Source organism: Tursiops truncatus, chromosome 16 (assembly GCF_011762595.2).
Source record: "Tursiops truncatus isolate mTurTru1 chromosome 16, mTurTru1.mat.Y, whole genome shotgun sequence".
NCBI lineage: Eukaryota > Metazoa > Chordata > Mammalia > Artiodactyla > Delphinidae > Tursiops > Tursiops truncatus.
The window spans coordinates 66697559-66769647 of NC_047049.1; the positions used below are offsets into that span (position 1 = coordinate 66697559).

A 72089-nucleotide genomic window follows, 5' to 3' on the forward strand; every position below is an offset into this window, starting at 1 on the left:
AAACTATCTTTGGCTGCTGCAGGGGTTCCCTACAGACCAATTCAGCATCACTGTAGCATTAAATTCTTTATCTCTACATCATGGCAAAACTGTTAGAAGCACAAACACTCTATATCATGCAAAACTGTTAGAAGCACAAACACTAAAGCCAGACTGCCTGGGCTGAAATACCATTTCTGCCTTTAACTTTCTGTGCAAACTTGAGCAAGTTACTTGACCTCTCTGTGCTTCAATTTCTTCAGTTGTTATATGGGATGATAGTAACAGTGCCTACTTTGCAGCATTTTTTTGTGAGTCTAAAACAGGTTAATATATGTAAAGTACTTAGAATAGTATCTGGCACACAGTTAACATTTTATGGCTGAGAGTTCACTTTTACTAACTACTTATAAAGCAGGATGAAATTAATTAATTCTACAAACATTTGCTAATTGGTTATGTGCCAACACTATACTCAAAGCTAAAAGATGATTCAGGTCCTGATCACAAGGTGCTTGCAATAAAAAAGGATATTATATATACATATATGTATAACACATATGTATATACAACATATAATCTGGTATACATACATACACACATATCACATATTTTAGGCTATAACAATATCTGACATTTTATAATCTGAGATTACCAATCTGTTCCCTTTGGCTTCTACCTTTTTTTGCCCTTAATCAATGATAAATGTGGATTTATATCTGGACTAACCACTTCGACCAGCCTTCTATATGATGGATGCCAAAAAGCGTATTGACTATAAGCACCTCCAATTACTTGTTACCAAGGTCCCTGTATCAAATCACATTTTCACTAATCAAATCACTGTATGAAAGCCAATGGTTATGGAAGCTTAAAAACTTAAATCAATTCCTAAATCTGTAAATGAAGACATGGAGAAGTATCCTCCATTTGAGTAAACAAAGAACAAAACTATGGCTGATTGGACCTGAATTGTTCAAACTATTTCTAGTTTATAGAACACAATGGAAACAATATTTTAACTTGGATATACATCCTGAGAACTGGATAACAAGTTTATGGACAAAGTTGGTGTCCATTTGTCAGATGGGAGAAAATTCTCTTTACAAGGCACCTGCCTTCCCTCTTAGCAGGTGGCTAAATCCCCACTCCTCATAGGCAGCAGTGCCTTCCACTTTCTCTCCATAATAAATCCTGACCTCACGTAGTTGGCCTTGAGGTTTAAGTTGTTCTGCACTGCAAGGGTGAGGTCTTTTAAAGACCAAGAGCAACAGCTGCCTCATAAGGCATTGCCTATGAAGTAGCTGGTACCCACTGACAGTGGTTGGTCCCTGTTCCTTAGCGACAGCCCTGCTGCTTCCAGAATCAAAGGAAGCTTCTGTCGGTCCTTTAGCCTGTCTCTCTATCTTTCCCATGGTTTTCTATTCTTTCTTGTCAGCAAGTGTTATCACAGTGATTAAACACCGAATTCTCCCCGAAGGCACTAACTTCATCCTTGGATTCTCCTCTCTGCAGCTGAGTTGAAGGGATCACGTAAGTAAATGACACATAGAAGTAAATGACTGCTCAGACAGACTTAATGTGAAATACCTTCCAGAGGCATTTCAATCAGAGGTAGTCCTTTCAAGGACTGGCCATAGGTTAGTGAGATGATAATTATTTGGATATAATTATTAGTCTTTACTGAGCACCTACTATATGTCAAGCAGTTGTATTATTTATTATATTTTATCCATAAATAACCCTAAAATTAGGGATCTTCACCCCTATTTTAAAGGTGAGGAAACTGAGATTCAGAGACTCTTTTTAACTGCTATTTATCACACAAAAACTGTGTTCTTTCCTCCTCCCTGGATGATGGAGCTTTCTTTTTGCTCCTCAATCATACCAGTATCGGCAGCTTCCAACTTACCCATTAGCTAAGCCTGACCCCATAGTCAAGTATAATGAGCTAAGCAAAAATATTTTCACTCCTAAGTGGGAATTTCTGATCTCTAAAACCAGCATGCAAAGGAGTTAGCAGCCTGAGTCGTCCCAAATTTCATACCATTTATAAAGGGAAGGAAGAAAAGCCAATTACAGTGCTAAATATAAAATGACCCACGGAACTGCGCCATTGAAGTTGCTCTTGCTCTGCTCTCTATGGCGACCTTTAAATCGGCAAACAGGTCATTCCTTGACCATGGAATCTTTTCAAATTAATTGATTTGACAAAATAACAACAAATTAACCACTCAGTTCTGTTGCTTTTTTTAAAAAAATTCTGACAAATGACCAAAGATATGTGCTCTTTTGCCATCCTAGTTTAACTGATTAAGCAGACAGCAGGAATCCTAATCAGTTAAGACAATGCATATACAAGTGGCATCAAATTTACACAACTAATTTGAGTACTAATGGAGTCTGTTTTCCTTTACTTGCCTGCATTGTGTCATGATATATTCTCGCAAATAGTGTCTCTTTTTGTTTTGGAATCATTCATATAGAGTCCCCTGCTAAGAAAGGATTTTCCATTTTTGTGGACACATTCCAGGTAGCTTCTCTGAAAAAAGTCATTCCCAAATAACTGTTTAAGGTAAATACTGATAGTAAATTTCAACATGGTGTTAACTTCAACATAACAAGAGGTGGTTTCAGAAATACAATTGAAAAACCATTTAATTCTAGAAATGAGTTAATATTTTTAGTTTTCTCTCAGAACAGGTTTTAGTAACATGTGCTTTTTATGCATGATCAGAGGATAGTAAAAAACGTACATCTGTAAAATACTAATCCAGAAATTGTCCTTTAGTTTGGTACCAGTCCTATGCGGGTCCACATTTGAAAATTCAAGGAAGAGTAGAATTTCTGGACATTTGATTTCCATTTAGTCATTCAGCATGCAATATCACATTTTAAATATAATACTACATATATGGACTTACATTCTTCAGGATGCCGTCTCAGCTTAATTCTTTCCAGCTCTGATAACAGCAGGATTCATTTATTCTCAGATATTCTTTATCTTTTTATTAAATATATTGTCCCTCTTTTGTCTCACCTATGTTGATAGTACTTAGCAGTGGGCATCTCTGCTAGGAGTTACTGCTGGGTTCTGTGGGCTATATGGAGTTATATTTTTGACTGTTACAAGGTAGGGTGTTATGTTAGGGTTTTCCAGAGAACAGAACCAATAGGATTTATTTTACAAATGAATATACTTTTATATTTATATATTTATAGGTAAACATAAATGCGATTTGTTGTAAGGGATTGGCTTGTGTGAACATGGGGGCTGAGAGGTCCCACCATCTACTGTCTGAAAGCTGTAGACCCAGGAAAGCTGGTGGTGTAAATTCTAATCCAAATGTGAAGGTCTTAGAACCGGGAGCACTTATGGTATCTCAGTCCAAGAGAAGGAGAAGACCGATATCCCAGCTCAAACAGTCAGGTGGAGAGAGTGAATTCAACCTTCCTCTACTTTTTTGTCCTATTCAGGCCCTCAATGGATTGGATACTGCCCATCCACACTGGGGAGGGCAAGCTACTTTACTCAGTCCACCAATTCAAATGCTATTCCATTCTGGATGTCTTCCAGAAACATCCTCACAGACACTTCCAGAAATAATATTTAACCAGATATTTGGGCATCCCATGGCCCAGTCAAGTTGACACATGAAATTAACCATCAGAGATGTTAGTTATACATGCCATAAAATCTTTAGTAAAAAATACCAGTGGACATGTTCTATTCAGTAACATTTGAGGGTCTAGAGATCCATACGTCTGTGCTACAGAGTAAGTTCAGAGTGTCTGAAGAGAATATTGGTCATTCCTGAGACTGTCCTCTGGTTTCCTTGGTGCAGAGGTTGGGCATGACTGGGTCAGAGGCCTTCTTTTCACCTGTTCTGTCCCAAGCTCTGAAGTCTTTTAAGGAATATAGGTCTGATGACAGCTACCCCCCTGGTTCTTGGCAGGAAGTGTGATCTCAAGCCCATGACCAGTTAGTATTTGTTAAGACTTTATCAAGAGAAAAAACATTCAGCACAATTGCTTGGAGAACGAGTATTTTACGTTTCTCTAGATAGTCTAAAATATGCTCCTGAATCAGGGCCAGGTTAATACTTTAAAGACCATAAGAATTGAGAAGATTATGGTGCCTCCTCCTGCCATATGCAATTTGAAATATATCATTTTCAAAATTATATAAAACATGAATGAACACTAAAAATAACCTTTTTTCTTGATATTCTGATTAAATAAGTTCTCCAGAAATTGCCTTTTCTAATATACATACAATTTGTTGGTGCCTTAAACACTAGCTTAGTCTGCCCCATGGGATAACCTAGCACTCTTTAGGATTTAAGCCAAATTAGCAGAGGGAAAGGTACCTAGACTGAATTACATTGGCCTCCACCATCTACCACTACCAGTGGTAGAACTGATTCTCATGAATTAATTCTTGTTAAGAGAACACTGATGTCTATCAAGGATCATTTTAAAGAAAATCTTATCCTCACATATATCATAATAATGTCCAGAACACGTTCATGGAGGTTATATATACTTTATGTATTTTGTATATAATGGATTTTGTGAATCATGCAATCACCCAAGTTTCTCTTTTCAACTCACTGGCTAGAACTCTGATATCCAAATATGTGTTTATCCATGGTGAGCACAGAGGTCATGATGGCAAATGTCCTCTTCCTCCTCCACTTGATGATCCCACCCTTATTCTTCTATAACCACTCATTCCACTTGCTATCTTACCTTTTTATGTAATCTTCTAACATCCTAAATCCTCTATGAGACAATAGGACTTATATATAAATAGGTTTACTTCTAGTAGTTTCTTAACATAGTGTATTTGTAGTTCGTATACATGGTTTCCTCTCCTATACAACTATACAAGCAGGGATCTTATGATAGTAACTTAAGTAAAATGTGCTGAATTAATTTTTAACTATATTTTATAACTGATTTACTATAAGTGGTGATATTATGGGTCATTTTTTATTACTTCTTTATATGTTTCTGAATTTTCAAAATTTCTCTAGTATGTTTCAACTTTATAATTTAAAAAAAAATCAGAAAAATCATTCACAATAGGTCTATACCATATAATTATATAATAAAAACATAAAAATCCTCAATTCAGATTTGGGGAGATTAAAATAAATCAAGTGTCAATAAAATGGACAACCTGGAAGAAATGGACAAATTCTTAGAAATGCACAACCTGCCAAGACTGAATCAGGAAGAAATAGAAAATATGAACAGACCAATCACAAGCACTGAAATTGAAACTGTGATTAAAAATCTTCCAACAAACAAAAGCCCAGGACCAGATGGCTTCACAGGCGAATTATTTAGAGAAGAGCTAACACCTGTCGTTCTCAAACTCTTCCAAAATATAGCAGAGGGAGGAACACTCCCAAATTCATTCTACAAAGCCACCATCACCTTGATATCAAAACCAGACAAGGATGTCACAAAGAAAGAAAACTACAGGCCAATATCACTGATGAACATAGACGCAAAAATCCTCAACAAAATACTAGCAAACAGAATCCAACAGCACATTAAAAGGATCATACACAATGATCAAGTGGGGTTTATTCCAGGAATGCAAGGATTCTTCAATATACACAAATCAATCAATGAGATACACCATATTAACAAATTGAAGGAGAAAAACCATATGATCATCTCAATAGATGCAGAGAAAGCTTTTGACAAAATTCAACACCCATTTATGATAAAAAGCCTGCAGGAAGTAGGCATAGAGGGAACTTTCCTCAAAATAATAAAGGCCATATATGACAAACCCACAGCCAACATTATCCTCAATGATGAAAAACTGAAAGCATTTCCACTAAGATCAGGAACAAGACAAGGTTGCCCACTCTCACCACTCTTATTCAACATAGTTTTGGAAGTTTTAGCCACAGCAATCAGAGAAGAAAAGGAAATAAAAGGAATCCAAATCAGAAAAGAAGAAGTAAAGCTGTCACTGTTTGCAGATGACATGATAGAGAATCCTAAAGATGCTACCAGAAAACTACTAGAGCTAATCAATGCATTTGGTAAAGTGGCAGGATACAAAATTAATGCACAGAAATCTCTTGCATTCCTGTAAACTAATGATGAAAAATCTGAAAGTGAAATCAAGAAAACACTCCCATTTAACACTGCAACAAAAAGAATAAAATATCTAAGGATAAACCTACCTAAGGAGACAAAAGACCTGTATGCAGAAAATTATAAGACACTGATGAAAGAAATTAAAGATGATACAAATAGATGGAGAGGTATACCATGTTCTTGGATTGGAAGAATCAACATTGTGAAAATGACTCTACTACCCAAAGCAATCTACAGATTCAATGCAATCCCTATCACACTACCACTGGCATTTTTCAGAGAACTAGAACAAAAAATTTCAAAATTTGTATGGAAACACAAAAGACCCCCGAATAGCCAAAGCAATCTTGAGAACGAAAAACGGAGCTGGAGGAATCAGGCTCCCTGACTTCAGACTATACTACAAAGCTACAGTAATCAAGACAGTATGGTACTGGCACAAAAACAGAAAGATAGATCAATGAAACAGGATAGAAAGCCCAGAGATAAACCGACGCACATATGGTCACCTTATCTTTGATAAAGGAGGCAGGAATGGACAGTGGAGAAAGGACAGCCTCTTCAATAAGTGATGCTGGGAAAACTGGACAGGTACATGTAAAGTATGAGACTAGATCACTCCCTAACACCATACACAAAAATAAGCTCAAAATGGATTAAAGACCTAAATGTAAGGCCAGAAACTATCAAACTCTCAGAGGAAAACATAGGCAGAACATTCTATGACATAAATCACAGCAAGATCCTTTTTGACCCACCTCCTAGAGAAATGGAAATAAAAACAAAAAAAAGCAAATGGGACCTAATGAAACTTCAAAGCTTTTGCACAGCAAAGGAAACCATTAACAAGACCAAAAGACAACCCTCAGAATGGGAGAAAATATTTACAAATGAAGCAACTGACCAAGGATTACTTTCCAAAATTTACAAGCAGCACATGCAGCTCAATAACAAAAAAACAAAAAACCCAATCCAAAAATGGGCAGAAGACCTAAATAGACATTTCTCCAAAGAAGATATACAGACTGCAACAAACACATGAAAGAATGCTCAACATCATTAATCATTAGAGAAATGCAAATCAAAACTACAATGAGATATCATCTCACACTGGTCAGAATGGCCATCATCAAAATATCTAGAAACAATAAATGCTGGAGAGGGTGTGGAGAGAAGGGAACACTCCTGCACTGCTGGTGGGAATGTGAATTGGTACAGCCACTATGGAGAACGGTATGGAGGTTCCTTAAAAAACTACAAATAGAACTACCATATGACCCAGCAATCCCACTACTGGGCATATACCGTGAGAAAACTATAATTCAAAAAGTGTCATGTACCAAAATGTTCATTGCAGCTCTATTTACAATAGCCCGGAGATGGAAACAACCTAAGTGCCCATCATTGGACAAATGGATAAAGAAGATGTGGCACATTTATACAATGGAATATTACTCAGCTATAAAAAGAAACGAAATTGAGCTATTTGTAATGAGGTGGTTAGACCTAGAGTCTGTCATACAGAGTGAAGTAAGTCAGAAAGAGAAAGACAAATACCATATGCTTACACATATATATGGAATTTAAGAAAAAAAATGTCATGAAGAACCTAGGGGTAAGACGGGAATAAAGACACAGACCTACTGGAGAACGGACTTGAGGATATGGGGAGGGGGAAGGGTGAGCTGTGACAAAGCGAGAGAGAGGCATGAACATATATACACTACCAAACGTAAGGTAGATAGCTAGTGGGAAGCAGCCGCATAGCACAGGGATATCAGCTCGGTGCTTTGTGACCGCCTGGAGGGGTGGGATAGGGAGGGTGGGAGGGAGGGAGACGCAAGAGGGAAGAGATATGGGAACATAGGTATATGTATAACTGATTCACTTTGTTATAAAGCAGAAACTAACACACTAATTATAGAAACTAACTGAATCACTTTGTTATAAAGCAGAAATTAACACACCAAGTAAAGCAATTATACTCCAATAAAGATGTTAAAAAAATAAATAAAATAAAAAAATAAATCGTGTGACATTTAAATTTCAATATATATTTATCCAGTGTGTTAAACATATCATACTTTCCAGTGATTCAATATAAATAACCAAACAATCTAAAAATTTTTCCTGAGATTGTACGTTTTTGATTTTAATAGACTAAAATCAAAAATGTATCATTTTTGCAATCATTTTGTACAACCATTGTCTTGCAAACTTCCATTTATAAGCATGTTTTAAGTCCTAGATATTATTTTATGAATACTATTGATAAACTTTACTATGAAAAAAAAATCCAGTAGTCTAAGTGGGCTGTGATGCTTTGAGTACTAACCAGGGGAGCACCTTTGATTCTTAGAGATTAGATGGAAAAAGTAAATGTTATCAGCCCCTGCTGAATTCCATAATCAGTCTAGAAGATGTCAAGGCACTCAGTAAATACAAAAATGTAAAATAAATATCTTCAGAAGTTCCAAAGTCTATGATCTAAATGTTCTGAGACAGTAAAATCACACTTAAATAAACTTCAGGTTTCTGTCTGCTACAGTAAATTTTAAAATCCAGTCCACCCAATGAATGTGTCAGTTGTGGTGCAGCCACATGAATTAGCAGTCAGATAACTGACCTAGAAAGGATTCAGGCTGAATGTCAGTCTTAGCATTATGAATACCACATTAATGTCAGTAACCAATTAGGTTCTGAATTCCAACTGTGAATCTGTCCTAAGAGGCAACTGACCATCTTGAGAAGCAACCTGAAGAAGAAAGAACACTGGGAGAGATATGCTTTCTGCCTTGTCCAAGTGTTTTTACCACTAGGAGCCTTGGTTTCCTTTTCTATACGAAGAAGAGTTTGGATTATATGATCTCTAAGGATCCTTCCAAAGCTGCAGTTCAATGAATTTCTGAACTGCAGCAGTGTTCTCCCTCTCCCAGGCTTTATCCAGTAGCCATCAAACGGTCATTAACTCTGGTTACCAGTCATTGTGCTTGTACATGGAAAACTGACCTCATTGGTGTCCCCTTGGATTTAAAATTGCTGGTGATAAACTCTCCAGAAATAATTATTCCTGCTACCCTGGTGTGTAGTTCCAATTTATGGCAATTACGTACAATTAGTCATAGCTTCCTTATCCTTTTACTCTCTAGATCTTAGCATTCAGAAAGGGCAGTCGTTTCAGAAAGTCAGTGTGCATCAGAATAAATATATCTGGGCTTTCAATAGAAAATATCTCTCAGTTTTCCCTTATAATAGTGGAACAAGGATGGGCCCTTGTTTTCTACATCACTTATAAAATTGCCCACTGCGGGCTTCCCTAGTGGCGCAGTTGTTGAGAGTCCGCCTGCCGATGCAGGGGACACGGGGTCGTGCCCTGGTCCAGGAAGATCCCACATGCCACGGAGCAGCTGGGCCCGTGAGCCGTGGCCACTGAGCCTGCGCGTCCGGAGCCTCTGCTCCGCAACGGGAGAGGACACAATAGTGAGAGGCCCGTGTACTGCAAAAATAATAATTTAAAAAAAAATAAAAAAAAATAAAATTGCCCACTACTCAGGCTGGCAGAACTTTCGCGAAAAAGAGAAATAAATTGAAAGAAAATTCTAGGGGACCTTGAGATTAATTTTATGTATTTTATTTTAAAATTACCACTGATAAATAGTTCTGGGTTTTGTGGTTTCAGCTGTTATCCTAGGCGTGTCTTTCTGTTTTCATTTCAGTAGATAATTGCCTGCCTCAGGATATTGTTCTTTTTATAGAGAGAAATTTCTCGTATCCGATTTTAAGTGCTTTTTTTTTTTTTTTTTGGCGGTACGCGGGCCTCTCACTGTTGGCCTCTCCCGTTGCAGAGCCGGATGCGCAGGCTCAGCGGCCGTGGTTCACGAGCCCAGCCGCTCTGAGGCATGTGGGATCTTCCCGAACCGGGGCACGAACCTGTGTCCCCTGCGTCGGCAGGCGGACTCTCAACCACTGCGCCACCAGGGAAGCCCTTAAGTGCTTTCTTAAATTAACTCTTGGTTCCCACTTTGGCACAGACAGAAATCATTCTCTAGTGAAGGCCTGTGTGGGGAATGCTACAGATCCCTCCTCTTTTGCCCTTTCACCAAATATGAAGATTCATACTTGGTCCTTAATGATACTGCAGAGTTTACTAGAAAAATAAAACTGCATGCACAAAATTGAAACAAGCCATTTAGCTGTACATTCTGCTTATCTTTTTCCTTCCACGTGTACTACCAAGTCACACACAGTTAAAGTAGCAAAGAATGGGTGCTACATAAAAATCTATTGACGGGATAAATGAATGAATAAATACAGGAGAGTGTTTTCATTGACATATTTTAAGTGATGGTACAAAACACTCACCACACAGGGGGCTACAACAAGAGCTATTTGGTGGGTCAATAAAATTAACACGTTTAGCTTTAACTTTGAATATCCTTGCTTGGATTGTTAGAGTGTTGAATTATAAATAAATATGTAAGCTATCTGTACCTTTTCAGATTAGATATCTAAAACTAGAAGGTCTTGATAGGGGAAAGTACTGAAGACTATTTCAACTAGCAGAAATAAAAGGTGATTCTACACCTGAAAGAGACTGTAGAGATAATTTTAGTCCAGGAGTCCCTAACCCACTGTTCACAAGCCAAACGTGGTCCACATATACCTGTGTGTTTTAAAAATGTGACGTGAAAGCCTCTAGTCAGGGTCTGTACTTCTGATTCTCCATGGGCCTCAGAACTTCCTGTCTTACACAAGCTGATTCCATATTCCACACTGCTGCCTTGCCCATCGACATTTGCATGTGTGACTTCTAATGTAGGACAGCGTCCTTAAGGCTGTGACAACTGAGGCCTGAAGGGCACCAAGGCAGAGTGAGGATTAGAGCAGAGCCTAGGGGTTGGACTCTAGTCTAAATATTGCTTATTTCAAATACACAATAATAGTTTGCTTTTCAAATAGCTAGAGAAGAAGAGCTAAAAACTTCTGAATTGCCCTCTGACTTTGTCCACATGAGGTATGTACACGAGAGTCAGAAAATAGAGTTTATTTAACTGCAAAGGAAATTAGGCCCAAGGTGGCTGTGACTTGCTTAGGATCACACAGCCACCAAGGGCAGAGCCGCTGAATTGTCATCAGCACTGGGTGACCCAAGAAGCATAACCAGCAATGCCCTAGGGCTGTGGTTCTCATCTGGGGATGATTTTCCCCTCCCAGGGGACATTTTACAATTTCTGGAAACATCTGTGGTCATCACAACTGCAGGGTGTTACTAGCATCTAGTGGGTAACGGCCAGGGGTGCTGCTGACCATCCAATCATGCACAAGACAGAACCCCACAACAAGGAATTGTAGGCTCAAAAAGCCAACAGTGCAAGGCTGAAAGACCCCATTCTAGAAAACCAGGCAAGAAGGAACATCAAAAATTACTTTCTGGAGGGGTGGAAAGGGCTGCAGGATGTGATAAATGAGCCTATAAAAGTCTTAATCTGTCCCAATCGCTTGATCTTTACACGTGACTTTCTATTATTCTACACTTAGCAAGTGTGTAAAGTAAAATTAATGGAAGAGAATACATATTGGGGGGACAGTCAGGCAAGAGCATAGTAGAAAGGACATGGACTCTGCAGTCAGATTCCACAGGTTTAAATTCTGGCTCTACCATGTGCTAACTTGAGCAAATTACTTTCCCTTACTCATCTCAGAGCTTTCCCTCACTTTTTTCATCTGTAAAATAAGGGTAATAATAGTGCCTTCCTCATAGGAGGATTAAATGACCTACCCCATTCCAAATGCCTGGCACATACATAGCATTTAGCTACGATGACTGTCCAACTTCATCTCCCCCATCTTCCTAGGAGAGAAGAGCTAGTATCCTAGTTTTATAGATGAGCTGAATGAAGCTCAGAGAATGTCTTACAGCACTGGCAGCAGCAACAACTTCAGAGTAGAATGGGAATGCTGTAGGGAGTTGGCATTCCTCAACCCCCGCTCCCCAGCACACCACAGTGCGGTCTCTCTCACTTTCTTCTCGTCTCTTCTCTTTCATATACCTACACACCTCACAGGTAGAAGCCTCTGATTACAACATGAAAACTCTCTCCAGGACATGCTGCTCACAATGGGTATTTTAATTTTTTGTTTCTGTTTTAATAACAACAAAAACCTGTAATATTTCCACTGTTTCAGAAAAAATAAAACTTATCTTTCATAATTTACGTTACTTATGTCATGCACTTTAATGTTTCACGTCCTATCAAATTTTAGATGATAATACTTCCCCACAAGTAAGTGATTAATTACAAATGGAAACATATTCAACTTTACTGTGAAGAAACCTGGTGTACATTCCCTTAACCAAGTGATCCAAGTTAACATACCAATATTGGGACAAACACCATTTGCCTCCTGATAGCATGCACTGAGGACACACTGTCCCTTAAATTATATTCCTGCCAAACAAAGCATAAAGTATCAGGAAAACTAAAACTGGCCTGTGCTCTTCAAAAATACCAAAGTCATAAAGACAAAGAATGGAAGAGGAATTATTCCAATTTTTTTTAAAAACTAAAGAGGCATGGCAACTAAATATAATGTGTAAGCCTGGATTGGATCCTGGATCGGGATGGGCAATAGCTATGAAGGACTTTATTGGAGCCACTGATGAAACTTAATATAGACTTGGATTACATAATGGCATTATATCAGTGTTAAATTTTCTCATGTTGGTCTTTTCACCATAGTTGGGTAAGAGAATGTCATTCTTAGAGGCATGAAATATTTAGTCGTAATGCAGGTAAATGAGATTTCTGGAGAAAAGAAATCAAAACACTGGTTTGTAGTGTTTGCTTATTTTTGTGGTATAAATGTTCTCACCATGGCCAATTTCAGGCTGCCAATGGGAATTCACTGAACGCAGAATTGGGAAGATATATATATCATACATCTGAATATACATGTAATCTATACATGTATTAAATGACAGAGATAAAGCAAATATGGAAAAATACTGGTAGGGAATCTAGATAAAGGGATAAGTGAAAAATCTTTGCATTAAATTGAAATTTTTCTGTAAATTTAAAATTGCACCAAAATATTAAAGTTTAAAACCATTTAGATGGTTACAAAAAAAAAAAAAGCTTCTCCATCTAGGTCAATGGAATGTTTTTGCAGCGCTTAATGGAGGATTAAAACCTGCAGGAAGAGCATTTTCATGCTAAACTTCAGAGACATTGAGTAAATTACTTAAGATCGCTGACATTTCATCTTATCCAGGGGGTTAAATGTTAAAGTAAAGGGATATCTTAGAGAGTCAAAAACAGTCTTGGTGGGGGGTGGCTTAACACATCCATTAAGACAGTATAGTACTGGCCCTTAGTGAGTCCAACCCAACCGGTTTTTCCTCCAGCCCTGGAGCTGTTTGCTGTTCCTTTAATAGAGCTTCAGATGGAGAAGGATAGGGACTACATTTTAATTAAAAGAAAAAAGAAATTCTTCCTGACCGTTTAAACACTGAGGCCACAAAACACTGAGCGATGGATGCTCACAGTGTGAGAGATGCCTGGGCACACATTCAACTAAAGGGACAACAGATTTATTGCTTCCACAGTCATGGACATATACTGCAGGGAGAAATGGTGAATGGAAGAGGGACATTATTTAAATCCCTCTCTCTGTCTCTCGCCCTCCCCGCTCTCCCTCTCTTACTCTCCCCTTCTCTGCAATTGTAAGTTTCAGAGTCAGAATTCGTTGAACTCCTCTAACTCGAGGCTTATTCTCTTCTACTACCTCACATCTGTCTCTAGTAGATCCAGAGTTGAGGGCCACCTTAGGGAGACTCTACATTTGAGCCCTGGAGAAGGAGAGAGAATAATGATGGGAAAAGACAGTAGGAGACTGAGATTTGTCCAATTTGTGGGAGTTAGGAGAGCAGAAAATTTGAGAAAGTGGTAATGAAGAGTACCAAATGGCATTATAAAAGACAGGAAAATGAAGACTGGAAAAAAACATAGGATTGAGCAACTAGGCAATCATTTGGTGTATGAAGAAAGACATTTAATTAAAGCAATAGGAACAAAGGCCAGATTTAAGTGATGAGGAGATGATGACAAAAAAGATACAGTAAGTATCAACTATTATTTAAAGACAGCAGAGTGTAAAAACTAGAAAATGCCTAAAGACTAAAGGAATAGCAGAGTCTTTTCCAGTTTCCCCCCGCCCCCTTTGGTTCTCTAAGTTCACCATTCACATCACCAAAAAACTTAGTAGTTGTGTATTTATATTCACCTGGTATTAATGCTGCTAAAACATTCTTTAAGTTATTTGGGTTCATTTGTGGTATGAAACTGTGCTCATGTGACTCGTGACTTTAGGGAGGAATATGATTTGGAAGAAATCCAGTAGTCTGTGCAAATGTTTGTATATTTACAAAATTAAAGACCACAATGTATTCCTTGTGGGTGGCCTATTTTAGTCTCTAATTGGATAAGGACAGAGCCCTCAGGACCAAGTTGGCCCATCAGATAATATCAAAGTAGCACATTTCCCCTCCACTCAATAAAATTTACTCTCATTGCCATATGGCACTTCTGCTTATATTCATGGGACTGGCTTTTCTACATTCATCAGTGAGAGTTGTTCATAAAGCACAAGGTTATTGTCGGCACATGGTGGACAGCCTTCAACCTTCTGTAAGCACTTCAACAAATAACCTGATTAACAGTTTGATAAAAACCACCCCTACCCTCAACCCCATATTTATATAATCACGATCATTTCATTACTAAATTACTTGTTAGTACACTTAAGATTCAGAAGTACTGTCAACAGAAGGCATTTATTGCTCTGGCTTTAAAGCATTTGAACAAGCAAACAAAAAAATAGCAATAACTTTATCAGGTGAAGATTACAATAATATTACAGAATATATACATTTCCACTTTGGTAACTAAAACACAAAGCTAATGTTTTTAAGAAGTGGTCACTTTTAGGAATATCCTATATCCCTCTAAAACTGCCTCTAAAACTACACTGATGGCCCATATACCACCCACTTGACAATCACCATGCCCATGATTTTTCTTCTCCACTCTGTGTCTCACCACTTTGTTGCCTCCTTAAATAGAAAACTTCCTTCCCATTGTGGAAAGTGTGGCCAGATTTTTGGTTCAGAAAAATAACATAAAAATATTTGGATGCAAGCAAGCTGGCTATCAAACATCAGAACATTGTCAACTGTCAATCAATTTGGTTCTTGCTGAAGTTTTTTGCAAACCTACATCTGATTCAAGTTTTCAATATTCTTCTTAAAACATTATCCAGTATGATAATTAAATGTTAAGGCCATTTTTCGAAAGTAGCTTTCTCTTTCTCTCTCTCCTAAGCATTATGTTATTAAGTATAATATTTGAAAAACTGGTCATGTAGTTTTGGCAATACATGGGTTCCTGGTAGTCATGCTAATTTTTCTTCCCCTTTTCTTTCTAGCAATGTATTTGGATTTTGTTTTAGTTTCCTAAGACTGCCATTAACAAACTACCACCAACTGGGTGGTTTTAAACAACAGAATTTTACTTTCTCACAGTTCTGAAGGACAGAAGTCTAAAATCAAGGTGTACGCTGGGCCATCCTCTCACACAGGCTCTAGTGGGGAATCTATTCCATGCCTTTCTTGGTTTCTGTTGTCACCTATAATCTTTGGTGTTCCTTGGCTTATGGCTACAGAGCTCCAATCTCTGCCTTCATCATCATATAGAATTCTCCCTCTGTGTCTTTCTCTGTGTCCAAATTTCCCTCTTCTTATAAGGACACCAGTCACATCACTCTAATGACCTCATTTTAACTTGACTACATCCACAAAGACCCTATTTCCAAATAAGGTAACATTCACAGGTACTGCAATACCTTTTTTTGGAGGAGACACAATTCATTCTATAACAGATTTGTTCATCACAGTACAGTTAATTATCCTCACTAGCAGGGTCACATAATATTGCCCAGTTGAAAGTTCAAACTACTAGAGAGGTCAGGTTTCTCTTTTTACACTACATGATGTCTCAGGTTGGTGGACACCATGTTGCATTCAGCCACTATGTGACTATCTCAGCTATATGGACATCGGCATCCAGACATCTGGAAATACCTAGAGCCATATGCATTAATTCCATTTTTGGTCACTATGTAGACCTAACCTGTTATACTCTGTAATACTTATAAGAATTCAAAGTCACATGAGTTCATAGAAGACTAATGTATGTATAAAACAAAGTTATGCCTGGGACCTTTTATGAAGCTTCTGCTGCTCACCTGTTTATTTGTTTTCACTTTTTACTTCAAAAGTAATACATATTCATTGCAATAAGTCAAACAATATAGAAGTGTAAAAAAAGTTATTACTAATCTCATTCTCCCATCTTCAATCCAATGCCCTTGAGGTAAGCAACATAATCCTTCCACATCTTTGCAATGCTCATAAATAAACACAGACAAGCATATACAGTTATACAGGATTTTTTTCAATAAAAAGATTGTACTATACATATTAATTTACAGCTTGCTTTTTTGCTTAATATATCATAATTTTCTTTCAAGAGCAATATGTATATATTCACTGCATTCTTTTTAATATCAAGATAGTAGTTCCTAGTATTGCTAACCTATAATTTATTCAGCCATTCTTCTTAAGCTGGATATTCTTCTCAGATATATCCTATAGCAAACATTCCCATCCTTACCTACTATTACAGTTGTAAAATAATTTTTAAAAGTTGGATTCCTGGGTCAAAGAATACATGCATTTTAAATTCTTTAAAAGATTAGGGAGTACCACTTGACAACCTGCCTGGGCTCCTAGAAGTTTCAGCTAACACCTACTGACTCCTACCCTTTACCAAGCACCTTCCTAGGAACTGTGAAAAAGAGGATGCTCTCACAATGTAACAAACAAGAAGTCAACGATTACAACACAGTGCAATTAGGCATTATGATAGAAAAATGCGCTAGTAATGACAGGTGGGAGACCTTCAAGATGGCGGAGGAGTAAGATGTGGAGATCACCTTCCTCCCCACAAATACTTCAGAAATACATCTACATGTGGAACAACTCTTTCAGAACACCTACTGAATGCTGGCGGAAGACCTCAGACTTCCCAAAAGATATATATTTTTCCTTCTTCTCTTTTCGTGAGTGTGTATGTGTATGCTTCTTTGTGCGATTCTATCTGTATAGCTTTCCTTTTACCATTTGTCCTAGGGCTCTGTCTGTCCGTTTTTTTAATTTTTTAAAATTTTTTAGTATAGTTTTAACACTTGTTATCATTAGGGCATTTGTTTTTTAGTTTGGTTGCTCTCTTCTTTCTTTTTTTTTATTACTTTTTAAGTTTTTTTTTATTTTTAATAATTTTTCTAGTTTTCATTTTAATAACTTTATTTTCTTCCTTCCTTCCTTTCTTTCTTCCTTTCCTTTCTTTCTTTCTTTTTCTTGTCTTGCTTCCTCCCTCCATCCCTCCCTCCCTCCCTCCTTCCTTCCGTCCTTCCTTTCTTTCTTTCTTTCTCCCTTTTATTCTGAGCCATGTGGCTGACAGGGTCTTGTTGCTCTGGCTGGGTATCAGGCCTGTGCCTCTGAAGTGGGAGAGCCGAGTTCAGGACACTGCTCCACCAGAGACCTCCCAGCACCACATAATATCAAACAACGAAAGCTCTCACAGAGATCTCCATCTCAACCCTAAGACCCAGCACTACTCAACAAGCAGCAAGCTACAGTGCTGGACACCCTATGCCAAACAACTACCAAGACAGGAACACAAACCCACCCATTAAAAGAGAGGCTGCCTAAAATCATAATAAGGTCACAGACACCCCAAAACACACCACTGGATGTGGTGCTGCCCACCAGAAAGACAATATCCAGCCTCGTCCACCAGAACACAGGCACCAGTCCCCTCCACCAGGAGGCCTAACCAGCAACTGAACCAATCTCAGCCACCAAAAACAATGAGAACTACGAACCTGCAGCCTGCAAAAAGGAGACCCCAAACACAATAATTTAAGCAAAATGAGAAGACACAGAAACACACAGCAGATGAAGGAGCAATGTAAAAACCCACCAGATCAAACAAATGAAAAGGAAATAGGCAGTCTACCTGGAAAAGAATTCAGAGTGATGATAGTAAAGGTGATTGAAAATCTTGAAAATAGAATGGCGAAAACAGAAGAAACGTTTAACAAGGACCTAGAAGAACTAAAGAGCAAACAAACAATGATGAACAACACAAAATGAAATTAAAAATTCTCTAGAAGGAATCAATAGCAGAATAACTGAGGCAGAAGAACGCATAAGTGACCTGGAAGATAAAACAGTGGATATAACTACTGCAGAGCAGAATAAAGAAGAAAAATGAAAAGAATTGAGGACAGTCTTACAGACCACTAGGACAACCTTAAACGTACCAACATTCAAATTATAGGGGTCCCAGAAGAGGAAGAGAAAAAGAAAGGGACTGAGAAGATATTTGAAGAGTTATAGTTGAAAACTTCCTACTATGGGAAAGGAAATAGTTAATCAAGTCCAGGAAGAACAGAGAGTCCCATACAGGATAAATCCAAGGAGAAACACACCCAAGACACATATTAATCAAACTATCAAAAATTAAATACAAAGAAAAAATATTAAAAGCAGCACGGGAAAAACAACAAATAACATAAAAGGGAATCCCCATAAGGTTAACAGCTGACCTTTCAGCAGAAACTCTACAAGCCACAAGGGAGTGGCAGGACATATTTAAAGTGATGAAAGGGAAAAACCTACAACCAAGATTACTCTACCCAGCAAGGATCTCATTCAGATTCTCTGGAGAAATTAAAACCTTTACAAATAAGCAAAAGCTAAGAGAATTCAGCACCACCAAACCAGGTTTACAACAAATGCTAAAGGAACTTCTCTAGGCAGGAAACACAAGAGAAGGAAAAGACCTACAATAACAAACCCAAAATGATTAAGAAAATGGGAATAGGAACATACATATCGATAACTACCTTAAATGTAAATGGATTAAATGCTCCAACAAAAAGATATAGACTGGCTGAAAGGATACAAAAACAAGACCTGTATATATGCTGTCTACAAGAGACCCACTTCAGGCCTAGGGACACATACAGACTGAAAGTGAGGGGATGGAAAAAGATATTCCATGCAAATGGAAATCAAAAGAAAGCTGGAGTAGCAATACTCTGTTCAGACAAAATAGACTTTAAAATAAAGACTATTACAAGAGACAAAGAAGCACACTACATAATGATCAAGGGATCAATCTAAGAAGGAGATATAACAATTGTAAATATTTATGCACCCAACATAGGAGCAACTCAATAATACATAATGCAAATGCTGAGAGACATAAAAGGAGAAATCAATAGTAACACAGTCATAGTAGGGCACTTTAACCCCCACTGTCACCAAAGGACAGATCATCCATGATGAAAATAAATAAGGAAACACAAGCTTTAAATGATACGTTTAACAAGATGGACTTAATTGATATTTATAGGACATTCCATCCAAAAATGACAGAACACACTTTCTTCTCAAGTGCCCAGGGAACGTTCTCCAAGATAGATCATATATTGGATCACAAATCCAGCCTTGGTAAATTTAAGAAAATTGAAATCATATCAAGTATCTTTTCTGACCACAACGCTATGAGACTAAATATCAATTACAGGAAAATATCTGTAAAGTGCACAAACACAAGGAGGCTGAACAATACGCTATTAAATAACCAAGAGATCACTGAAGAAATCAAAGAGGAAATCGAGAAACACCTAGAAACAAATGACAATGAAAACACAACCACCCAAAACCTATGAGATGCAGCAAAAGAAGTTCTAAGAGGGAAGTTTATAGCAATACAAGCCTACCTCAAGAAACATCTCAAATAAACAACCTAACCTTACACCTAAAGCAATTAGAGAAAGAAGAACAAAAAACCCCAAACGTAGCAGAAGGAAAGAAATCATAAAGATCAGATCAGAAATAAATGAAAAAAGTGAAGGAAACAATCACAAAGATCAATAAAACTAAAAGCTGTTTCTTTGAGAAGATAAACAAAATTGATAAACCTTTAGCCAGACTCATCAAAAATAAAGGCAGAAGACTTAATTCAATAGAAATAGAAATGAAAAAGGAGAAGTAACAACTGACATTGCAGAAATACAAAGGATCATGAGAGATTACTACGAGAAACTATATGCCACTAAAATGGACAACCTGGAAGAAATGGACACATTCTTAAAAAAGCACAACCTTCCAAGACTTAACCAGGAAGAAACAGAAAATATAAACAGAGCAATCACAAGTAACGAAATTGAGACTGTGATTAAAAATCTTCCAACAAACAAAAGCCCAGGACCAGATGGCTTCACAGGCGAATTCTCTCAAACATTTAGAGAAGAGCTAACACCTATCCTTCTCAAACTCTTCCAAAATACAGCAGAGGGAAAAACACTCCCAAACTCATTCTATGAGGCCACCATCACCCTGACACCAAAACCAGACAAAGATGTCACAAAGAAAGAAAACTACAGGCCAATATCACTGAAGAACATACATGCAAAAATCCTCAACAAAATACTAGCGAACAGAATCCAACAACACATTAAAAGGATCATACACCATGATCAAGTGGGGTTTATCCCAGGAATGCAACGATTCTTCAATATACACAAAGCAATCAATGTGATACACCATATTAAGAAATTGAAGGAGGAAAACCATATCATCTCAATAGATGCAAAAAAAGCTTTCAACAACATTCAACACACATTTATGAAAAAAACCCTCCAGAAAGTAGGCATAGAGTGAACTTACCTCAACATGATAAAGGCCATATATGACAACCCACAGGCAATGTCGTTCTCAATGGTGAAAAACTGAAACCATTTCCTCTAAGATCAGGAACAAGACAAGGATGTCCACTCTCACCACTGTTATTCAACATTCTTTTAGAAGTTTTAGCCACTGCAATCAGAGAAGAAAAAGAAATAAAAGGAATCCAAATTGGAAAAGAAGTAAAGCTGTCACTGCAGATGACATGATACTATACATACAGAATCCTAAAGATGCTAACCAGAAAACTACTAGAGGTATTCAATGAATTTGATAAAGTAGCAGGATACAATATTAATGCACAGAAATCTCTTGCATTCTTATACACTAATGATGAAAAATCTGAAAGAGAAATTAAGTAAACACTCCCATTTACCATTGCAACAAAAAGAATAAAATACCTAGGAATAAACCTACCTAAGGAGACAAAAGACCTGTATGCGGAAAACTATCAGACACTGATTAAAGAAATTAAAGGTGATACAAACAGATGGAGAGATATACCATGTTCTTGGATTGGAAGAATTGACATTGTGAAAATGACTATACTCCCCAAAGCAATCTACAGATTCAATGCAATCCCTATCAAACTACCACTGGCATTTTTCACAGAACTAGAACAAAAAATTTCACAATTTGTATGGAGATACAAAATAGCCAAAGCTAAAAAGACACAAAATAGCCAAATAGCCAAAGCAGTCTTGCGGGGAAAAAAACGGAGCTGGAGGAATCAGGCTCCCTGACTTCAGACTATACTACAAAGCTACAGTAATCAAGACAGTATGGTACTGGCACAAAAACAGAAATATTGATCAATGGAACAGGATAGAAAGCCCAGAGGTAAACCCACGCACCTATGGTCCCCTTATTTTTGATAAAGGAGGCAAGAATGTACAATGGAGAAAAGACAGCCTCTTCAATAAGTGATGCTGGGAAAATTGCACAGCTACATGTAAAATAATGAAATTAGAACACTCCCTAACACTATACACAAAAATAAACTCAAAATGGATTAAGGATCAAAATGTAAGGCCAGACACCATCAAAGTCTTAGATGAAAACAGGCAGAACACTCGGTGACATCAATCACAGCAAGATCCTTTTGACCCACCTCCTTGAGAAACGGAAATAAAACCAAAAATAAACAAATGGCTAATGAAACTATTGAAACTTAAAAGCCTTTTCACAGCAAAGGAAAACATAAACAAGATGATAAGACAACCCTCAGAATGGGAGAAAATATTTGCAAATGAAGCAACTGACAAAGGATTAATCTCCAAAATTTTCAAGCAGCTCATGCAGCTCAATATCAAAAAAACAAACAGACCAATCCAAACATGGGCAGAAGACCTAAATAGACAATTCTCCAAAGAAGATATACAGGGCTTCCCTGGTGGTGCTGTGGTTGAGAATCTGCCTGCCAATGCAGGGGACACGGGTTCGAGCCCTGGTCTGGGACGATCTCACATGCCACGGAACAACTGGGCCCGTGAGCCACAATTACTGTGCCTGCACGTCTGGAGCCCGTGCCCCGCAACAAGAGAGGCCACGATAGTGAGAGGCCCACCCACCACAATGAAGAGTGGCCACCGCTTGCCACAACTAGAGAAAGCCCTCGCACAGAAACGAAGACGCAACACAACCATAAATAAATCAATAAATAAATTTAAAAAGAAGATATACGAATTGTCAACAAACATATGAAAGGATGCTCAACATCACTAATCATGAGAGAAATGCAAATCAAAACTACAATGAGATATCATCTCACACCAATCAGAATGGGCATCATCAAAAAATCTACAAACAATAAATGCTGCAGAGGTGTGGAGAAAAGGGAACCCTCTTGCACTGTTGGTGGGAATGTAAACTGATACAGCCACTATGGAGAATAGTATGGAGGTTCCTTAAAAAACTAAAAATAGAACTACCATACCATGCAGCATTCCCACTACTGGGCATATACCCTGAGAGACCATAATTCAAAGAGAGTCAAATACCACAATGTTCATTGCAGCCCTATTTACAATAGCCAGGACATCCAATAGATGGACACATAAGTGTCCATCGACAGATGAATGGATAAAGAAGATGTGGCACATATATACAATGGAATATTACTCAGCCATAAAAAGAAACAAAATTGAGTTATTTGTAGTGAGGTGGATGGACTGAGAGTCTGTCATACAGAGTGAAGTAAGTCAGAAAGAGAAAAACAAATACCGTATGCTAACACATACCTATGGAATCTAAAAACGAAAAAAAGGTTCTGAAGAACCTAGGGGCAGGAAAGGAATAAAGACACAGACACAGGGAATGGACTTGAGGACACGGGGAGGGGGAAGGGTAAGCTGGGACAAAGTGAGAGAGTGGCATGGACATATATACACTACCCAATGTAAAATCGATAGCTAGTGGGAAGCAGCTGCATGGCACAGGGAGATCAGCTTTGTGCTTTGTGACCACCTAGAGGAGTAGGATAGGGAGGGTGGGAGGGAGACGCAAGAGAGAGGGGATATGGGGATATATGTATACATATAGCTGATTCACTTTGTTATACAGCAGAAACTAAGACAACATTGTAAAGCAATTATACTCCAATAAAGATGTTAAAGAAAAAAAAAAGATTATAGCAATTCTCATTCCTACCAATAACAAGGCTTCTCCTCACATCCTCACTAGCACTGGAGTTACCAATATCCTTTTCTGAGTAAATGTTCTTGTATTTTATTTTTTCATTAGAGCGTTTGATGTTCCATTACAGAAGTCACATTGTATGTCACACAGTGAAAACACAAACTTTCCCCATCAGCGTTCTCTATAGAGAGAGACAAATGTTCTCTCTTATCTTTCCCCTACACATCTTCTAAACACAGGGCCTCTATTGCCCCAACCAGTCAACTCTGGCTCCAAGCTAATTTTGCTCAGTTGGCTAAAGAAATCCTCAGTTCAAATAACCACCTATTAGAATGTAGTCCCAGGAAATGACCCTTTAGAGGTTTCATGCCTTTTGGAGGTCTCACTCCACACCTTTAGTAATTGCTCAAAATACTTAACCCCATAACCAAAACAATTATTTTTTCTCCATTTTATTACACATATACTAATTAATACCCTGCCTTGATTCAAAAGGTTTAATAGAATTTTTTAAAACACTGTCGATATTGATATGAATCCTGATAAAATGTTTAGAAATATTTCTTGTTGGTCTTCATAAAAAATAAAATTATCCTTAAAAATTGAAACTCCTTTTATGGCTTTGTACTTGTCATACTCAGCAACATAAATATGCTCTGGTATATTTCCTGAAAGTGATCTTAAACTAGAGTTTAAAATTTTTAACTAAGATTTCCAAATTTCTTAAATGATTCTAATCTGAAAACGGTTAATTAAACATTTGCTTTTGGTGTTTCAATCAAATATAAAATAGATGTGTAAGTAGATATATTTGATGTAAATAACGTCAACTGAAATTTCTTTTAATTTTAGGGAAGTAGCATACTAAAGAGTGTGGATTTATGAGATGCCTTGAAATTAAATGAGATATTTAAAAATATAAGTGAGAGGGCTTCCCTGGTGGCGCAGTGGTTGAGAGTCCGCTTGCCGATGCAGGGGACACGGGTTCGTGCCCCGGTCCGGGAAGATCCCACATGCCGCGGAGCGGCTGGGCCCGTGAGCCATGGCCACTGAGCCTGTGCGTCTGGAGCTTGTGCTCCGCAACAGGAGAGGCCACAACAGTGAGAGGACCGCGTACCGCAAAAAAAAAAAGAAAGAAAGAAAAATATAAGTGAGCTTATTAGGGTTTTTTATGTATATGACTACAATTTCAAAGTAATTTTGCAAAGTAACAAAGAAATCTATAATTATTTTCCAAATAAGTTCTAGAAAATCTAATGAAAACATAATTGAAATGTAAAATTTGCATATAAATTTGGACTTTATATTTCAAAGCTTACAAATATGTTGTAGAAAAGAAAAGTGCTGTTCATTTCAACTTATAACTGCCTACAAGGGCATAAAATCTATGAAAGAACTGAAAACAGATGTTTCAACATCGGACTGACTAATTGTTAGCAAGCTAGTAATTTACAGAGTATCCTCTGGTCATTTCATCAGTAATAGGATATACTAGAATTATTAAAGGAACTAGACTTTATAAAGGTATAAGGTGGAATCAGACAGGAACAAAGGATTTCATATTTAGTTTTTCTATAAGAATGTAGAGCCCAAGAATAGTAAATAACCAAAGACACCATTCCCTTTATTGTGAAGTCCATATAATGATGATCTTTCCAAATAGTTTGATTTATCATGAAATATATAGATACAATACTTAAGATGAAATCTGTTTTCTCCTCTCAGCCACTGATTTCCCCTGTGTTTTAAGGCAAAGACTTGAGTATCCAGTTTCCTCATATGTCATATGAAAAGGGTAAATTTGATGCTTTAATGAATAACTTGTGAGGATTAATTAGAAAATACAGCGATGCTTTATAGAAGCAAGTGGTACATAACATAGAGCAGAATTTATTAAGCTTTTAAAACTGCACTGCTTCCTTAAAAATGAATAATGATTTTATTCATAACCTAGATAGGGAAGAAGACAATAATAGCACCCAAAATAACAATGAGCAAGCTTAGTTCCATTGCAGACCACATTACCAAGGTATGCGGTTAAGCTTAAAAAAAGAAAAAAAAAAAAGTTTATGACCTGCTCTCAGCTCTCAGTCCCTCTGTGAATCAACTTTATCCTCATGGTTGGCTCCCATCCAGGGAGCAGTTTGAAGCCTGACATGATCAGACCACAGCCTACACAGAAAGAGCAAGCATCTCTCATAGAGATGGATGAGGAAAGGAAGCTCCTTTCCCAGAATTCCCAGTAAATATTTTCTTGCAACTGTCTGACCTGAATTGGGTCTCTTCACCTGTCACTGCGGCTAGGAAATGGGACTCACCCAATGGCTTACGCTGGCCAGCCTTCACCCCTGGAATTGGCTGTATAGGCAATTCTATCCAAACTGAAAGGCTAAGACTGGGGTAGCACTGATCAGTTTGTGACAAGAATATGATTTCTGAGCTCAATACGGAATTAAATAAATATTGTCTATAGCCACTTAAAAAACATATGTATATTTACTTCTATTCTTCACTCTGTCCTTTGAATGTCTTTTTTCTCTAAAATTAACACCCTATTTGGTTAATTCTCATCTTTCCTATTTGTGAACTTTACTTTACTTTGGATGAGCTTTCATGACAGGCAGAATTCTCTCTCAGAGGAAAATATGGTGCTCCCCTCAAATTCATATGTTGGTTTTAAAGTGATTTTATTAAGAGGTGAGACCTATGGGAGGTGATTAGGTCATGAGGGTGAAGCCCACTTGAATGGCATTAGTGCTCCTATTAAAGAGATATCCAGAGAGATCTCTAGCCCCATTTACCATTGAGGACACAGGGTGAAGGCATGGGCTATGAACCAGGAAGAAGTTCATGACCAGAAAATGATCATGCTGGTACCTTGATACTGAACTTCCCAGCCTCCAGAACTGTGAGAAATAAATCTTTGTTGTTCATAAGCCACCCGGACTGTGGTATTTTGTCATAGCAGCCCCAAAGGGCTAAGATAGATGGTATTAATAAACTTTTTCCAAATCAAGAAATTCACCAAGGATCCTCAGTTACACTTTGGGCACACACACAAAAAACTGTCTTGTTGAAAACAAAAATTATTTAAATTTTTGTTTTGTAAGATATAACATCATATGACTGATTATATGCCTGCGTGCCCACCTAAAGACACAAATTAGGCCCCTGTCGTTGAAAAGAAATGCCCTAACCTTGTTTTTCTAGTTTCTTTTAACTTTGTTTCTGTGAGAGTTTGTGTTTGGAGGAGTAGTAAATTTAAAGCATCTCAACAGTTGTTGAAACCTCTTTTTTGATTTTTCCAAACTTGGTACTGCTTCCCAAACTTTTGACCGCCATCTGCCACCAGGGACCCAACAGCTGCATCTTGCATTGTTACACAGCAGTAAAGACAAAGGCGTATGCAGCACACAATTGGCTACCATAGTGAATGCATGCGGCCCAGTTACACAGTCCATTAAAAAACTCACACATTTACACCCATACAAGACAATGTCTATCATGTTCATGCCGCCTCTTCCCAAGCAAAGCCCTGCTGTGATTCACTGCCCCCGCCCCCAGGAAGCCTGGCCTTTATTTACTGCTTCACACATGCAGCTTCCTTCCTCCAGCAGCCTTCCGCATCAGGATGTCATTGTTGTGCTGGAGGAGTGTGCTGGAATGGAGACACTTCATGATCTTTCACTGGCTTAGGGCCAGTTGGGGAAGCTTGGGGTAGGAGCTGCTCCCAAGTCCCCAAGACTCTTCCACAAGGATCGTAAATTCCACTCTTATTCCTCAGCTGTTTGTTCATATGAACAACAATAACAAAAATGTTGGTCATAAATAGCACTGAACAAGCAGCAATGCAAGAACCAGGGTGGAACCATCTAGTAACGTATTCGTTCTCATTTAATCATCTACCCACTTAACATATGCAGGAAAATTTAATCATTTCCAGCCTGCGGCTGCTAGACAGCACCAACGCAGACAGCGGGAGAGTCTTGAAAGCTGTGAAGCCAGTATAAATTTAACAGGTCAAAACAAATATCTTAGCACCTGTTGATCTTTAAAGGCTCTTAGCAAGCCATCCGTTTTCTTCCCAAGGGACTTGAAGACAGCCGTTCCTGGATTATTTGGATTTTTCATGGTCTTTTAGCCACTATTCAACAAGTATAATAAAACACCACATCCATTTATTCTAACAGGAATAAAAATCACGGATCAGTGCCTTGTGAGACTAGAATTCCAAACAGAAATATTTTGTATAAATTCAATACTCATAAAGCTGATTTCTACATATTGATTTTATATGAACTTCAAAGGGCATAAAAAATTACAAAGTAGAATTTTAAGGAAGATACCTACAAGGTGGTATGAACCAATTCCAAAAGGTTTCAAAGAAGCTTGCTGTTTTTGTTTTGCTTTGTTTTGTTTTCCCACGTTCTGGGAAAACAAAGCAGGAACCATTTTTACCCCATTCCAGGACCTCCCATGTGATATTTGAGTGGAACTGGACTTAAAGGACCAGGGAAAGGAAGAGTGTCTTACTAATCACAGTTAATAGGTTTGTTTCCTTTTGGGCCAGGTTTTTTCTTATCCTAATAACAGCAGCAGCACTAATGACATCAACAATAGCTAAGGCATATTGGGCACTGAGGTTCATGCTGGGCATCCTGCCAGCATATAGATCACCTTTATGGATACCTTCTGTCTTAAATCTCATCACAACCTTGTGATGCATTTATTTCCATTATCCTCATTTTATAGAGGAGGTAATTTAGGCAAAGATAGGTTAAATAACTTCCTCAAGTTCACAGGGCTGGTAAATGGCAGGGCTGGGATTTGGATCCAAGTCCCTCCCGCCAGCCCCACTCCTGGGTCCAGAGTGCATTTTCCTCCACTGGCAATATCCACCGTATACTAATATTTTGGTGTCTTTCCCTGATGATGAAATTAGCATCAGGGTTATCTCCTGATATGGAAAGACTTTCTTTGGGAAGTAACAGTTTTTACTGGCAGATCTCATTATTTTCAGCTTTCCCAATGTGTCTTGTTAAAACACTCTCCAGAATATCAGAAAAAAAGCCTATATTTAAGGACTTTCTGTCCGATTAGGTATATTAAAAGTAAAATGGCAAGAGTGTTTGAAAACATTCCTTTGGCATTCTTCTTGTTTTCATCTTAGGACCATGTAAAATCATTTCTAAATAAGAATAAATAAATGAGGAAATAATTGATACTGAGCTTGTCTTTCTCCTCATAATTAGACGACAGGTTTAGTTGCTTAATACTGTGCCTGGTTCCTGATTGTAAGATGTTGTTCTCCGAGAGGAATGAAGAAGGGACACTGCTCATATAAAGCTTCCGGTACCTTTTCCTGTTCCTGGAGATGGATTCAGAATCTTTCTTTCAACATGGCAGAGAGAGTATAGTGGTCAAAGGCAGTGCCTGCTTAAAAATAAGCTATAATATGTTCTTAGGTTAAGTCCTTTCCTTTACTTTGGAACAGACAACTTTGAATGAGGCATTTTAGGCATGTAGACATGTATTTTGCCCAGAGACAGAAAGTACGGGTATCCTTGGTAGAACTGGAATTTTATGAGCCTTTTTTTTCCAACATAAATTTAGACTAATGTCCCAAACATTGCAGTCTTTAAGAGATTGCACTGCAAAACACAGGACACCTTACTCTACAGATGGAGTTGAGTATGTTGCTGGATGATATGCAAGTATGTGTTCTAATGCATTCCAGGAAAACAGGAGCCCAAACCCCAAGACACAGTGTGGGACATGATCAAAGGGTCTCCTATAGGAGAAAGAGAAGTGAGACCTTTCTCCTAATACAGAGTTTAGGAGAAAGATGGCTAATAGACGACTCTTGTGAAGGTCATGGCAAATAGACCTTTGGAGGAAGTTAATTTCATGTTTTCTCGTTGCAATTGCCTTGTTATCCTCAAGTCTTGTAATTAAGAAATGTTAATTTTGCTTCAGATTAATTTTTTTGAAAACCTGTTTCCAAGCTTAGGTAAAGTAGAATCCCAGAAAAGTTACAAGTCAGAACTGCCTAGGGCAGTTTTCTGGGACCAGAGATGGCAAGCAACAACAAGTTGAAAGGGAACAGATCATTCCTGGGAATTGTCCAAATACACTTTTCCTGTATGTTACAGGGATATTATCTTCTAAGTGGCATATTTCAGATGATTCAGGGAGAAAACTGGGCAGAGCTTGAAGCTGTGCTTTCCAAATGAGTTGCCGATTCTGTAAAGGAAATCTATTGTCATCTGCTCTAGATTATCTTGCTGTGACAACAAAGCCTAAAGCTGGCTGGAGAAGAGGCCGTGAAAGGGGAAGTGAGAGTATGGTGTCCTCTTTTCCAGATCTGGGGGGCTCTCCTTCTACTGGTCTTAAAGGGAATTCATCAATGAGTATTAATAACACCTTGTATTTTTGTAAATTATTAAACTATAAATTAAAAAAAGAAACTAGCTTTTGCTTTTGGACTTACTATGTATAGCTACTGTACTAAGTGCTTTACACAAATTATTTAAACTCCAGAGCAACCTCATGAGGTAGACACCATCATTATCCCCATTTTACAGATGGGGAAACTGAGGCTCAGAGATGTTAACTAATGTGCCCAAGGTCACACAGCCAAGAAGTAATGGAGTCAGTTTGACTCCAGAGTGTGATCTCATTCTCACTATATACTACACTACCTCTTGCTTCACAAAGCATTTCCCAACCTAGAAAATGTGTTTGATCAGCCTGTAAGGTAAATAAGAAATATGTGGTCATTCTCCATTTTTCATAAAAGGACACTGATGTTCAGAAAAATTATATTACTTATCCTGACTTGCTTATTGAATTGTTGGCAGAGGAGGGACCAGAACCCTATTCTCTTGACTCCTAGTTCTGTGTTTTTTGCCATTCCTTCACAACTAAAGGCAGCAACATTAATTAGGTACTTATGTAACTGTAATCATTCTGCTGGTTCATATAGAGGAGAATTAAAGAAAACATAGTCTTGACACACAAGAAACTTAAAATCTCACCACAGATACGAAATTATCTCTTTTTCCCACAAAATTTTTTTAACATCTTTATTGGAGTATAATTGCTTTACAATGTTGTATAACAAAATGAATCAGCCATTCATATACATATATCCCCATATCCCCTCCCTCTTGTGCCTCCCTATGAACAGTCGAATCATGCCAGACACTGTTCTAGGTGCTGGGAATAATTGATGATAAGATGCAGCTGCTTCCCTTTCGAACTCATAGCGCAGGGAAGGAGGTGAGCATAAGAATAATTTCAATACCATGCAATAGAGACTGTAGAGACAGAAGTTCTTTACTCTCCCTCGCTAGTGTAGGGTATCTGGGAAATCTTCACAGGAGAGGTAATACAAGAAGCACATTTAGATTGATAACTAGGAACTTTCCAGTTGAGAAAAGTGGGGAGTACATCCTATGATGGGAATTGCATCTGCGAAGGCCCAGAGGAAGACAAGAACCAGCACAGCCTATTTGGAGAGTGAATCAATACTAGTGAAATATGACCTGCTTAGGACCAAATGGAAGGAGCGGGGGCTGGGAAAGGTGGACATAGGCCAGGCTGTGAAGAGTCTTCATTAACCTGTTACAAATGTCAATGAAGAATAGCTGGTTGTCAAGAGAAAACGATGCAAATTCAAGAAAGGATGAGGGGTTTCCCTGGTGGTGCAGTGGTTGAGAGTCCGCCTGCCGATGCAGGGGACACAGGTTCGTGCCCCAGTCTGGGAAGATCCCACATGCCGCGGAGCGGCTGGGCCCATGAGCCATGACCACTGAGCCTGCGCGTCCGGAGCCTGTGCTCCGCAACAGGAGAGGCCACAACAGTGAGAGGCCCGCGTACCGCAAAAAAGAAAAGAAAAGAAAAGAAAGGATGAGGTGTGTTGTGTGGGGTTTGTAGGAAAGACTCCTTTCTAATATCCACAGTATATTCCCAAAATACAAAGTTGCTGATTTTTAAAAATTGTCACCCGGCAAATCATTGCACTCTGACCAGAAACAACTGGCCAATGGGTCTGAGTCATCAGGATTGTCATAATCCACATCTGTGAATGTTTTCCAGCATTATATTCTGATGTCTACATTTGAACTAATTTGCTACTTTACCATCTGTTTAAAAATGTTCCTCACAGTCAGATGCCACACATTTGGTCATGCACAATGCAAGTTGTTTTGTTTTTTTTTTAAAAAAGCTCTTAAGAGTGTGTATGTCTGTGTGTTTGTATAAGGAAGTGAAAATAATTATTCAAAACAAACAAGGTGGATTACTTTTATTAATATGTGTGGAATGATATGGCAGTGCAGTGGTGGTAGGGGCGTAAGCAGGAGAAGGAGGTATGCAAGAATGTTTGCAATTGAGAAAGGACAGGTAAATTAGCATTCTCTATTCTGATTGCTACAAATGCCTTACCTACCCTCATTTTCTACCTCAGAAAAGCAATTAGAAGCCTGGATATTAGTAGGCATTGTATTTTATTTGGCTCTTTTGTATGATGTGAAGAAATCAAGAGGTTTGTGTATGTGCATGTATATGCAAACATGCATGCAAGCATATTTATGTGTGTGTGTGTGTGTGTGTGTGTGTGTGTGTGTGCACTTAAAGGTGCTGGCCTGACATGAAAAGATGCTCAAAATTGCTAATTGTTAGAGAAATGCAAATCAAAGCTACAATGAGGTACCACCTCACACCAGTCAGAATGGCCATCATTAAAAAGTCTACAAACATTGTAAATCAACTATAGCTCAATAAATTTTTTTTAAAGTCTATGAATAACAAATGCTGGAGAGGATGTGCAGAAAAGGGAACCCTCCTACACTGCTGGTGAGAATGTAAGTTGGTGCAGCCACTATGGAAAAGAGTATGGAGGTTCCTCAGAAAACTAAAAATAGAATTACTGTATGATCCAGCAATCCCATTCCTGGGCATATATCTGGACAAAACTATAATTCAAAAAGATATATGCACCCCTATGTTCATAGCAGCACAATAGCCAAGACATAGTAAAAACCTTAATGTCTATTGACTGAAGAATAGATAAAGAAGATGTAGTACATGTATACAAAGGAATACCACTCAGCCATAAAAAAGAACAAAATAATGCCATTTGCAGCAACACTGATGCAACTAGAGATTATCATACTAAGTAAATCAGACAAAGACAAATATCATATGATATCACTTATATGTGGAATCTTAAAAAAATGGTACAAATGAACCTATTTACAAAACAGAAATTGAGTCACAGATATAGAAAATAAACTTATGGTTAGCAAGCGAAAAGGTGGGGAGGGATAAATTGGGGAAATGGGATTGACATAATACACACTACTACATATAAAATAGGTAACTAATAAGAACTTACTGTATAGCACAGGGAACTCTATTCAACACTATTCTGTAATGACCTATATGGGAACAGAATCTAAAAAAGAGTGGATCTATGTATATGTGTAACTGACTCACTTTGCTGTACAGCAGAAACTAACAAAACATTGTAAGTCAACTATACTCCAATTTAAAAATTAATTCAAAATATGTGGAATCTAAAATATGACACAAACGAACCTATCTATGGAAGAGAAGCAGACTCATGGACATAGAGAACAGAGTGGTGGTCACCAAGGGGGAGGGGGTTGGGGGAGGGATGGAGTGGGAGGTTGGGGTGAGCAGATATAAGCTTTTTTATAGAGAATGGATAAACAACAAAGTCCTACTGTCTAGCACAGGGAACTATATTCAATGTCCTGGGATAAGTCATAATGGAAAAGAATATTTTAAAAAGAATGTGTGTGTGTGTGTGTGTATATATATATATATATATATATATATATATAAACTGAATCACTTTGCTGTACAGAAGTAATTACCATAACATTGTAAACCAACTACACTTCAATTAAATAAATAAATAAATCCTCATTACAATTAAAATGAAAAAAGAAAAAGCATTAGCCTGAAAATTCCACTGGTCAACAGATTTTTGTAGAATTTTTCTGCCCACCACACCAGCTAAAGACGAATTAGAATGTTGAATATAACAAAATACTCCGCTTTCATAGAAAAGGAAAGCGTATAGCAACCTAACACTTATTACAGTAGTTCTCCCTTATCTGAGGTTTTGACTTCCATGGTTTCAGTTACTTGAGGTCAACAGTGGCTTGAAAATATTACATGGAAAATTCCAGAAATAAACAATTCCTGAGAGGAGACTTGGGGGCCATTTTGTGAAAAGGTGAAGACTGAGCAGTTGTGGCCACGTTGCCGACCTCGAGCAGCAGTTGGCTTCTCCACGTAGAACCTGGGAGTAGGAGATTCAGAACCGAATCTCTTCTCCCTCCTGCTCCTGTGAGATTTCTTTGATCTTCAGGTACATTTTTCAGCTTTGTGAGGCACGTTACCATCAAAGACAATGGCCAGCAATGTTACCAACAAGATAGGTCCTCACTCTATGAACTCTCGTGTATTCATGGGGAATCTCAATACTCCTGTGGTCAAGAAATCTGATGTGGAGGCAATCTTCTCGAAATATGGCAAAATTGTGGGTTGCTCTGTTCATAAAGGCTTTGCCTTCATTCAATATCTTAATGAGAGAAATGCCTGGGCTGCTGTGGCAGGAGAGGATGGCAGAATGATTGCTGCCAGGTTTTAGATATTAATCTGGCTGCAGAGCCAAAAGTGAACCAAGAAAAAGCAGGTATGAAATGATCTGCAGTGGAGATGTATGGGTCAGTACCAGAACACCCTCCTCCATCCCCTCTACTCAGCTCCCCTTTTGACTTGGACTATGACTTTCAACGGGATTATTATGACAGGATGTACAGTTACCCAGCACGTGTTCCTCCTCCTCCTACTGCTCGGGCTGTAGTGCTCTCAAAATGCCAGCGTGTATCAAGAAACACCTCACAAAGGGGCAAAAGTGGCTTCAATTCTAAGAGTGGACAGCGGGGATCTTCTTCTAAGTCTGGAAAGTTGAAAGGAGATGACCTTCAGACCATTAAGAAGGAGTTGACCCAGATAAAACAAAAAGTGGATTCTCTACTGGAAAGCCTGGAAAAAACTGAAAAGGAACAGAGCAAACAAGGAGTAGAGATGAAGAATGATAAGTCAGTAGAGGAGGAGAGCAGCAGCTCCCTGAAGAAAGATGAGACTAAGGTGAAGATGGAGTCTGAGGAGATGCAGATGACTCTGCTGAGGAGGGGGACCTACTGGATGATGATGATAATGAAGATCGGGGGGATGACCAGCTGAAGTTGACCAAGGATGATGAAAAACAGGCTGAGGAAGAAGAGGATGACAGAGACAGCGCCAATGTCGAGGATGACTCTTAAGCACATAGTGGGGTTTAGAAGTCTTGTCCCATTATTTCTTTACCTAGGCACTTTTCTAAGATCAAAATTTTCACCAGATCCCTCCTCTAGTATGTTCAGCACATGCTCACTGTTCTCCCCAACCTTGTCCTTCCCATGTTCATTAATTGACATTGCCCTGTGCCTAGTCCCGTTTTCACTTCCTTTGATGCTCCTAGTAGTTATGTTGAGCCTTACCCTGTAATTTTTGCTTTTAATTTTCATACCTCTTTATGACTTAACAATAAAAAGGATGTATGGTTTTTATCATCTATCTCCAAAATAATCTCTTGTTATGCAGGGAGTACAGTTCTTTCCATTCATACATGAGTTCAGTAGTTGCTTCCCTAACTATAAAGGCAATCTCATTAGTTGAGTAGCACCTGAGAGCAGCTTTGAATTAGAGGTATGCATGTTATACCCCACATAAGAGTGCTGTGTGTGGCTGTTCAACACAAATGTAACAATGTATTTTTGTGAATGAGAGTTGGCATGTCAGATGCATCCTCTAGAAAAATAATTAGTGTAACAGTCTTAAGATTTGTTTTCTAAAGTTGATATGGTGGGTTTTTTTGTGAACAGCCTGATGTTTGGGACCTTTTTTTCTCAAAATAAACAAGCTCTTATTAAACCAGGAATTTGGAGGAAAAATAAACACCCTGTTTTTTTTATTTTTGTATTTTGTAATTGTTTACTTCAAATTCTTTGTTTCACAGTGGCCTCCACAAAACACCTAGAATATACTAGATATAGTTTTCTTTGAATCATAATTATTATGCATACCAACATACACTACTCAAATTATGTTTCATTGGCGTGGGTTTTGAATTAAGGAGACAAGTAACTTTGATGTGAAGTGGAGATTCTTTTGCAAAAATGGTGTGGGTTTTGAATTAAGGAGACAAGCAACTTTGATATGAAATGGAGATTCTTTTGCAAAAATGGCTCTTAGATCCTAATGAAAAAGTTTGGGAACTGCATTAAGCCTTTTCTTCAATGCTTTGTGGTCCAACTGACACCGTTTTTGAGATTTTTTTTTTGCTGTGTGCTGAACTGTTTCATCCTTAAATAGAAAGAGGCTCAAACATGTCAAGATTTTAGGAAAAGTGAAACAACTGGAGAATAAAACCTGTATTTTCTTCCCCCCCAAAAAAGCAATTCCTAAGTTTAAGATGTTTTGCCATTCTGAATAGCATAATGAAAGCTCATGCCCTCCTACTCCATCCCACCCTGGATATGAATCATCCCTTTGTCCGCTGGATCCCTCCCTTTAGTTACTTAGTAGCCATCTAGGTTATCAGATCAACTGTCATGGCATCGCAGTGCTTGTGTTCAGGTTACATTTATTTTACCTAATAATGGCTCCAAAGTGCAAGAATAGTGATTCTGGCAATCTGGATATGCCAAAGAGAAGCGGTAAAATGCCTCCTTTAAGTAAAAGGGTAAAAGCTCCCTACTTTATGGGAAAGAAAAAGAAAATCATATACTGAGGTTGCTAAGATCTAAGGTAATTGTGAAGAAGGAAAAAGAAATGTATGCTAGTTTTGCTGTCCTACCTCAAACTGCAAAAATTATAGTCACAATGCATGATAAGTGTTTAATTAAGATGGAAAAGATATTTTGAGAGAGAGAAACCACATTCACACAACTTTTATTACAGTATATTATCATAATTCTATTTTATTATTGTTGTTAATCTTTCACTATGCCTAAGTTATAAATTAAGTTTTATCATAAGTAGAGAAAAATGTATTATAGATAGGGTCAGTACTAGCCACAGTTTGAGGCATCCACTGGGGAAATGTACCCCCCACAGATAAGGGGGACTACTCTATGTGCAATGATTGGTAAGGGGAAAAAATGTCAGTGAAGAAATCTTATTTGGTAGAGTGAAGTATAGGAATTAGACTTGATTATTTCTGGAATGTGAACTAACCCAGTAAAGGAGACCCTATTTCCTGATTTAGGGTTTTCCGCGGTCAGTCGCTCACTGTGACCTCATGGACAATAAATGATTTTTGTTTTCTTCAGAAAAGAACAAGTAGATGGTTGATTTAGAGGCTGTTTGACTGGTTCAATTTTCAAAACAAGTGATTTATTGTGGATCTTTCAGAATTGCTCTTTTAATAAGTTGTATTTTGTTTTTAAGGAAAAGCAATGATAACTGGGATTTGTGGTCCTCTGGCCAAGTGGAGGAAAGTTATCAAAGGACAAGCAACACCGCCTTTCTTTATCCCATTTTTGCCTAGAAGAAGAAACATGTTTCAAATCCTGCTGAAATCTAACAAGGACACAGAGCTACATTGTTATTTGTTCCCAGTTGAAGGTCAGTCTGCAACAAGCTTGTGGCACCCAGGAAGCAATGCAACTCTGCTTAGGGATTGTGTCTGGTAATAACACTATCCTTAAATCTATGCCTGAGTTGTAAATCGAGAAGAAAACCTTCCAGCAGCCACCCCATGATCCTTTTTAAAAAGGCAATTTCAAAAAGTTCAAGAACCTTCAAGGTGCAGGCAATTCTTTGATATTTACAATGACTGTGATTAAAAGTCATTAGATTTAATTATGTGGAAATAAAGATTCTTCCTTTGAAAAAATGCAACTAAGTAAAATCATTCATCGTGCGTACTTTGTCATGAATGTATTTGTGAATATGTATAAAACAGGGTGGCTGTACCAAATGCTTTTCCCCTATAGGCTGCTTTTCACTATTTCTTTTTTCTTTCTTTCTTTTCTTTCTTTCTTTTCTTTCTTTTTTTTCTTTCTTTCTTTCCTTCCTTCCTTTCTTTTCTTTCTTTCTCTTCCTTTCTTTCTTTCCTTCCTTTTCTTTCTTCCTTCCTTCCTTCCTTTTTTCTTTCTTTCTTTCTTTCCTTCCTTCTTTCTTTCCTTCCTTCCTTCCTTCCTTCCTACCTTCCTTCCTTTCTTTCTTTCCTTTTTCATCTTTGGCTGCATTGGGTCTTGGTTGCTGCGTGCGAGCTTTCTCTAGTTGCAGCGAGCGGCGGCTACTCTTCCTTGCGGTGCACGGGCTTCTCATTGCAGTAGCTTCTCTTGTTGCAGAGCACAGGCTCTAGGTGCATGGGCTCAATAGTTGTGGCACACGGGCTTAGTTGCTCTGCGGCCTGTGGGATCTTCCCGGACCAGGGCTCGAATCCATACTCCCTGCCTTGGCAGGCAGAGTCTTCATCACTGCGCCACCAGGGAAGCCCTGCTTTTTACTATCTTTATGAAGGAAAATGAAACCAAGTGATTTTTAGGGATAAGTAAATGCATTTAAAAATTTTTTACCTCAGGGTTTGGAAATTAAATAAGTAAATTTTATTTCAACCTCCTTAAATTCTTAGCAAGTGTTGAAACATACTAAAGGGAGCTATATTTAAATACTACAGGAAATAACAAAATCAAGTGTGTCTTCTCAATGGACTTTGCTCATTGAGTGTTTTCTCCCAGGTACTAAAACTGCTAACATGGTACAGTGTACCAAGGATAATAAATACCTTCATGCATAACACCTCTACCCATTTCCTCACTCATGCAAATACTGTTAATCAGTCACAGTACTCATTTATGGTAAGTCTGGACATTACTTCGACACTCTTCTCAACAAAATATGTCAGACTGTCACTACCAAGTCACTGAAGCTAGAACTTGTGATAAAATAAATTTGCCCTTCTGTACCAGACCTTGCATGAACTTGAGTCATTTCCTCTACTGCAAGTGAATGTATATACCATAAGTTGTAGAGACTAAAGGAAGAACTGAGAGTATTCATTCTGATGGTAAAATAGACCTTCAGATTGAGCAGCAGAATGGCTATTTTTCTGTAGGTGGTGAGCCTGTCTCTGTTCTTCGATTCCATTCCTTCCAGTACAAGCCCCTTATTTCACTAGTCACTTCTGTATTCTTCCTCTGGCCTCTCTTTACTCCACATTATTTCCCCTTGTTTACAGAAGGACTGGAATTCCAAGTTCTGCCATTCCTTAGAAATATGAGTGGCCCCAGAACAAAACTGAGCAAATTAGAAAAGTCATAAAAATTCTACAATTCTGTGGTCCGTATTTTGTAATAATTTACTGGATGAAATTTAAAATGAAAAGTATATCACATTTACTTAGCATTAAAGCTTAGCGAGAGCCATTTTGTATACTTGTGGAAGTTGATAATATTGTAATATGATTTAGGGACTCATACTTGTGTACAAAGGCAGGGGCAGGTTCCTATAACATTGTTTTCAACATATTTTCCAATACATATTTTATTCAACACTTTGAAGATGGAAAAACCTCTTCTAGTCAAACAGCAGGTATCTGAAAAATCGAGTTTCATACATAGGGCATCTCTAGGCTATGGAAAGGAAAGTAGCACTTCACTGGTGCCATTTATGTATTATATTGATTATCTGGTAAATTCGACAAAATGCCTTCATCTTGAAAATCTTAAGAAGTTTTGCTTCTTCAAGTCTGTGTAAGAAGGGAGTCTCTCCACAAGAGGTTCAGAAATACTGTGTGTGCTGCCCTGACTACATTGCATGATGCAACAAGAAGAGAGAAATAGAATTGTGGCCAAAAAAATTTAGTCTCTAAAGAATTTCTAGGATATAACTGATATGGGAGAAGTTGAGCTTGTTTCATTGTTTTTCCCATTATTAATTTATGTTGAAGTACAAAACTTGTTAGAGAGCTTCACTTTTCTTCATCTCAAACCTCCTGTTTGCCTGGTCTTTTAATGTACTGTTATGATTTGTATACATAATAACTCAAAAGAGTTTATGCATCTCCATAGATATATTACATAAAAAATTCTTTAAGCCATTTTCTTTCAATTGTGCTTAAATTATTTAAAAGTAAACCAACTATTTTGGCACTTAAAAACAAAAACAGAACTCCTTCAAGGGCAAAGGGCAACATGCAGCAATTATTCTTGAGTAGAGATGAGAAAAAAACACTATTGATGCAAATACTACTTTGCCTTCAGACTGTAGGCCAGGAATGGTGAATGATAATAAGCTGTTAGTGCTCCCCAAAATATGAAGAAATGCTGGAGTGGTCACTTAAAATTCCCTGAAACAGAAGGTGAGACAAGGTTAAGTCCTTCTGTTCTAACTACATGTAGACTTGAAAGATCCAGTAAGATAATAATGTTTGGCAATAGGTAAATTGCTGATATGATTAGGTAGTTGGCACTTAATTTCATTTGTCCCCTTGGTTCCAGTAACCAAGAAATATTTAGTGAGTTAGGGGAAAAGTGCTAAGATGAAAGGGATATTTTTCTTTTTCTCAAAGAGTTTGCAGACTTCTAGTGAACACCATTTATAACTGTATCCAGGTAAGTCTCAGAATGTTCATTTACAGAGAGTTGTGGAATCATGGAAAGTGACAAAGAAACAGATAACATTTATTTGCCAGGAGTAGATGTTTATGCATTTCAGAAACTGTTCTATAATGGGAAATATATTTTAAATAAATTTAGTATGCAATGTTTTTGTTTTAACCATTGAATAAAGTTAAGAGACATATAATTTTACTGCTACAAATATTGCTTTTCATTAAGGCAGAAAAATCAAAACCACTGAATTTCTTCCCTATATATGGTAGCCCCAATTATTTTTGCTTGTTTGTTTATAGTTTCTGTTAAGAATTTGGCACAAATAAATGGAAAGACATCATGTGTTCATGGACTGGAAGACTTAACATATTTATGATGTTAATAATACCCAAAGCAATCTACAGATTTAATGCAATCCCTATCAAAATACCAACAATGGTTCTGGCAGAAATAGAAACTTCATCCTAAAATTCAAATGGAATCTCAAGGTTATCCCAGATAACCAAAAGAATTTTTAAAAAGAGGAAAAAAACTAGAGACATCACACTTTCTGATTCCAAAACTTATTTTAAAACTACAATAATTAAAACAGTGTGATATCATCTCAAAGACAGATATAGAAACCAATGGAATAGAATAGAGGTCCCCAAACTAAACCCTATCATATATGGTCAAGTGATCTTCAACAAGGGTGACAAGACCATTCAGTGCAAGAAAGAACAGTCTCTTCAACAAATAGTGCTGGTAAAATTAAATATACACATGAAAAGAATAAAGTTTAACTCTTACCTTATACCATATACGATAATTAACTGTAAATGGAACAAAGACCTAGATGTAAGAGCTACAACTATAAAACACTTAGAAGAAAACATAGGGGAAAAGCTTTATGACATTGGATTTGGCAATGATATCTTGGATATGACACCAAAAGTCCTGGCAACAAAAATAAAAATAGATAAATTATATCAAAATTTAAAACTTCTGTCCATCAAAGGAAAGAAGCAACAGAGTGAAAAAAAAAAAAAGAATGAGAGAAAAATATCTGTGAATCATATACCTGCTAAGGGGTTAATATCCAGAATATATAAAGAATCCCTACAACTCAACAACAACAACCCAATTAAAAAACAGACAAAGAGCTTGAATAGATATTTCTCCAAAGAAGATACACAAATGGCTAACAAAACAAACATAAAGGTGCTTAACATCACTATTAGGGAAACGCCGATCAAAACCACAATGTGATACCACCTCACACCCACCAGGGTGGCTACTATGAAGGGGTGAGGGAAGGAAAAAGAGAGAGACAGAGAGAGGAAGAAGGAGGGAGGGAGGGAGGGAGGAAGGAAGGAAGGAAGGAAGACAGATGGTGACGATGTGGAAAAATTGAAACCCTTGTTGGAAGTGTCAAATGGTGCAGCTTCTATGAAAAACAGTATGGCAATTCTTCAAAAAGTTAAACACAGACCTACCATAAAATCCAACAATCCTACTTCTGGGCATATATCCGAAAGAACTGAAAGCAGGATATCAAAGAGATATTTATACATCCATCGACAGTAGCCAAAAGGTGAAAGCAACCTATGTATCCATTGACAGATGAATAGATAAACAAAATGTGGTATATACAATAGAATATTATTCAGTCTTAAAAAGGAAAGCAATCCTGACACATGCTACAACACGGATAAACCTTGAAGACATTATACTAAGTAAAATAAGCCAGTCATAAGGCAAATACTGTAAGATTCCACTTATCTAAGCTATCTAGTCAAATTCATAGAGACAGAAAGTAGAAGGCATTGGGGGGAGTGGAGAATGGGGAATTGTTGTTTAATGAGTATAGAGTTTCAGTTTTGCAAGATGAAAAGAGTTCTGGAAATTGGCTGCCCAACAATGTAGATGTCTAAATGTACACTTAAAAATGATTTAAAAAAATAGTAAATTTTATTTAGGTGTATTTTACCACAACTTTAAAAAAATAATTTGAGAATCCCTTTCATAGTTAAGAATTGGATTGGGGGTTTATAGGCCAAGGATTCTTTTTCCTCTCTCTTAATTTGTATTCCATCTAAGACTATGGTTCCTAAAGCAACCTGCAAAATGCAGGGTACTCACCCTGTTTCCTAGCCTCTGTTAGAGCCAAGAATGTATTCCACAAAATACACCAAAATTAATTCCTCTTTTTTTTTTTTTGCGGTACATGGGCCTCTCACTGTTGTGGCCTCTCCCATTGCGAAGCACAGGCTCCGGACGCGCAGGCTCAGTGACCATGGCTCACGGGCCCAGCCGCTCCGCGGCATGTGGGATTTTCCCGAACTGGGGCACGAACCCGTGTCCCCTGCATGAGCAGGTGGACTCTCAACCACTGCGCCACCAGGGAAGCCCTAATTCCTCTTTTAATTGACAATTTAGGCTGTGAACCTTTCTCCATCCTTCCTATAGAGGTGATTGGAATGAGATAATGAGGGAGCAAACAGAAATATAATTGATGTCAAAATGAAAATAAAATTAGAAAAGTGAAGAACTCACTTCAGCACAAAATTATGTACTTACATTACAGAAGTGATGATCACATGAAGAAGGGCCAGATAATAAGCACTGATTGTACACAATAATTTATTTCATACAGGGAGGAAAAAATAAATCAGCAAGGACATGGGAACATCTTTGCCATTGCTAGCTTTTTCTTGTAATTGCATATTTCACTCTGTGCTGATATTTTATGTGTAATACCTGAAACTGTCAAACATACCTCAGCCACTTGCCCACCATTCACTGAATCTACTCGTGAAGCTGAACTAAGAAATGGTAGGTGCACTGTTGGTAGGAATGTAAATTGGTACAGCCGCTATGGAAAATAGTACAGAGGTTCCTTAAAAAATTAAAAATAGAGCTACCATACGATCCAGTAATCCCACTCCTAGGTATAAACCCAGAAAAGATGAAAACTCTAATTCAAAAAGATACATGCATGCCAATTGTTCATAGCAGCACTGTTTACAATAGCCAAGACACAAAAACAACTCAAGTGCCCATCAACAGACAACTGGCTTAAGAAGATGTGGTATATACACAAAATGGAATATTATTACTCAGCCATAAAAAAGAATGAAATATTGCAGCAACATAAATGGACCTTGAGAATATTATAGTTAGTAAAGTATTCATAAGTCAGACAGAGAAACACAAATATTATATGATATCACTTACATGTGAAATCTAAAAAATAATACAAGTTAATCTACAGATAAAACAGAAACAGACTCATAGACATAGAAAACAAACTTATGGTTACCAAAAGGGAAAGGGAAGGGGGAGATAAATTAGGAGTATGGGATTAACAGATATAAATTACTATACATAAAACAGATAAGCAATAAGCAACAAGGATTTACTGCATAGCATACGGAACTATATTCAATATCTTATAATAACCTAAAATGGACAATAATCTGAAAAAAATATATTTATATTTGAATCACTTTGCTGTACACCTGAAATTAACACAATATTGTAAATCAACTATACTTCGATTTAAAAAAATAAAAGAAATGGCAGATAGATGTTTGAATGGAGCAGAGAAGAGGAGGATGGTATATTAGAGCTCAGTGAAGCAGAAATGGGAGATACTGCTCTCTGCTCAGACAGATAATAAAATCTCACAGACACTGGACATTAGCAGATAGCTATGTTTCATCCTGCTGCCCAATGAGTTGCTCCTCATGTAGCTCATGCAGGTGATTGAAAAGTAGCCAATTTCTAACACTAGGCTGAGAAATAGAAAACAAAGTCAAAAAGGAAAATGTACTTGACTCTAATCTTCTTTCAGAGTTTGGCAAACAGAAGAAAATGTTCTATACAAATCAAAGACCACCTCTCACCTCATATATTACCTTGGAGGGTTGCATATCATTTACCTCTAACCATGTCTTAGAGTAATTTGTTTGGCGTATTTTCAGAGGTCAGGTCCTGACAGACCTATTACACAACAAGCAATTTCATTCAGCTTGGAAATTGTACTTTGTAATTACACTATCCTTCAATAGTCACCCTGACTATAATGTAAATAATCCAGGGAATTATATGGCTTAACATACTTACACATTTAAAATAAAGTTGGCTGAGAGATTTAAAGCAAGGGATATAGGCTGATTCCCATGCCCCTCTTCTCAATAATTCTCAAAGCCCATATCCAGGTGTATCAATTACTTTCGTATATATAATCTTTTAAACTCACAGTGTTGACCAGGATTTTGGCTTCAGGACGACTCAGGGCTGCATCCATACGGACAGGAGCTGAGTTTCCTGATGACCCAGGTGATGCTGAGAGGAAAAGGAGGTGGATCAAAAAAGATCTTGCTCCCACCAGGGCAACAGCCAGCTCTACCCACCACCAGTCCCTTCCATCAGGAAACTTGCACAAGCCTCATAGATAGCCTCATCCACCAGAGGGCAGACAGCAGAAGCAAGAACTACAATCCTGCAGCCTGTGGAACAAAAACCACATTCACAGAAAGATAGACAAGATGAAAAGGCAGAGGGCTATGTACCAGATGAAGGACAAGATAAAACCCCAGAAAACAACTAAATGAAGTGGAGACAGGCAACCTTCCAGAAAAACAATTCAGAATAATGATAGTGAAGATGATCCAGGAACTCAGAAAAAGAATGGAAGCAAAGATCGTGAAGATGCAAGAAATGTTTTAAAAAGACCTAGAAGGATGAAAGAACAAACAAACAGAAATGAACAATAAAAAAACTGAAATGAAAAATACACTAGAAGGAATCAGTAACAGAATAACTGAGGCAGAAGAACAGATAAGCGACCTGGAAGACAGAATGGTGGAATTCACTGCTGCAGAACAGAATAAAGAAAAAAGAATGAAAAGAAATGAAGACAGACTAAGAGACCTCTGGGACAACATTAATCGCAACAACATTTGCGCTATTGGGGTCCCAGAAGGAGAAGAGAGAGAGAAAGGACCCGAGAAAATATGTGAAGAGATTATAGTTGAAAACTTCCTTAACATGGGAAAGGAAAAAGCCACCCATGTCCAGGAAGCACAGAGAGTCCCATACAGGATAAACCCAAGGAGAAACACGCCAAGACCCATAGTAATCAAATTGGCAAAAATTAAAGACAAAGAAAAATTATTGAAAGCAGCAAGGCAAAAACAACAAATAACGTACAAGGGAACTCCCATAAGGTTAACAGCTGATTTCTCAGCAGAAACTCTACAAGCCAGAATGGAGTGGCATGACATATTTAAAGTGATGAAAGGGAATAACCTACAACCAAGATTACTCTACTTGGCGAGGATTTCATTCAGATTCAATGGAGAAATCAAAAGCTTTACAGACAATGAAAAGCTAAGAGAATTCAGTGCCAACAAACCAGCTCTACAACAAATGCTAAAGGAACTTCTCTAAGTGGGAAACACAAGAGAAGAAAAGGAGCTACAAAAACAAACCCAAAACAATTAAGAATATGGTAATAGGAACATACATATCGATAATTACCTTAAACGTGAATGGATTAAATGCTCCAACCAAAAGACACAGGCTTGCTGAATGGATACAAAAACAAGACCCATATATATGCTGTCTAAAAGAGACCCACTTCAGACCTAGGGACACATACAGACTAAAAGTGAGGAGATGGAAAAAGATATTCAATGCAAATGGAAATCAAAAGAAAGCAGGAGTAGCAATACTCATATCAGATAAAATAGACTTTAAAATGAAGAATGTTACAAGACACAAGGAAGGACACTACATAATGATCAAGGGATCAATCCAAGAAGAAGATATAGCAATTATAAATATATATGCGTCCAATGTAGGAGCACCTCAATACATAAGGCAACTGCGAACAGCTATAAAAGAGGAAATCTACAGTAACACAATAACAGTGCAGGTCTTTAACACCTCACTTACACCAATGGACAGATCATCTGAACAGAAAATTAGTAAGGAAATACAAGCTTTAAATGACACAATAGATCAGATAGCTTTAATTGATATTTATAGGACATTCCATCTAAAAACAGCAGATTACACTTTCTTCTCAAGTGCGTCTGGAACATTCTCCAGGATAGATCACATCTTGGGTCACAAATCAAGCCTCAGTAAATTTAAGAAAATTGAACTCATATCAAGCATCTTTTCTGACCATAACGCTATGAGATTAGAAATGAATTACAGGGGAAAAAAATGTAAAAAACAGAAACACATGGAGGCTAAACAATACATTACTAAATAACCAAGAGATCACTGAAGAAATCAAAGAGGAAATCAAAAAATACCTAGAGACAAATGACAACGAAAACACGATGGTCCAAAACCTATGGGATAGAGCAAAAGCAGTTCTAAGAGGGAAGTTTATAGCTATACAAGCCTACCTCAAGAAACAAAAAAAATCTCAAATAAACAATCTAACCTTACACCTAAAGGAACTAGAGAAAGAAGAACAAACAAAACCCAAAATTAGCAGAAGAAAAGAAATCATGAAGATCAAAGCAGAAATAAATGAAATAGGAACAAAGAAAACAATAGCAAAGATCACAAAACTAAAAGCTGGTTCTTTGAGAAAATAAACAAAATTGATTAACCTTTAGCCAGACTCATCAAGAAAAAGAGGGAGGGGACTCAAATCAATAAAATTAGAAATGAAAAAGAAGAAGTTATAACAGACACTGCAGAAATACAAAGCATCCTAAGAGACTACTACAAGCAACACTATGCCAATAAAATGGACAACCTGGAAGAAATGGACAAATTCTTAGAAAGGGATAACCTTCCAAGACTGAACCAGGAAGAAAAGAAAATATGAACAGACCAATTACAAGTAATGAAATTGAAACTGTGATTAAAAATCTTCCAACAAACACAAGTCCAGGACCAGATGGCTTCACAGGTGAATTCTATCAAACATTTAGAGAAGAGCTAACACCTATTCATCTCAAACTCTTCCAAAAAACTGTAGAGGAAGGAACACTCCCAAACTCATTCTATGAGGCTACCATAACCCTGACATCAATACCAGACAAAGATATTACAAAAAAAGAAAATTACAGACTAATATCACTGATGAATAAAGACGCAAATATCCTCATCAAAATACTAGCAAACAGAATCCAACAACACCTTAAAAAGATCTTACACCATGATCAAGTGGGATTTATCCCAGGGATGCAAGGATTCTTCAATATACACAAAGCAATCAATGTGATACACCGTATTAAAAAATTGAAGAAGAAAAACCATATGATCATCTCAATAGATGCAGAAAAAGCTTTTGACAAATTTTGACACCCATTTATGATAAAAAATCTCCAGAAAGTGGGCATAGAAGGAACCTACTTCAACATAAAAAAGGCCATATACGACAAACCCACAGGAAACATCATTCTCAATGGTGAAAAACTGAAAGAATTTCCTCTAAGATCAGGAACAAGACAAGGATGTCTACTCTCACCACTATTATTCAACATAGTTTTGGAAGTCCTAGCCACGGCAATCAGAGAAGAAAAAGAAATAAAAGGAATACAAATTGGAAAAAAAGAAGTAAAGCTGTCACTGTTTGCAGATGACATGATACTATACATAGAGAATCATAAAGATGCCACCAGAAAATACTAGAGCTAATCAATGAATTTGCTAAAGTTGCAGGACACAAAATTAATGCACAGAAATCTCTTGCATTCCTATATACTAATGATGAAAAATCTGAAAGAGAAATTAAAGAAACACTGCATTTACCATTGCAACAAAAAGAATAAAATATGTAGGAATAAACCTACTTAGGGAGACAAAAGACCTGTATGCAGAAAACTGTAAGACACTGATGAAAGAAATTAAAGATGATAGCAACAGATGGAGAGATATACCATGTTCTTGGATTGGAAGAATCAATATTGTGAAAATGACTATACTACCCAAAGCAATCTAAAGATTCAATGCAATCCCTATCAAATTACCAATGGCATTTTTTACAGAACTAGAACAAAAAATTTAAAAATTTGTTTGGAGACACAAAAGACCCTGAATAGCCAAAGCAGTCTTGAGGGAAAGAAGTGGAGCTGGAGGAATCAGACTCCCTGACTTCAGACTATATTACAAAGCTACAGTAATCAAGACAATATGGTACTGGCACAAAAACAGAAATATAGGTCAATGGAACGAGATAGAAAGCCCACCGATAAACCCACACACCTATGGTCAACTAATCTATGACAAAGGAGGCAAGGGTATACCATGGAGAAAAGACAGTCTCTTCAATAAGTGGTGCTGGGAAAACTGGACAGCTACATGTAAAAGAATGAAATTAGACCACTCCCTAACACCATACACAAAAATAAACTCAAAATGGATTAGAGACCTAAATGTAAGGCCAGACACTATAAAGCTCTTAGAGTAAAACATAGGAAGAGCACTCTTTGACATAAATCACAGCAAGGTCTTTTCTGATCCACCTCCTAGAGTAATGGAAATAAAAAAAAAAATAATTGGGACCTAATGAAACTTCAAAGCTTTTGCAAAGCAAAGGAAACCATAAACAAGACGAAAAGACAACCCTCAGAATGGAAGAACATATTTGCAAATGAATCAATGGACAAAGGATTAATCTCCAAAATATAAACCAGCTCATGCAGCTCAATATTAAAAAAACAAACAACCCAGTCCAAAAATGGGCAGAAGACCTAAATAGACATTTCTCCATAGAAAACATACAGATGGCCAAGAAGCATATGAAAAGCTGCTCAACATCATTAATTATTAGAGAAATGCAAATCAAAACTACAATGAGGCATCACCTCATACCAGTTAGAATGGGTATCATCAGAAAATCTACAAACAACAAATGCTGGAGAGGGTGTGGAGAAAAGGAAACCCTCTTGCACTGTTGGTGGGAATGTAAATTGGTACAGCCTCTATGGAGAACAGTATGGAGGTTCCTTAAAAAACTAAAAATAGAGCTACCATACGACCCAGCAATCCCACTCCTGGGCATATACACAGGGAAAACCATAATTCAAAAAGACACATGCACCTCAATGTTCATTGGAGCACTATTTACAATATCCAGGTTAATGGAGGCAACCTAAATTCCCATAGACAGATGAATGGATAAAGAAGATGTGGTACATACATACAATGGAATATTACTCAGCCATAAAAAGGAACGAAATTGGGTCATTTGTAGAGACGTGGATGGATCTAGAGACTGTCATACAGAGTGAAGTAAGTCAGAAAGAGAAAAACAAATATCGTATATTAACGCATATATGTGGAACCTAGAAAAATGGTACAGATGAACCAGTCTGCAGGGCAGAAATTGAGACACAGATGTAGAGAACAAATGTATGGACACCAATGGGGAAAGTGGCGGCGGGGTGGGGGGAGGTGATGAATTGGGAGATTGGGATTGACATGTATACACTGATGTGTATAAAATGTATAACTAATAAGAACCTGCTGTATAAAAAAATAAATAAAATTAAATTAAAGAAAAACAAACTCACAGTGTTTACTAGCTTTTTCTTTTCAAACATTGGTTTGGGGAGAATTCTATTTCGGTGCAGCTTTTCAGGCCCTCACAGGATAAAGAAAAAACAAAAGATACTCTTTTTTACACAATAAATAAATATTACTTGGGCTTGATTTTAGGTTGCTTTCCAGCATCTGATATTGGTTACTTAACTACTTAAAGCCTTAGATATTTATATTCATTTGTAAAATGAGGGTACATGTTCAACACCTATCTGTAAGGTTGTTGTAAAAGTTAGAGATGATGTATAAAGATATGGAGCCAGAATTCTACACTTATTACCTGGGTAGCCTTGCATGAGAAGCCTAGATGCTGCTATAACTTAGTTTTCTCATCTGTATAAAAGGATATTATATGCTTACAGCACAGAGTTTCGTGAGAACTAGAAGAAATTTATATATGAACATCTTAGCAAGTGCTTAGTAAATGTTAGCATTGATGATGATGCGGTGATGTTGATGATGAAAAGGAAAATGATGATGCCTACACATAGTAGTTGCTCAATAAAGTACAGCTATTGTTTTTAATGTTATTGAATTTAAAGAAGATTGCATAAGTTCTATGCCATGTGTATTCAGAACAGGAAAACGGGACCATGTGGTGTTATCATTGTCCATTCTGACTTAGAATGTAGCAACAAGAAAATAATCCAGGTTTATAATTTGATGAGCACCTGACTTCATTTACAAAAATGACCAGAATAAAAGGACCAATTTTCAATGGCTTGATGCAGCAATTCTCAGTCCTTGTTGTGCATTAGAATTAACTCTAAATTTTTCTAAAATGACAGCCAAAACCCTTCCCCCCTCAATAAGTGTTGGCTGTAGCAGCTCTGCAGGTGACCATGACGTGCAGATCTTAAAAGCCACGTAGTTAGTCATTTGACATGTTTCTAGATTGTGGGCCACAGCTAGAGATCTAGTCTGAATAGAGGAAGATCTAGTCTTCAGCAAGGAAGAACAAATAGCAAATTCAAAATTCATATATCTTTCTATGCTTCACTTGTAAAATTTCTATTAACTCAAGACCCTATAACCTGATTTTAGGAAGTGGAATTGGCTGAATCTGGGTTTCTGAATAAAATGCTAACTAAGGAAATTCAAATAGTCAGAGAAATATTAAAACACTGTTGTTAATTGTTCACGGATACTAATATTTTTCAAAAGTCATGTATTTTACTTAAAATAAATAAAGAATTAGCCTTGAGATAAAACTGTATGTCATGCTCTGGCCTAAGACAGTTGTAATTATTCAGAGCTGTAAGAATGTTTTAGGAGTTAGGACTTGAACCTTGGCCTATCTAACTTGACAGTCCATGTTTTTTTTCCATGTGCCATACTTCAATGGACCCTTCTGTCTTAGGAGAATATGTCCAGAATAAAAGGGATGAGAAGATGAGCCTCCAAAGTTTCTACCCCATATTTAACCCAACTAGCCCTAATCTTGTTGATTTTATATTTTGGCTTGCCTTTAAAGAAAAGTTGCATAGTGAAAAAGAGTTTCAAAAGTCCTAGATAGGCGCTTCCCTGGTGGCGCAGTGGTTGAGGGTCCGCCTGCCGATGCAGAGGACGCGGGTTCATGCCCCGGTCCGGGAGGATCCCACATGTCGCGGAGAGACTGGGCCCGTGGACCATGGTCGCTGGGCCTGCGCGTCCGGAGCCTGTTCTCCGCAGCGGGAGAGGCCACGGCAGTGAGAGGCTCGCGTACCGCAAAAAAAAAAAAAAAAAAGTCCTAGATAACTAATTCATCCATTCTTCTCCTTATTATAGACTGCCAGAATTCTTACCAGTTTGTGTCACAAGGCAAAATGGTGATTCTGCAATTATCCAATTAATTTGAATCATGCTAAAACAATGCTTCCGGGTAAAGAGAGCCAAACAAAAATATTAATTCAGTAAAATGTGCTGAAATAATCTGGTTTCACCTGCATAGATCAAGTGAACTAGGTAACTGCCAAAACCTCACTTAGTTTGAAAGTGTGTAAACACAGCCAGAGCATGAAGTTTGCTATATTTGATTTCGCCTTCACTATAGAAAACCAAATCCTACACTAAGACTTCCAATAGAACAGTAATGAGAATGGGGAATTGAAGGTTTCAACCTCTCCTTTTGGGGAGAGGGAGAGGGCCTGGGTAGGACTGCATGCCAAACATTTACTAGCTTTGAAAAAAGGGCTGATAGGAAATTGCTCCTGAGAGAAGACCAAAGGTTGGGGCTTTGTGGAGAAAGGAACAGGATGGTTTTTAAATCAGTTTTTAAATCATAATGCTTTGTCAGTCAGCTTAGCACAAAGCCTCAAGGCCTCTGCAGGGTAGAGAAAAATTCTGACATACTGAATGAAACAGGAAAACAAGATGTGAGAGGGAAGTTTAATGAACAATTTTGTGTCGATTTTTAAAAATTGGATTAGGTTCTCTTTTTTAAAGAAAACTTTAAAAGTAAAGGATAGCCAGTGATGTCAAAAGAAAAAGCAGTAGCAGTAAGGCCATCCAGATATGACTGGCACATGGTACACTGGAAAAAACTGGGCTGTCAAGTCAGATAGACAGAGGTTCAAACCCTGACTCCACCACTTACTAGCCTTGCCAAGTTATTTTCGCTAACTTTGCTTCCTCATCTGTAAAGGTAGTAATGAAGAGTACCTCCGATGACCAGTAGATATCGATTTCCTTACTGGAAATATAGAAGCTCAGGTCTCACCTCAAACCTACCGAATCAGCGTTTGCATTCTGAAAACATCCGTAGGTGGTCTATGTGGACACTAAAGTTTGAGAAGAACAGGTCTGACTCTATACCACCCAACAAATTGCTATGCTCTCCATTTCAACTGGTGAACAAAATGTTTAAGATTCAAATTTCTTCTGAAAAAACAGGCTTAATTCTACATTTTTTCCCCTCATACTTAATATTTTAATCAAAAACATGAAAAATTTCAATGCCAGTATATACATAGTGTCACATTTTCTTTTTTTTCTAATTTGCAGTGAAGACCAGTTAATTCCTACTTTTAATGTTGTTCAGATATACTTAGCCCTTAGATGTTTTTGTCCACAAATGAAAGGCTTGCATGTGATTTTTATCCTTATCTTTCTATGATGGGTATTATGAAGTGTTCAACCTACCAAACATTTAAAACTGTTTTTATGGGCTTCCCTGGTGGCACGGTGGTTGAGAGTCCGCCTGCCGATGCAGGGGACACGGGTTCGTGCCCCGGTCCGGGAAGATCCCACATGCCGCGGAGCGGCTGGGCCCGTGGGCCATGGCCGCTGAGCCTGCACGTCCGGAGCCTGTGCTCCACAACGGGAGAGGCCGCAACAGTGAGAGGCCCGCATACCAAAGAAAAAAACAAAACAAAACTGTTTTTATGTAATATTCAATACTTAACAATTTCTCTTCTATATATGGAATAATACTTTCCATGGCACCCTAAACTTATTCAAGAAGTTTTACATAGATTAGTTTATAAGAAAGAATTTTTTAAATTTTTTGAATTGTTCAAACTGTATGAAAGGAGACTTTTTAAAATTCTATTTTCTTTCTTTTCTACATCCATGAGTTGACTCAAAAAACTCAAAATTTCATTAACAAATTTTTAAGAAGAAAGCTGAAGCAGAGCTACCACTAAAAAAAGCCTCATGTCTAATAAAAAGGACAAAGATCTTCCTTGCAGGGGTTTAGCATCCTGAATCTGATGTTTAGGGGAGACCTTGGGATTCTCGTTTTCCAGACCAGTGAAGCTGATGTAACACTCGAAGAATTGAAGCCAGGGAAGGAGATGACCCCTCTGTCAGGACTAAGTAGAGGCAGCACAGAGGAGTAGTTAAGAGAGCAGGATTTTAGAATAAGAAAATCCTGAGTTCTTACGCAGGCCCTCCAATGGACTAGTTGTGTGATTCTGGGTATGACACATATTTTTCCGAATCTCAGTATGCTCTCTATAAAATGAGGAATCACAAACCTCACTGGATTATTGTGTGAATCAATTATATGAGTAAATATATGTAAAGTATCCAGTAGAGTACCCGGCAGGTAGCAAGGGCTCAATAAATCCCAGCTATTAGTATCATTATTTGAGTGTGCAAACTAAAGGCCTTTGGTTATGGATGCAAATCACACCTCCCTCCATCAGATTCAGGTGTTTCATTCTCAAGTACTCTGCACTGTGGGAAGCTGGGTATATAAGTTGCAACAAATATTCCATTGCAGTGTTTAGATAAAAAGTTACAGCACAATACTTTTTGAGCACTAATTTTGTTCCAAGAAGTTCTCTACGGGATTTACATATATTTTATGTTTTACTGTTCACAACAATATGTGTAATATTATTATGTGTTATTATCCTCATTTTATAGAACTGGAGTCTGAAGCACAAAGAAGAGCCTTGCCCAAGATCACACAGCAGAGTGGATATGGTAGGCAGATGTCACTTTTTCTGTCATGTCCCTGCCCAGCATCTTAAACTTAGGAAATGTTTGAAGAGGGATCTTGTTATGGACATTGAATGGTGTGATGATTAAATTTATATGTCAACTTGGCTAGGCTATGGTGCCCAGTTGTTTAGTCAAACACTTGTCTAGATGTCACTGTGAAGGTATTTTTCGGATGTAATCGACATTTAATCACTAGACTTTGAGTAAAGCAGATTACTCTCCACATTGTAAATGAACTTCATCAATCAGTTGGAGGCCTTAAGAGCAAAGACAAATTTCCCAGAGAAGGATTTCAGCTTCACTACTGCGACATACAAACACTGCCTGAGTTTCCAGGCTACCTGGCCTGCCCTGGGGAATTCAGATTCAAGATTGCCACATCAACTCTTACCTGAATTTCCAGGCTGCCAGCCTGCCCTACAAATTTCAGACTTTCCAGCTCCTACAATCACTTGAGCCAATTCTAAATAAAATAAAATAAGAGTATCATATTGGTTCTGTTTCTCTGCAGAGCCCTAATACAAATAGGGACATAAATTTCCTCTCCCATCCCTTGAGACTTAAAGGCACCAATCACAAAGATGGACCAAGAATTGAGAAGTTACTCTCAGTAGCAGTGACATCAAGAATGTGCTGGTGGCAAATATCCAGTGGCAGTGGTATCAGTGGCAGCTTCCTCATCAGGTTGTTCCTGGCCTCCCTGGCTTCTGCCCATTCCCTGAGACTGGCTTTCCAGCTTTAACATAGATTCTGTTATTCACTTTCCTTCATGCAATTTCCTTTTATGCTTAAGGAAGCCTAGTTGGTCTCTATTGCTTACAACGAGAGAATTCTGACTGTCCAGTAGTAGAGCAGTGATATGAATCCGGGTGTCTAACTCCACTGCCTGCCCTTTCAACCTACTTCCTACTACATCAGCATTTTTGATTTGGAAAGGACCTTAGCAATCAAGTCCAGTTTTATAGATAGGAAACTAAGACACTAACAATTGATTAAAAACAAGGATTCTAAAATTCAAGGGGAATAATGACTGAAAAATGATGCCAGGTTACAAAGGATTATATACAGGAAAAGAAAAAAAAAAAGATTATACAAAGATATATACATATGTGTCCCACAAATCCCAGTATATCTAAACTAGGAATTGAAGCTGCAAAGAGACAAACTAAGAATGAATTAAAGGTCCAAAAGAGAAATTGCTTCCTTACTTTTCAGGAATAGGAGCATTTTATACGCTCTAGCAGAAGACAGAAGATTTTGTTTGAGGATAAGTTGAATCGGAGAAGCTCTGTAGCTGTAAACTAAGGGACACTGGCCACAAAGAAAGATGGGAGTTAAGCGCTGCACTGGAAGTAAAGGGGATTACCTGAGCATCTATAAACCAAAAACTGAGCCTACCATCCCCAACCACAGCTACTTTCTCCCAGCTTAGGTCCTTGAAAACCCTGGCAGCCAAATGTATAATCTTCATGCAAGAAATTGGAGAATTCTTCTCCACGGATGCCTATGATCCAAGAGAAAGAATTATAGATGAGGCATCTGGGAGTACTCTGATAAAACAATAAAGCTCCTACCTAATCCTGATTATACTATCAGGTCCATCAGCTGACCAGCCACCCTTATGTGCACAGCACTCCCAACCAGTTTCTCAATGCCTGGCTCTTAAATATGAACAGGAAACCAAGTATCTCCAGATATTTAAGAAAAGTCTTTACCATAAAAGTCTTTACCATTGAAGCTTTAAACCTCAATAATCCAAAAGGGAACTCCCTCATAAAATTTATATAGCATTTTAACCCCAGTAACTTCTGATGAAGACACCCAGGAAATCTTGAAATAAGTTGTATCACCAACATGATGATGCCAATTGACAGACTTGAGGAAGATAATTTCATAAGAATGATTTTACTTACTTGGAGGTAATTAACCCAAAGATGGCCATTTAGTAATATAACCTGAATGAATTTGTGCCCGTTTCCCTTGAAAGAGCAAAGGGAAGGCCACTTCAGAAAACTGAATGCTTGCCCAGGGATTGTCATTCATATGAGCAGGCTTTGGAAATGGAATTTATTTCTGAGGCCCAACAGTCTAGTCCAAAAATTAAACAGGCATCCTACTCAAAAAATAAATAAATGAATAAATAAATCTGGAAACGGAAGCTTGAAGGACACATTCAAAAAACAGTAATACAGGACATCCTGACAAAAGGGTGGCCTGCAAGTTAATTCCTGGAAGTTTAGCCCCTTTCACGTTTTGGGATATGAATCCCTCAAACTGATAATAACACACATCAGAAAATCACTTTTAGAGTAGACCTATCAATCCAGGCAATTTAGGCTGATGAAATTGTTTCTGACTTGGAATGAGAGTGGGGAGGGAGGAAAGGAAAAATATCTGTTCAATCCCCCTGGGATTAGGCCTACTGATACAATTTGGAGAGAATGGTCATAGACTATGTGTTACAAAGTGCATTGTAATAACCCCTCTAATGAAATATTTTAATAATTCTTTTTATTTGACCCACTGCTAACTAAAAAGAAAAATCTAAAATGTCTCTCTTACCTTACTTTTTTTTAAGGTATGATAATGGTATTATAGTTATGTTATTTTAGAAGACTATTTTTTTGAGCAGTTTAGGTTTACAATAAAATTTAGAGGAAGATGCAGAAATGTCCCATATAGTCCTTATTCCCACACATGCATAACCTCCTCCATTATCAACATGTACCAGAATGGTACATTATTTTACCAAGGATGAACCTATCGTAATCCCCCAAAACCCTTAATTTACCTTAGGGTTCACTCTTGCTGTTGTACATTCTATGGGTTTGGATGAATGTATAATGACATGTATCAATCATTATAATGGATGGATTATTTTCACTGCCCACAAAATCCTCTGTGATCTGACTATTCAACCCCCACTCCACCCCACTCTCACCCCTGGAGACCACGGACCTTTTTACTGTCTCTGTAATTTTGCTTTATCCACAATGTCATATGGTTGAAATCATACAATATGTACTTTTCCCATATTGGCTTCTTTCACTTAGTAACATGCATTTACGTTTCCACCATGTTTTTTATGGCTTGATAGCTCATTTCTTTTTAGTACTGTATAATATTGCATTGTATGGATGTACCACAGTTTATTTATCCATTCACCTACTAAAGAACATCTTGGTTGTTTCCAAGTTCTTGACAATTATAAATAAAGCTGCTATAAGCATCCATGTGCAGATTTTCATGTGGACATAAGTTTTCAACTCCTTTGGGTAAATACTAAAGAGTATGCTTGCTGGATCATACGGTAAGAGTATGTTTAGCTTTGTCTTCTTTAGATTCTCCAATTTTTTTATTGTCAGGGAGGCATGATATCTTTGATGATGACTTTAGATAGCTCTATAGAACAAATCTATTACATTAGTAAAGTACTGAGAAAAGTAAATTTAATTTTCCCTAGTACTTACTTTTCAGTTTTAAGGGCAGCAATAAATATCAGCAATTAAAATATATAATAAGCATTGATTTAGATTAGAAAATAACAAAGAATGCACCAGTATTCCCACTTTTCTCTATATCATCTCTTTCTACTCATCCCACTGCTCAACCCTGGCCAAAAGCCCTAACCTTTTCCAAGGACCCAGTGTGTTTACTGTAACCAGTGTTACCAAGGAAATGGAAAAGGGGAGAAGATGGCTGTTTACATCTTCTTGAAGCTGTTTAACTGGGAGGATCCAAAGTTCTGTTTCCCTACTTTAAAAAACAAGGAATGGATTGCCCATTGCTACTAACTTGAAACATGGCAAGTAAGGTATAGTGAAGACTTTTTATCTTTGAATTTGTCACCCCCCCCCTCCACTTTCTAAATTGGGAGACGTTAAATTGAAGGTCCTTTTCTTCTGTTGCTCATTGGATTGAGTTTAGGTGCAACTGCCGAGGAGCAGAGGTCAGGAATGGGAGTAGAAGGGAACTGAAAAGACCTTGGAGTTCCTCGGAGTGATCCATGAATGGGAGCTCATAGGGCTGAGGCAGATGAGAAGAATGTGGACAACAAGACCTCAACTAAGCGAGTGAGAAACCAGGTCGGGGATAATCAAAAGCATTTTAAACTCTGAGTGCCTAAGGTTTCCTTTAAAGTTACTCTTTTCTGCCTCACCAACACCACCTTCATGAGCACCACCACAGTTCTGCTAAAGCATGCTGTCTCCGTGAGTGGGAGGAGTGTATGTGTGCATGCACGTCCGTGTGATGAAGAAGGGGCTAAGTTTAACGTCTGGGAATGCACAAGGCACACAGATGCAGACAGTGGAGAAGTAAAAGCCTGGAAGTAGAGGAGACATGGGGATATAAGGAGCTAGACAGTTCACAAAATCTTGGAGAGTACTTTGAACTTTGAAAAAAGGATCAGAGAGTTGCTTAGACTGCTCTGACAAAAAAAGAAAAAGAAAAAAAAAAGTCATTTAATGAAACAGATTAAATGCAATTTCTAGTTTGACATACTGAGCTTTCATCATCCCAAAGCCCCAGACTCCTTTTTGTTTTGGGAGGAAATTGGATGGAGAAGGGAACTGTTATAGAACTAGGTGGCTTTTATTGTTCTCCTTTTGGACCACCTGAAGCAAAATTACTTCCTTCCCTTAAAAACTTGGCATCTTGGGCTTCCCTGGTGGCACAGTGGTTGAGAGTCCGCCTGCCGATGCAGGAGACACGGGTTCATGCCCCGGTCCGGGAAGATCCCACGTGCCGCGGAGCAGCTGGGCCTGTGAGCCATGGCCGCTGGGCCTGCGCGTCCGGAGCCTGTGCTCCGCAACGGGAGAGGCCACAACAGTGAGAGGCCCGCGTACCACAAAAAAAAAAAAAACAAACTGCGCATCTTTAAGAAACTTATTTTTGTTGCAGCTGGGTATTTTGGAGGAGGTATTTAATATAACTTAAGAAAAATGTAGTTAAATCTGTCGTATACATTTTTGGTTTTGCATTTGCTCATCCCCTCCTGTATTTGAAAAAAATTAAACAATTTTAGTATTTATTGCTGTTTTGTTACATTCATGCAGATAATTCTTTTTCTTTGGAAATGCTTTACTTATTTCCTCTATCTCAATGGAGTTGCAGTTCCATTTTACTTCCCTTTTGATTTTTGTCTTTAAAAAATAAATTACTGTATCCCCTGAACTGAAGGAAAAAAAATATTTTCATAAGGTCATTATTCACCCTTTATGTTTGCCTTTTCTTCTCTCCTGTCAGTACATTCCATTAAAAAAAATCTCGTTCAATAACTAGCTGGCTGAGTTCATTTCCACATAAATTTATTCATATCACAGCAGCTACCTGGCAAAGAATTCTACAAAATTCACTGACCTTAAAAACCACATAGGTGTGAGGGATGCTCTAACTCTACATACCAAATAGAGGAATATTCACAGCATGACGGTTTTTAGATATTGGAGGTTTCGGTCTGCAAAACAGTACCATAACTGTTTATAAGGAGCCCCAACTTTATTTCCTTTGGACCATAGGCTTATTATTTTGATGACAACCTGCCAGTACTCATTTGCTGCAAAACTGGTGTGTGTTGCCCAGTAATATGGGCAGAGGTTCCTAAAAAGATTGCTTCAGTCATTATGATCCATATGGCCAAGCACAAGTGAATGGTTAAGGAGGGAGGGGATCTTACTCTACGTCACAGAGTCACTCAGCCTGTCCAAATGAAAGAGACAGGAGAGAGCCTAATCATGTGACTTTTTAAGAGCAGTCCCATTTTTACCATCTGAAGATTCACTGAATATCACCTCTTCAAATCTCTTCTAAGTACTTAACCTGTGCATCACACTTCTAATCTACAAGATGATTTTAAAGAAAAAGAAACATATACTTTACAGGAAGAAAGTGAAGGAGATTCAGAAACCTTGTGGTCAAGACAATTTATGAATCCAATACAAAAGAAACAATACTATCTTTATCACTTCTGTGCTTTTCATGGGAGACACCATTACGATGACAAAAACTATAACTACGCTTTATCCCACAGAAATGTAGAAGGAAAAAGCTCACCTGACATTCTATGACCTGCAATAATCACTATTAATGTTTTAGTGACTATCTTTATATATATCTCCATGGGTACACACCCATAATTTTAAATAAACATGCTGATAGCCCCACAAAGTGTCCATATCATGAATAGCTAGCTTTTCTTGTCTCTCTCACACACATCTCTCACCCAACAGCTTGATGTGTGTTTTTATCCATGTCAAAAGGATGTGAAAAGCTCTAAGAAGGGAAAGGTCCATAACTAGAGGAGAGACAAGAGGCAATTTAGTAAAATGGGTAAAAGCATAGATACTAGAGTCAGAGTGCCTGGGTTTGAATCATTTACCAGCTGGTAAATCGCTTAATTCCTCTGAGCCTCACTTTTTTCATCTGCAAAATGATAACAGTTAGTAGTATTTCCCTCATAGAGTGTATTAATTTCTTAGGACTGCCATAACAAAGTACCAAAAACTGGATGGCTTAAACAATAGAAATGTATTGTCTCACAATTCTGGAGGCTAGAAGTCCAAAATCAAGGTGTTGGCAGTGTTGGTTCCTTCTGGGAGCTATGAGGGAAAATAGGTTCTATGCCTCTCTCTTAGCTGCTGGTGGGTTGCAGGCCATCTTTGGCTGGTAGAGGTGTCATTCCAATCTCTGCCTTTGTCTTTACACCATGTTCTCCCTGTGTGTCTTCACATCATCTTCCCTCTGCGTATGTCTGTCCCTGTGGCCACATTTCCCCTTTTTTATAAGGATACCAGTCATAATGGATTAGAGGCCATGCTAATAACCTCATTTTAACTTGTTTACATTTGTAAAAACCCTACTTCCAAATGAGGTCACATTCTGAGGTACTAGGGTTAGGACACCAGCATACTTTTTTTGTGAGGACACAATTCAGTCCGCAGTATAGTGTTTTTGTAAGAAGTGAACAAGTTGATGTGCATATGTGAATAACATATTGCCTGGGGAGGAGCTTCAAGATGGCGGAAGAGTAACACGTGGAGATCACCTTCCTCCCCACAAATACATCAGAAATACATCTACGTGTGGAACAACTCCTACAGAACACCTACTGAACGCTGGCAGAAGACCTCAGACCTCCCAAAAGGCAAGAAACTCCCCACGTACCTGGGTATGGCAAAAGAAAAAAGAAAAAACAGAAACAAAAGAATAGGGACGGGACCTGCACGAGTGGGAGGGAGCGGTGAGGGAGGAAAGGTTTCCACACACTAGGAAGCCCCTTCGCGGGGGGAGACTGCAGGTGGCGGAGGGGGAAGCTTCGGAGCCAAGGAGGAGAGCGCAGCAACAGGGGTGTGGAAGGCAAAGCGGGGAGATTCCCGCACAGAGGATCGGAGCCGACTGGCACTCACCAGCCCGAGAGGCTTGTCTGCTCACCCGCCGGGGCGGGCAGGGCTGGGAGCTGAGGCTCGGGCTTCGGTCGGAGCGCAGGGAGAGGACTGGGGTTGGCGGCGTGAACACAGCCTGCAGGGGGTTAGTGCACCACGACTACCCGGGAGGGAGTCCGGGAAAAGGTCTGGAGCTGCCGAAGAGGCAAGAGACTTTTTCCTTCCTCTTTGTTTCCTGGTGCGCGAGGAGAGGGGATTAACAGCGCTGCTTAAAGGAGTTCCAGAGATGGGTGCGAGCCGCGGCTGAAAGCGCGGATCCCAGAGACGGGCAGGAGACGCTAAGGCTGCCGCTGCAGCCACCAAGAAGGTTGTGTGCGAGCACAGGTCACTATCAACACCTCTCCCCACCCCCGGGAGCCTGTGCAGCCCGCCACTGCCAGGGTCCCGTGATCCAGGGACAGCTTCCCCGGGAGAACGCACGGCGCGCCTTAGGCTGGTGCAACGTCACGATGGCCTCTGCCGTCACAGGCTCGACCCGCACTCCATACCCCTCCCTCCCCTCAGCCTGAGTGAGCCAGAGCCACCAAATCAGCTGCTCCTTTAACCCCGTCCTGTCTGAGCGGGTACAGACACCCTCAGGGGACCTACACACAAAGGTGGGGCCAAACCCAAAGCTGAACCCCAGGAGCTGTGCGAACAAAGAAGAGAAAGGGGAATTTCTCCCAGCAGCCTCAGGAGCAGCGGATTAAATCTCCACAATCAACTTGATGAACCCTGCATCTGTGGAATACATGAAGAGACAATGAATCATCCCAAATTGGGGAGGTGGACTTTGGGAACAACAATATATATATATATTTTTTTTTCCCTTTTTCTCTTTTTGTGAGTGTGTATGTGTATGCTTCTGTGTGTGATTTTGTCTGTATAGCTTTGCTTTGCCATTTGTCCTGGGTTCTGTCTGTCCGTTTTTGTTCTTGTTTTTAGTATAGTTTTTAGCACTTGTTATCACTGGTGGATTTGTTTTTTGGTTTGGTTACTCTTCTTTCTTTCTTTTTTTTTCTTATTACTTAAAAAAATTCCTTATAACTATTTTTTATATTAATAACTTTATTTTATTTTTTCCCCTTCCTTCCTTCCTTCCTTCCTTTCTTATTTTATCTCCCTTTTATTCTGAGCTGTGTGGAGGACAGGCTCTTGGTGCTCCAGCCAGGCATCAGGGCTGTGCCTCTGAGGGGGGAGAGCCATGTTCAGGACACTAGCCCACAAGGGACCTCCCAGCTCCATGTAATATCAAACAGCGAAAATCTTCCAGCGATCTCCACCTCAATGCCAAAACCCAGCTCCACTCAACAACCAGCAAGCTCCAATGCTGGACACCCTAGGACAAACAACTAGCAAGACAGGAACGCAACCCCATCCATTAGCAGAGAGGCTACCTAAAATCATAATAAGGCCACAGACACCCCAAAACACACCACCAAATATGGTGCTGCCCACCAGAAAGACAAGATCCAGCCTCATCCACCAGAACACAGGCACTAGTCCCTGCCACGAGGAAGCCTACACAACACACTGAACCAACCTTAGCAACTGGGGACAGACACCAAAAACAAGAGGAACTACGAACCTGCAGCCTGAGAAAAGGAGACCCTAAACGCAGTAAGTTAAGCAAAATGAGAAAACAGAGAAACTCACAGCCGATGAAACAGCAAGGCAAAAACCCATCAGACCTAACAAATGAAGAGGAAATAGGCAGTCTACCTGAAAAATAATTCAGAATAATGATAGTAAAGATGATCCAAAATCTTGGAAATAGAATGGAGAAAATACAAGAAACGTTTAACAAGGACCTAGAAGAACTAAAGAGCAAACAAACAGTGATGAACAACCCAATAAATGAAATTAAAAATTCTCTACAACGGATCAATAGCAGAATAACTGAGGCAGAAGAACGGATAAGTGACCTGGAAGATAAAATAGTGGAAATAACTACTGCAGAGAAGAATAAAGAAAAAAGAATGAAAAGAACGGAGGACAGTCTCAGAGACCTCTGGGACAACATTTAACGCACAAATATTTGAATTATAGAGGTCCCAGAAGAAGAAGAGAAAAAGAGAAAAAGAAAGGGACTGAGAAAATATTTGAAGAGATTATACTTGAAAACTTCCCTGATATGGGAAAGGAAATAGTCAATCAAGTCCAGGAAGCACAGAGAGTCCCATACAGGATAAATCCAAGGAGAAACACACCAAGACACATATTAATCAAACTATCAAAAATTAAATGCAAAGAAAAAATATAAAAAGCAGCAAGGGAAAAACAACAAATAACACAAAAGGGAATCCCCATAAGGTTAACAGCTGATCTTTCAGCAGAAACTCAGAAGGGAGTGGCAGGACATATTTAAAGTGATGAAGGATAAAAACCTACAACCAAGATTACTCGACCCAGCAAGGATCTCATTCAGATTTGACGGAGAAATTAAAACCTTTACAGACAAGCAAAGCTAAGAGAATTCAGCACCACCAAACCGGCTTTACAACAAATATTAAAGGAACTTCTCTAGGCAGGAAACACAAGAGAAGGAAAAGACCTACAAAACAAACCCAAAACAATTAAGAAAATGGAAATAGGAACATACATATCGATAATTACCTTAAATGTAAATGGATTAAATGCTACCACCAAAAGACATAGACTGCCTGGATGGATACAGAAACAAGACCTGTATATATGCTATCTACAAGAGACCCACTTCAGACCTAGGGACACATACAGACTAAAAGTGAGGGGATGGAAAAAGACATTCCATGCAAATGGAAATCAAAAGAAAGCTGGAGTAGCAATTCTCATATCCGACAACATAGACTTTAAAATAAAGAGTATAACAAGAGACAAAGAAGGACACTACATAATGATCAAGGGATCGATCCAAAAGAAGATATAACAATTGTAAATATTTATGCACCCAACATAGGAGCACCTCAATACATAAGGCAAATACTAACAGCCATAAAAGGGCAAATCGACAGTAACACAATCATAGTAGGTAGTAGGGGAATTTAAAACCCTACTTGCACCAATGGAGAGATCATCCAAAATGAAAATAAGTAATGAAACACAAGCTTTAAATGATACATTAAACAAGATGGACTTAATTGATATTTATAGGACATTCCATCAAAAAACAACAGAATACACATTCTTCTCAAGTGCTCATGGAACATTCTCCAGGATAGATCACATCTTGGGTCACAAATCCAGCCTTGGTAAATTTAAGAAAATTGAAATCGTATCAAGTATCTTTTCCAACCACAACGCTATGAGACTAGATATCAATTACAGGAAAAAAAAATCTGTAAAAAATACAAACACATGGAGGGTAAACAATACACTACTTAATAACCAAGAGATCACTGAAGAAATCAAAGAGGAAATCAAAAACTACCTAGAAATGAATGACAATGAAAACACGATGACCCAAAATCTATGGGATGCAACAAAAGCAGTTCTAAGAGGGAAGTTTATAGCAATACAATCCTACCTTAAGAAACAAGAAACATCTCAAATAAACAACCTAACCTTACACCTAAAGCAATTAGAGAAAGAAGAACAAAAAACCCCAAAATTAGCAGAAGGAAAGAAATCATAAAAATCAGATCAGAAATAAAAGAAAAAGAAATGAAGGAAATGATAGCAAAGATAAATAAAACTAAAAGTTGGTTCTTTGAAAAGGTAAAATTGACAAACCATTAGCCAGACTCATCAAGAAATAAAGGGAGAAAAATCAAATCAATAGAATTAGAAATGAAAAAGGAGAAGTAACAACTGATACTGCAGAAATACAAAGGATCATGAGAGATTACCACAAGCAATTATATGCCAATAAAATGGACACAAAGAAAGAATACTACAGGCCAATATCACTGATGAACATAGATGCAAAAATCCTCAACACAATACTAGCAAACAGAATCCAACAGCACATTAAAAGGATCATACACCATGATGAAGTGGGGTTTATCCCAGGAATGCAAGGATTCTTCAATATATGCAAATAAATCAATGTGATACACCATATTAACAAATTGAAGGAGAAAAACCATATGATTATCTCAATAGGTTCAAAGAAAGCTTTTCACAAAATTCAACACCCATTTATGATAAAAACCCTGCAGAAAGTAGGCATAGAGGGAAATTTCCTCAACATAATGAAGACCATATATAACAAACCCGCAGCCAACATCATCCTCAATGGTGAAAAAGTGAAACCATTTCCACTAAGATCAGGAACAAGACAAGGTTGCCCACTCTCACCACTATTATTCAACATAGTTTTGGAAGTTTTAGCAACAGCCATCAGAGAAGAAAAAGAAATAAAATGAATCCAAATCAGAAAAGAAGAAGTAAAGCTGTCACTGTTTGCAGATGACATGATACTATACATAGAGAATCCTAAAGATGCTACCAGAAAACTACTAGCGCTAATCAATGCATTTGGTAAAGTAGCAGGATACAAAATTAATGCACAGAAATCTCTTGCATTCCTATACACTAATGATGAAAAATCTGAAAGTGAAATTAAGAAAACACTCCCATTTACCACTGCAACAAAAAGAATAAAATACCTAGGAATAAACCTACCTAAGGAGACAAAGACCTGTATGCAGAAAACTATAAGACACTGATGAAAGATATTAAAGATGATACAAACAGATGGAGAGATATACCCTGTTCTTGGATTGGAAGAATCAACATTGTGAAAAGGACTATACTACCCAAAGCAATCTACTGATTGAATGCAATCCCTATCAAACTACCAATGGCATTTTTCACAGAACTAGAACAAAAAAGTTTCACAATTTGTATGGAAACACAGAAGACCCCGAATAGCCAAAGCAATCTTGAGAAAGAAAAACGGAGCTGGAGGAATCAAGCTCCCTGACTTCAGGCTATACTACAAAGTTATAGTAATCAAGACAGTATGGTACTAGCACAAAAACAGAAATATAGATCAATGGAACAGGATAGAAAGCCCAGAGATAAACCCACACACATATGGTCACCTTATCTTTGGTAAAGGAGGCAAGAATATACAATGGAGAAAAGACAGCCTCTTCAATAAGTGGTGCTGGGAAAACTGGACAGCTACATGTAAAAGAATGAAATTAGAACACTCCCTAACACCATACACAAAAAGAAACTCAAAATGGATTAAAGACCTAAATGTAAGGTCAGGTACTATCAAACACTCAGAGGAAAACATAGGCAGAACACTCTATGACATAAACCACAGCAAGATCCTTTTTGACCCACCTCCTAGAGAAATGAAAATAAAAACAAAAATAAGCAAATGGGACCTAATGAAACCTAAATGCTTTTGTGCAGCAAAGGAAACCATAAACAAGACAAAAAGCCAACCCTCAGAATGGCAGAAAATATTTGCAAATGAAGCAACTGATAAAGGATTAATCTCCAAAATTTACAAGCAGCACATGCAGCTCAATATCAAAAAAACAAAAAACCCAATCCAAAAATGGACAGAAGACCTAAATAGACATTTCTCCAAAGAAGATATACAGATTGCCAACAAACACATGAAAGAATACTCAACATCATTAATTATTAGAGAAATGCAAATCAAAACTACAATGAGATATCATCTGACACCAGTCAGAATGGCCATCATCAAAATACCTAGAAACAATAAATGCTGGAGAGGGTGTGGAGAGAAGGGAACACTCCTGCACTGCTGGTGGGAATGTGAATTGGTACAGCCACTATGGAGAACGGTATGGAGGTTCCTTAAAAAACTACGAATAGAACTACCATATGACCCAGCAATCTCACTACTGGGCATATACCCTGAGAAAACCATAATTCAAAAAGAGTCACGTACCAAAATGTTCATTGCAGCTCTATTTACAATAGCCCGGAGATGGAAACCTAAGTGCCCATCATTGGATGAAGGGATAAAGAAGATGTGGCACATATATACAATGGAATATTACTCAGCCATAAAAAAGAAACGAAATTGAGCTATTTGTAATGAGGTGTATAGACCTAGAGTCTGTCATACAGAGTGAAGTAAGTCAGAAAGAGAAAGACAAATACCGTATGCTAACACATATATATGGAATTTAAGGGAAAAAAATGTCATGAAGAACCTAGGGGTAAGACAGGAATAAAGACACAGACCTACTGGACAACGGACTTGAGGATATGGGGAGGGGGAAGGGTGAGCTGTGACAAAGCGAGAGAGAGGCATGAACATATATACACTACCAAACGTAAGGTAGATAGCTAGTGGGAAGCAGCCGCATAGCACAGGGATATCAGCTCGGTGCTTTGTGACCGCCTGGAGGGGTGGGATAGGGAGGGTAGGAGGGAGGGAGACGCAAGAGGGAGGAGATATGGGAACATATGTATATGTATAACTGATTCACTTTGTTATAAAGCAGAAACACACACACTAATTATAGAAACTAACTGAATCACTTTGTTATAAAGCAGAAATTAACACACCAAGTAAAGCAATTATACTCCAATAAAGATGTTAAAAAAAACATATTGCCTGGTATATAATTATTACTTCATAACTGTTAGCTAGCATTAATAATAGTAGTTGTCTTTTATATAAATTAAGGGTCACTATATTTACTGAATGTACCTGGCAGGAGAAGCAGCTTGTTAAATGCCATGTTGTAACTGGATGATTTATAAATTCACTGGAGATAGCTAGAAATTTCCTGAAGCCTTGGAAAAAAGTGAGTGAGTAAGAGGGAACAAAAGTCAGTGGAGGTTGGTCTCAGAAGATTCAGTAACACACACACAAAATACAGACTGTTTAAGAATCCTTGAACTGACCTTTACTTGCCCAAGAAATCGATTCAGTAACAACTCTAGTGTTTCCTCCAGCGGGTGCTCCGTAAGAATCCAGGTAGAGGCTCCTGGCTTTCTCCCAAATCACATCTTACCCCAGAAGGTCAAGGACTGGCAGGAAATCAAGACTGTGAAATCAGGAATGTACAGGGAGCTTGTAATATATATAAAGTAGAAAGCCAATGTATTCATTTTAAATTAGGATCCTGTGTGTCGGTAAGGCAAATATTTACAGAGTTCTGATGAGCTCACTGTGTCCCTGAAAGCAAGGCATGTGGGAAGTGAAGTTGTCTGGAGTTTTCACTGGCACTTATAATGGTAAGAGCAGAGTAGGGAGAGTTAGTTCTGTGGTTTAAATGGTTAATAGCAGCAGGTTCAGAAAGAATGTTGCATCTGTCTCTATAATAAAGATATTACTGCTCAGGTACCAGCAGATGAGTCCCATGGGAGTCCTTCAGATCTCATTCTCCTATGTGGTCCCTCCTCAGCCAACTCAGACGTCTCCTTGCCATTTGCACACCACCCTCCTACCAACTCACTGACATTCTTTACGCGAATGGCAAGATAATATTTTGAAATGTTAGTATGTGAATTTTTCCCCAACATTCTCTGTTATCCCTTAAACCTTTCCCCATTTGGGAACTTAGGTATTCTGTACTCATTGCCTCTGGGGATGGGATGACAGAGCAGAAGGCCAAAGAAAAGGAGTTTTCTTGGTTTCTGAGTTTCAATAGTTTAGGCTCTGTAGAGAGAAGGAAGAATCCTGCCATGACAATAGACTGGGAAGAATATGATGCTGTAAGAGCAGGACTTCCTGTCCTAGACACTAGATAAGCTGCCTGATCTGGGGTAAAAGAGGAGCCATGGCATTAATCCACAAGATATTAGATGCTGGTCTTTCCCCAAACAAATGTGCCGGGGTCCTGTCCCTGTCTCCCTGACTAAAGAAAAGGACATAGAAACCTGAACAAATTGAAGTTAAATTTCTACCATTTGGGAGAAATGGGAGCTCAAATCAGAAGGCAAATAGACTTACAGGAAAACAATGCCTTGTATTAGTTGCAAACATGAGTTTATAAAGAGTTCCTCATTACACATTAATACTGCCAATCAAAAATAATCTAGTGTCCCTCATCCAGAAGCCACTGTGTCTCTGGAAGGGAACTGTCTCTCTCCGTTCTGATCCATTAGTTTTCATTTGCAGCTGAAAGCTCAGACAACAAATTTATTTCCCCTATTTTCTTTTTTTCCCTTAATTTCCAATTGACCACAATATGTTGCCTATGTCATAATCTAATAAATACTAGTTTACCTATTGGGACAACTAAACAGAATAGTTGAAGTTGGAACAATGTCAGATAATGTATTATTTTTCATATTCCATATAAATATAAAACATGATAGAACAACTATTACTTGAACGTACACATTTTTAAGTTCAGAAATTCAATCATGGCATTTTGTATATCAATTCACAAACATATATCTGTAGACATCTATACAACTTTTGTTTGTGATTCTAAATTGACAACCAAAATATTGAATTCCCAGAAGTTTTACGTTTAGATATTTCTAATTTGGCTTCACGTAGGCATTCCATTCCAGAAAAAAAACAGACTCCTATGCAAAGCATTCACTGGCAGAATGCTCTCAAAATGTAAGGAGAATATTTAACATTTATATTCAGCCTCAGTATTGAAATTTTAATCATTTGGTTTAAGCACAAGGGTCACTTATTTTTTAATAGGTCTCCCCCTCTTGAAATTTTTAAATGGTTCACTCAGTCATCCTCAGTAACCTGAAAATAATTGAGAGAGTAATGCAGATAACTTCCCAGCTGCTACCCCCTACCCTCAACCACACATACACACACACACACAAACACACACACACACACGCGAGCACGTGCACACACCAATTAAGTATGCACAGCACAGGAATAAGTCAAGGCTGAAAGGTTAAGAAACGCACTATTGATCAAAAGTCAGAATTTTTTAGCTGAGAAGAGATTTTCAGAATGTGACAGAAGACTCTAAAAATAGGAAATGTATTTCACAAGCTAAGCTGTAGCATAGGCCCCCATTACATAGAGTTCTCAGAGTACACTCTTAAAGTTAACCAAAAAGTTTCAACTGCCACCCAAGAAGTAAGAACTTAGGCTTCATGGCTGAGCAGTGGGATCCAATGATTTGATATCATGGCAAAACTTCTGCTGGTATACACAGTTCATTTTCCTTTAAGTATTTTGGAAAAGACTACAATACTACCTTCCCTATTGCCTCAACATGTGATATGTATTTCTTTAAAAAGAGAAGATGGAGGCCTGGACTTAAGGATACAGGAGTGTTTGTTGTTTAAGGACAAATCCCTGCTGAGTTCAAAGAGAAGCTGAGACCAAAAAAACAAAACAAAACAAAACAAAAAACAGGAGGGGGTCACAAAAGCGGAGGGAAAATAAAATCTTTCTATTCTTTGTAATGCATTATTCTCTATCAAGGGAGATATAGATATTTTTTTCCTCTAAAAATCAGATTTTTCTTTACTTTGGCAGGAGATAGAATTGGTTCATGAAGACTTTGTGCTGTAAAACTTTGCCTGGAGCTGAGCGTCTGTAGTACAGAAGGGTCATGACAAATCTAGACACAAAGAGAATAAAAAAAGAAAAAGAAGAAACCATGTGTTCAGTACTGATGATATAACAAAAATGTTTTCCCATTTGAATGGGGTCTCAGTTAAATGGTTGAAACCTAAAACTAGCACATCCCTTACAAACTAGAGGTCTTGGAGAATTTTGATAAATATACAGGCACCCTGCATCTAAACAATATATTCGTTCTGTAGAACACACTAGTAAATATTTTATCCTTCAGTCCAGCTGCTCTGACAGGCTTCTCCAAATGCACCTTTAAAAATATCGACAGTTTTAACTATCTAGTGCTCCCTTGTATTGATTTAGGGTAACTAAAATGGTCTCTAAATCAAGATTAAGAAGTGATGACCTATGTTTAAAAGAGAGTTTCCAAAAAGAAGAAAAATCTTAGTCTTTATTTTTGTAAGACTGAAATAATAACAGCTCACATTTCAATCATCATCTCATTTGCTCCTCAGGCTGAGCCTGTAAGATAAAGAGAATAGATTTGTTTTTTTGGCTGCCCCATGCAGCATGCAGGATCTTAGTTCCCCAACCAGGGATTGAACCCGTGCCCCCTGCAGTAGAAGCACAGAGTCTTAACCACTGGACCTCCAGGAAAGCCCCAGGAAAATAGATATTTGCAGCAGAAAAGAACCCTGAGCTATTAACCTAGGACTGATTCCCCACAAGGACCTCACTCTCATCGTTACTTTATATAGAACCAGATAACTCTTTTCTTTTTTTTTTTTTTTTTGATGTGGACCATTTTTAAAGTCTTTATTGAATTTGTTACAATATTGCTTCTGTTCTATATTTCAGTTTTTTGGCCACAAGGCATGTGAGAATCTTAGCTTCCCAACCAGGGATCGAACCCACACCCC

At 38.1% G+C, this 72089-nt stretch overlaps 1 pseudogene; it reads left to right on the plus strand.

Annotated features, from left to right (window-relative positions):
- The first annotated feature begins 34067 nt into the window (after window positions 1-34067).
- LOC101326139 (heterogeneous nuclear ribonucleoproteins C1/C2-like) lies at window positions 34068-35023 on the plus strand (annotated as a pseudogene).
- The last annotated feature ends 37066 nt before the right edge of the window (window positions 35024-72089 follow it).